The sequence below is a fragment of the Eschrichtius robustus genome, chromosome 2, assembly GCF_028021215.1.
Source record: "Eschrichtius robustus isolate mEscRob2 chromosome 2, mEscRob2.pri, whole genome shotgun sequence".
Classification (NCBI taxonomy): Eukaryota; Metazoa; Chordata; class Mammalia; order Artiodactyla; family Eschrichtiidae; genus Eschrichtius; species Eschrichtius robustus.
This window is the reverse complement of record NC_090825.1, coordinates 566,792-636,333: the sequence shown is the minus strand read 5'-3', so window position 1 is coordinate 636,333 and position 69,542 is coordinate 566,792. Positions and strand designations below refer to the sequence as shown.

General features: G+C 52.8%; 2 protein-coding genes across 8 annotated transcripts; one reads left to right on the top strand and one right to left on the bottom strand.

The window, feature by feature from the left end:
• Positions 1-32,351: 32,351 nt before the first annotated feature.
• TRIP13 (thyroid hormone receptor interactor 13) lies at positions 32,352-46,865 on the bottom strand. Its single transcript, XM_068531764.1, has 13 exons — positions 46,636-46,865; positions 45,646-45,811; positions 45,422-45,551; positions 44,661-44,716; positions 43,770-43,860; positions 42,446-42,518; positions 39,737-39,800; positions 38,859-38,945; positions 38,542-38,648; positions 36,713-36,866; positions 34,687-34,799; positions 33,627-33,696; positions 32,352-33,303 (listed from the first exon to the last, which is right to left on the bottom strand). Exons 1-13 carry the CDS (start codon positions 46,725-46,727, stop codon positions 33,208-33,210), a joined length of 1,299 nt encoding a protein of 432 aa, XP_068387865.1. The 5' UTR covers positions 46,728-46,865; the 3' UTR covers positions 32,352-33,207.
• Positions 46,866-46,955: 90 nt separating this feature from the next.
• BRD9 (bromodomain containing 9) lies at positions 46,956-68,722 on the top strand. 7 transcript variants are annotated; one of them, XM_068535108.1, is made up of 16 exons: positions 46,956-47,093; positions 47,741-47,955; positions 48,250-48,382; positions 49,917-49,977; positions 50,414-50,558; positions 52,469-52,579; positions 53,259-53,371; positions 54,573-54,705; positions 56,316-56,391; positions 57,540-57,635; positions 58,070-58,202; positions 59,964-60,075; positions 63,516-63,554; positions 64,639-64,738; positions 66,749-66,916; positions 67,976-68,722. In XM_068535108.1, the coding sequence occupies exons 1-16, from the start codon at positions 47,042-47,044 to the stop codon at positions 68,074-68,076; spliced, it is 1,788 nt and encodes a 595-aa protein (XP_068391209.1). In that variant the 5' UTR covers positions 46,956-47,041; the 3' UTR covers positions 68,077-68,722. The 7 variants fall into 7 exon arrangements, with proteins under 7 accessions (XP_068391209.1, XP_068391208.1, XP_068391204.1 ...); XM_068535107.1 differs by having other exon boundaries at positions 53,256-53,371; XM_068535103.1 differs by having other exon boundaries at positions 53,196-53,371.
• Positions 68,723-69,542: the final 820 nt, after the last annotated feature.

Here is a 69,542-nt window from a genome sequence, read left to right as displayed (position 1 = left end):
GGATTCTGTTAGCTAAGATGTTAAAAAGACTTTTGCAACAATATTCATGATGCAAGATTGGCCTGTTTTATTTTTGATGCATTCCAGACTTTGATGTTATATGCAATTTGTAAAAAGAATCTAGAATTGTCTATTCCTATTCTGTGCTCTGAAACAGCTTAAAGGGCAGGTCTGGTGCTTTTTTCAGAGTAGGTCTTTGACAGATTCCACTATTTTTTTCCATGGAAAGTGGTCTATTTAAAGTTTATATGTCTTCAAGTTCCGTTTGGTAAAGTATATTTTTCTATAAAGTTTTCCATTTGACAGAGGTTTAAATTGATTTTGACAATAATCAATTCTGATTTTTAAAAATTTACTCTCTTTCCATAGCTATTTCCCCTTATTACTTTTTCCAATTAAAAAAAATTTGGGACTTCCCTGGTGGTCCAGTGGTTAAGACTCCGCACTTCCACTGCAGGGGATGTGGGTTCCATCCCTGGTCGGGGAATTAAGATTCTGCATTCCACATGGCGTGGCCAAAAAAATAAAAAATAAATTAAAATTTTAGTAGAATACACATAACATAAAATTTACCACGTTAATGATTTTAAGTGTATGTTCAGTGGTATTAAATATATTCAGAATGTTGTGTAACCATCACCACCGTCCATCTCCATAACTCTTTTCATCTTGCAAAACTGAAACCCTGTACCCATTACACAATAAGCCCCTCCCCCCCCTTGGTTCCTGGCACCCACCACCTACTTTCCATCTCTATGAATTGATGACTCTAGGTACCTCGTATAAGTGGGATCACACAGTATTTGTCTCTTTGTGACTGGCTTATTTCCCTCAGCATAATGTCCTCAAGGTTCATCCATGTTGTAGCATTTCTTGTTTGTTTGATTGCATACTATTTATATTGATTTCTTTTTTAATGTTTTACCATTCTTGCATATTCGGATTATACCTCAATTGGCTATGGTGTATATCTGCATACACAGTTGACTGTGATTTGCTAATTTTAAAGCACATTTGTGTCCATGCTCATGTCAGTGATTGCTGTAATGTTTCTTTCTTGCAATGACCTTGTGGTCAGATATGAATAATGAGGTCATTCTGTTCTCTTAAATCAAGTTGTGAAGTATCACCTCTTTTTTCTCTCTTCCCTAGAAGAGTTTGTGTAAGACTGATGTCATTTCTTCCACAGCATTTGGAAGAATTTACTGGTGAAGCCAACTGGATCTGGAGTTTTTGTGGGAATGTTTTTAGTAGGACTATTTACGGTGTTTTCTTTTTAAATTAATTTATTTATTTTTGGCTGCATTGGGTCTTCGTAGCTGCATGTGAGCTTTCTCTAGTTGTGGCGAGCGGGGGCTACTCTTGGCTGCGGTGCGCAGGCTTCTCATTGTGGTGGCTTCTCTTGTTGTGGAGCACGGGCTCCAGGCATGTGGGCTTCAGTAGTTGTGGTGTGTGGGCTCAGAAGTGTGGCACTCGGGCTCAGTAGTTGTGGCTCTCGGGCTTTAGAGCACAGGCTCAGTAGTTGTGGCTCATGGGCTCTAGAACGCAGGCTCAGTAGTTGTGGCTCATGGGCTTCGCTGCTCCGCGGCACGTGGGATCTGCCCGGACCAGGGCTCGTACCCATGTTGCCTGCATTGGCAGGCGGATTCTTAACCACTGCACCACCAGGGCAGCCCCAGTAGGACTATTTAGACTTAAATTTTTTTCTTGTATTAGTTTCGGCACGTTGCATTTTTCAGAATTTGTTCAATTTATCTACGTCGTCAAGATTATTGGCATAAATTGTTCAGCACATCCGTTCGTGAGTCAGTATCTGTGGGATCCTTAGTGATGTCTCCATTCTCATCTTTGACACTGTTAATTGTGCCTCCCTATCTTCTTCTTGATTAAACTTTCTAGGAGTTTATCATTTTATTTTTATTATTCTATTTCAAGCAAACAATCTTTGGCTATTGATTTTTTTCTCCTGTATGATTTATATTTCATTAATTACTGATTTTATCATTGCTGTATTCTTCTAATTAATTGAGTGTAATTGTTTAATTTTCTGTTCTTTTTGTTGCAATGTAAATAGAAGTGAGAGTTTTCTTTCTTCTTCTCCTGACAGCAAAGAAAACAAAGGGAATGGCAAACCGGCTAGAGAAGAAACACAGCCTGGCCTGAAAGAGTTAATCACTCCTTGTTTAACTGTCACTGATTTGTAGTAACTAGACTTATACTTTACAAAGCTAACCTCACTCCCTGACACTATGTAATTTACATTCGGCACCTATCACCCCTAACTCTGTATGAGTTACATCCTGTGCCTCTCACTCCCTAACGTTATTATGTCCCGGCGCTTACATTCTATATGTCCCTCGTAACAAATCACCCCTGTAGTTTTTGCATTTCAGAAACAAGGTCACCGGCTGATAAACCAGAGGCAAACGGACGCAATTACCAGACTGCTTGACCCCAATTACCGGGCAGCCTGATGCCAACTATGACTGTTTTGAAATAATGCAAAGAAAAGGAGGAATGCAAGACCTTCACTACTTCGATCCTCATCCTATACCCTAGACTGCGAGAGCCCCACGTATAAAACCTTCCCTGATTCTCAAGGAGGGCGGGCCCAGTTCTTGAAGTGCTGGCCGGCTGTGTCTTCCCTGCTGCCTGGCAGAAGAATAAAGCCATCTCTCTCTTCCTCCAAAATCCCTGTCTCCATATTTCTGTTCAGCATTGGTGCACAGGGAAGCCGAGATTTTGGCAATATTTTCTCAAATTCTTGAGTAAAGTACTTATTTCTTTGATATTCAGCATTTTGCCTAATATATGCAATTGAAAGTTATACATTTTCTTTTTCTTTTTTTTTGGCTGCAGCTTGTGGGATCTTAGTTCCCAGACTAGGGATCGAACCTGGGACCACGGCAATGAAAGCACTGAGTCCTAACCACTGGACTGCCAGGAAATTCCCCAAAGTTGTACATTTTCCTTTCAGTATAGCTTTAACTATGCCACACAAGTTTTTTATACTTCATATTTTTATCATCATCCAATTCAAAATATTTCCTAATTTCCATTGGGTCTTCTCTTTGACTAATGGATCATTTAGAACTTTATCATGTTATTTTCAAACATTTGGGATTTCCCCGCTTTGTATCTTTTGGTTACTGATTTCTAGGTTAATTTCAATGTGGTCATAGAGTATTGTATGTTTTCAACACTTCAAAATTTGTTGAGGGATGCAAAACGTCATCAGTTTTGGTAAATGTTCCTTGTGCACTTGGAAAAAAAGTGTATACTGCAGTCATCGATTAGATGCAGGGTTCTGTGCATGTCAACCAGGTCAGATTTGTTTATCATGATTTTCAAATCTTCAATATTTCTACTGATTTTTGTCTGTTTGCATGGTGTACCTTTCCCCATCCTTTCATGCTGATGTACTCACATTTACATGTGTCACTTGGAGGAACAATTGTTTGTTTTGTTTTTTGTAATCCAGCCTGACAATCTTTGTCTTCAGTTAGAGGATTAATGTATTTTAATGATTTAAGAAAATAATTATTTTTGGTGTAATTAATGGTACATTTGTGTCAAATTTACCATATTAACAGTTTGCTTTGTAGTGGTCTCCTCTGTCCCTTCTAAATCTTTCTCTGACAGATTTTGACTAATATCTAAATATCTCTTATTATTTCCCCTAAATATGATTTCTATTTTTCTTTTAGTGATTTCCCCCATGCATCCTTGATATATTAGAGTTAGTACTCAGCCTCCTGGACAAAGCAACCACACTTCAACTCTTGAATCCCATTTACCTATCTCAGCTTTTTTTTTTCTTTCTGTATCCTAATTTTACATTTATTTAAATTCGAGATATTGTATTGCTGCAGTCAGTCAGCAGTCATCTGGGTTTCCCCGCATATGTACCCTTTCTATTGTTTTCCACAATTTTCTCTTTTATCTTTCTTTAAAAAAACAAGATTTCCCTTCTGCCTGAAAATTTTCCTTTAACATTTATTTTAGTGAAAATTTCTATTGGCAAATTCAATTTTTGTTCATTTTAATATATCTTAACTTCATATTTATTCTCAAAAAGCATTTAAACTGGATAGAGAATTCTAGGTGAGCTGTTATTTCCCCAGGATTTTAAATATACCCTTCAATTGTCTCCCAAGTTCCATCATTTTGTGAAGAAGTCAGCTGTCTGTAACCCTGTTTACAATTTTCCCTTTATTTACATTTCTGACAGTTGGACTATGATGTGCCCAGGTGTGGTTTCCTTGTGTCCATTTTGCTTCATGTTTGTAGATTTTCACAAATATGCAGTTTGATGTCTTCCATTTTTTTGGGAATTTCTTGACCAGCGTTTCTTCAAATATTTCCTGCCCCTCGTTCTCTCTCTTCTCCTTCTGGGATTCCCATCCATGCACGTTATAGCTTTTCACTAAATCTCAGGTGGTTTTATGCTCTTTTTGATATTTTCTGCCGACCTCTCTGCCAGTTCACTGACCTCTACTCTGTGCTCTAACCCATCACTAAATCCACCTTTCAAGTACTTAATTTCAATTAATGTAAATTTAGCTCTAGTATTTCCATTGATTAAAAAAATGATTTCAGTTCTCCTGTGAAATTGGGCATCCTGTCATATTTCTGTTTATACATTAGTAGTTAATTTAATTGTTAAAAACTGGCAGGGAAGGGCTAAAAACAGTTAATTTAAAATCCATATCTGGCAAGTCCAGCATCTGTTCACATTTGATACTGTTTACATTGTCTTTTTGTCCCAGGGTTTTTGGCCACTTGGTCCTTGGTATGGTTGGAAAGTTTGAGTGTGTTTTGGATGCCATGCATGGAAATAGAGGTCTTGGATGATGTATTTTCCTCCAAAGATCACTTAATTCACTTCTAGGGGGAAGTGAGCTCCGAGTCAAGAAATCTAAACACCCAAGAAGTTTTAAAATCACAAAGAGCGAGCCACAAACCAGGGAGCTTATAACATCTGAAGCAGAAGTGTTAGGACAAATTATCTGAAATAAATATGACAAATATCCTTGAAATATAAAGGAAGACATTAGCAATAGGAAAAAGAAAAAAATACCCTGAAAAAAGAAGAAAGTAGAAATAGTAGGTACACAATAGTTGAAAGAACAAACTATTTTGAGGGCATAATAAAGCTGTTCTTACAAGGTCTCAAAAGATTTGCCAACAAAACCCACAATGAAAACATTTTTGGAGGAAACCTCAAAATATAAAGAAACAAACCCAGAAAAGCTGCAAGAGATGTGAGAAGAAGAAAAAAATATTAAAACTATAACTTTATAAAGTTTGTTGTTGTCTTAAGAAAAAACTAAGACCAAAGAAAAGAAACATGGACACACGTATGTACGAACCCAGAACAAGAACTCCCAGTAGTTTCAAGAGATGAGGGACCAGGACGTGGAGACCAGGGGCTCTGAGAGCCACTAAACCCTCCTCCGGTCGAGTGAGCGTTTGCTATCCATCTGAATAAAGGCAAAAACAAGAAAGATGAATGAGAAAACGTAGAGCAAATAGAAATTTAAGAGGTGATAGGAAACATCCAAATACATCAATAATCTCTGAAAACCTGGGTGGGCTGACAGGGGTGTGCCAGGCCTCCTGGGTTTGCGGGACACCTCTTCTCAGTTCCCTTCACCTCACTGACTGTTCCTCCTGGTCCCCAACCTCAGAGTTCAAGCGCCTAGGTCTCTGTACTGGGATGCAGGGGTGTGTCCTTCTGCCTCATGGTCACGTGATGCCCTTGGCTCCTCCCCCTGGGGCCCCAGATGTGCATTTCCACGACATCCACTCTGGATGCCCCTCCAGCACGTTCATTACGTGTTCCCCCATATCTCCCCTGCTCTCAGGAACCGGCAGCCCCTCCTCTAGGGGCTCCAGATGAAACCCCAGGATTCTCCTGGCAGCCCCCTCACACTCCACCCAGCCATGAGCAGATGCTCTCAGCTCTCCTGCCAACCCACCCAGGACCCAGGCACTCGCACCCCTGTCCCCATCCAGCCGTCCTGGGCACTGGCCACAGCCTCCTGGCCGGTCTTGCTCTTATGCCCCCCATAGTGTATCCTCCATGGGGAGCCAAAGGATCCCTAGAACTGAGAGCCAGGCCCAGCCATCCCCTAAGAAGCCCCCCGTGCCCACCCTCCTCCCTCCCGGTAGGAGCTAGAGTCCCCAAAACGCCTGCAGCCCCAGGTCGTTGCCCGCCCTCCCCAGCCTCCTCCAGCCCAACCCACTTGTTCTGCCCCCAGGATAGGGGTTCTCTGGGCCGGGTCCCACAGGCCTTCGGTTTCTGCTCAGAGGCTGCACCATGGATGCACCCCATCCCCTGGGCCCCTGCTTTCACGGTCGCTGCGTGGACATGGCACACACACAGGTTCATGGCTTCCCAGCCTCACCAGGTGGTTGCACCCCGGGCCCAGGGCAGGGAAGCCCCCAGTGCAGGGGCACTAGTCAGGGGTCCAGCTCTGTCCTTCCGTCCAGCCCCCTCATATGGAAGTAATACTGGGCCTCATACAAGATCCTGGTTCTTGTTTCAAATTATGAAACAAACATTCTCCCCGGATAATACCACGTCAGGCCACGAGTGAGGCTTTGAATTCCAGCTTCAAGGGGAAGTTAAATTAGTTCTCAACCATAGCATGTAGGTTTGTAGTAAGTTGGATGCCGTCCTCTGCTACCAATTAAAAGTAACTATTAGACAGGTCCCTTTGAATTATTTGAATCTACACACGTTACGCTCTTCACAGAGACTTCGTGAACAAAAGTATAAACTTCAAAAATAATTAATGCAATTTAAGGACAAAAAAATAAACTTCAAAGCCCCACAAAACAGCAGAACTTCATCAAAGCAGAGAAAACAAATCTGTTTCCAGTTTGGATTTGAAACCTGACCAGCGGCCCAGGGTCTAATCTTGAGGGGAGGCTTGCGAAACACTTTGGAAGGAGGCCGCCATGCCCTCCCCGCCTCTGCAGTCATGACACAGCTTCGTGCCCAGAAGGACAGAAGGACGTCTGTCCTCACTGTTCTAAGGAGAGAAGTTCCCTTTGCTCAGAGAAGAGTGTGCCCAACGCCCAGCGAGATGCTGTCTAAAGGTCTGCTCTCGGCTACGCTACTTCCTAGAACAAGCCCTTCTCCCCGTCGGGCCTTCTCTAGAAACTTCAGCTCAGGGCCTCCCATGCGTGAGTATTCGCTAAAAGTTAGTCTGTTAAAAAGACGAGCTACGTGTTAAAATGCATAAAAGGTTAGTTGTAAGTGTTCATCACACCGACCTCGTTGAGAATCAGTCGTTGGTCCCGGACGAGACCCCTGTCACTCCGGAAAGCACACAAGATCCTTTAAAATGTACCTGTCGGTGTTGCATCTCATCTCGTGACTCTGGTGGTCCAGGAGGGCAGAAACCAACCGCGTTAAGGGCCCTCAGCCTCCCTTCCTGTTTTCCTCCGTCCAGAGTCCCCGGAGGGGAGAAGAACCCAGGCCTCCTTGGAAATCTGCTCTTAAGTTTAAGCTCTGGCCAGGAACTCACTCTTTGTCACATCTCATGACACCAACACGTTAAGTCAATTAAGGCAAAAATCGAGTCACTGGCCCACGTGGGCTGAACAGTGGACGGAGCTGACAGGCTGTTGGATGCGGCCGCGGCCGGACCGTCTGTCTCAACCTTGATCTCCTTTGGGCCCGTTTCTCTCCCGGTTCATCAGAGCTCAGGAGGTGAACAGTTTGCTGCAAGAGTTTCCTCAGCCACCCAGCGTCCCAGGGTGGCGTCCCTGTGCCTCCGAGGAGACGGGCGCACTCCTCCCTCACCTGGCCCGGCGGCGGGCGACGTCACCTGCCCAGGTGAGGCAGGCCAGCCCTCCCCGGCTCCGGCTCCTGCAGAAAGGCCGGCAGACCCGCGAGCCTGCTCCCCCAAGCCTGCAGTGCCCGCAGAGTCTGTACGAGGCTGGAGCTCCTGCGTCCCCTGCCCTGACGGCCCACCGCTCACCCCGCCGGCGTGCATCGCTCCTTAGTGTGTGTAGGGCGCTCGGTGGGCGCAGGGACGTCGGGGAGACAGTTCCTGCTGTGAGAGCCCTGGAAGCCGAGAGGGAGGGAAGTAAAGCACCAAAGAGAAGAGAGAGGAGGGCGGGTCCCTCTGCTGGGGGCGGCCCCTCGGGAGGAAGGGGACACACGCCCATCGCCCCCGGCCCCTGCTGAGCCCTGGGCACCCCGGGCCTCTCCCACGCGTCCCCGCTGGGTGTGGTGCGGGGTCAGGGTTCCCGTCCTCCCCAGGTCCTCCCTCCGCTCCGGGGGCCTCTCCGGGTGCTCTGGGGCGGAGGGGCTGCGGCCCGGCTCTCGGCCCTCTGGGCAGGACCGACACTCCAAGTCGTGAAAACAGGATTCGATGCAGATTTAGCACATGCCACCCCTCCCCAGGCGAGCACTCAGAGCGCAGCAGAGGGAACGCCAGGGGCCTGCGGGGACGTCCTGTCCCCCAGCTGGGCTCCCGTGGAGAAGAGGGGGCACAACATGCCACACCCAGAGACCCCCCTCCGTGGGCTGTTCGTGGTCCATCTGGTTCCCTTTGTACAAACTGGAGGGTGAGGTGTGAGTTCCGTGACACGCGTGAGACTCCGGTCCTGTCCTGTGTGCCAAGCGTCCGGCACCTTTACCACCGACGCGCCAGCGAAGGAGGACCCGCGCGGCGCCGGCCTGCAGGACGACGACAGCTGCGCGGAAGGCGGCAGGCGGAAGTTCCCCTGGGGGGAGGGGTGCGCATGCGCAGGCCCGGCGCGGCCGTGCGGCCCACGTGACCCCCTGATGGCCGCGGGGCGGGGGCTGTTCTCACGGAGAAGCAGGCCCTCGGGCGGAGGGAGGGGCCGCTCGGGGCAGGGCTGGCCCGGGCGCTTTCTCAGCGGGGACACCCTCAGGGCTGGGTTCGCAGAGGGTTGGGCCCCAGGCCTGGGGTCACTCGGCGCACAGAGACGGCGGCACCGCGGGTACGCTCGGTTCTCGGACAGCCCTGGCCCGGGGCTGCGGGGAGGTGGCGGCGCCACCCACGTGGCCTGGCTGTGCCCTCCGGGCGCCTGAGACCCGGGCCCTGAGCGCCTGGAGGGGGAGGGAAGGCAGCGCTTCCGGCGCCCGGGTTCGCCCAAAAATTCACGAGAAAAGCGGGTGAGGCGTAGCGTGTTCTCCGTGGGAGAGGTTTGATTACACATTCATTTCGCTAAGGGATTCAGTTTCTCCTTTTTCCCTTGTGTCAGTTTTGGAAAATTGTGTTTATTGAGGATCTCATCCATTTCCTTTGTATTTTCAAATATAACAGCTTAAAGTGTTTCAGAGCGCTCTCTTACAATCTTTAACTGTCCACAGAACACACAGTAACATCACTTTTTATTTTCGATGTTAGTAATTTAGGCCTTTTCCCCTTTTCGTTCACTTTTGTCAGGGTTTTATCAGTGTTTTTGATCTTTTCAAAGAGTCATCTTTTTAAAAACAATGCTTTACCCTGTGGTTTTTATTTTATTAGCTTCTGTCCTTATCCTTATTATTTCCTTCCTGCCACTTTCACTGGCTTTAATTTCTGAAGATGGAAATTAGGTCATTGTTTTTAAATTCTTTTTTTCCCTAAATATTCATTTAAGGCTATAAAACCACTGCATCCCCCAAGTTTAAATTTGTCATATGTTTATCGCTCAGTCCAAATGCGTTCTAATTTCCATGGTGATTTATTTTTGACCCATGGGTTATCCAAAAGGTTATTGCTTAATTTCCAAACATTAGAGGATTTCTTAAATCGCGTTTATGCTGTCCCGCTGCAGTTAGAGAAAACACGCTCAAGCGATCCAGTCCTTCAGGTCTGCGGAGTCTTGCCTCGTGACCCACTTGTTGTCAGTTCAGTTAAATGTCCTGCGTGCCCTTGAAAGGCTTGTGTTCTATGAACTGAACGCGCTGGTCTCCATTTGTCAATTATGTAAATGTGTTTTACAAACCTATGTCTTTAGGCAGTTTGTTCCCAGTTGCTAAGCTTCGTGTGCTAAAATCTCCCGCGATGACTGTGGACTCGCCCACTTTATCCTTTGGTTCTGTGGACCTGACATCCGTCACCACTTAGGCTGTGTCTCGTGCACAGATCAGAATCACCGCACCGCCCGCTGGATGGCCTTTTCACCCCCGTGAACACTTCGGCCCCACGGTCTGCCCCGACCTTGACCTTAGGGTGCAGCCGGTGTTGGCAGTGCCGGCCAGGTGCCCCCACCCCGCCCCGCCCCTCCCACGTGAGGCACCCCGTGAGCCCGCAGCACCCCGGGTCCCACACGACACCCTGGCTGTCGGATGTGGTGGCAGGCGGCCCTTCCGTGGCCTCCACTCCGCCTGCATTCTCATGCCTCCACCTGGGATGCGCTTCCTCCAGCTGAGTAGCTCACCTGGCGTTTCCTTTGGTGCCGGCCCCTAAAAATGTCTTATCTCTGGTGTTCAGCCTGGAATGTCTGTTCCGTCTTCGTGTTGAAGGCTACTCACATGGGTACAGGAGTCTGGATGTACTCACTTTCTCTTAGCACCACAAAGATGCCAGTCTGTTCTGTTCTGGGTTGCATCACTTTATTGCCCCTTATGAAGTGATATTTGTGCTTTTCCTCTGGCTTTTAAAATATGTCCCTTAATTGGGAGATTGGGATTGACATATATACCTTAATATGTATAAAATAGATAACTAATAAAAAGCAAAATAAAATATGTCCCTTGGCCCTTGGTTTTCAGCAGTTCTCCTGTGATTTGTCGACGCATCAGTACATGGTTTTCTTAGCACTGATCTTGGCGTTGGAATTGGTCTTGTTTCCCGACTCTCTCTCTAGGGCTCCAAATACGTACATGGGGTTAGGTGTTTTCATCACATCTTCACCTTTTAAACTACGTTTATTTTCTATTTTAATTCTTTCGTCTTTCTTCTTCAGCCCAGGTACTTCCTACATCTTACAGTCCAGCTTTCCACTCCCCTCTTCTCCTGTGTCTAATCTGCTTTTAAACCTGCCTATGAAGAGTTGTCTTAAACTTTCTTTTTATAACTTAATGGAGAAGTAATTGATATACAAAAATACAAAAAGTGATTGTATTTAGAGTGTGCAATTTGGTGAGTTTCATCACATAGATACACACCTGTGAACCCATCACCACTCTCAAGGCTGAGCACTTCTCAGCACTATGACTCACGTGGACCTCAGGCTGACGTCCTCCTTCACGGCTGGGTGTTACTGTCCTGTCTTCTGGCCACTGCTGCTGGTCTTCAGAAGCCTGCATCCGTCTAAATGCTCCTTGGCAGGCAAATTGCCTTTTTTCAACATGCTTTCAAGCTGTTTTTATTGTTCGTATCTTGCAATCTCACTACAATACAATGGATCTAGGTTGGGTTTATTCTATTTCTTTTGCTATTTACTGCCAGCCATTAAGGTTTTCCTTTTCTGTTCTTCTGTGACTCCCATGAAAACGAGCTGAACATTTTCATTCTCTCTTCCGTGTATGTTAATTCCTCTTTCATGTTTTTCCATCTCTTTTTCTCTATGAATGAACATTGTGGGTTATTTCTTCAAAGCATAACTTCCAGTGATGTTTCATCTGTTGCTTATCCCATTCTTTGTATTTTTAATTTCAATGAACAATATACTTCATTCTTAGGAGTTTATTATGAACTGAATATTTGTGTCCCCCCAAATTAATGTGCTGAAACCCTCACCCCTGATGGGATGGTGTTAGGAGGTGGGAGCTTCGGGAGCTGATGAGGTCATGAGGGTGCAGCCCCCATGATGGGATCAGTGCCCTGAAGACAGAGACCCTACAGAGCTCCCTCACACTTCCTGCCTTTTGGGCACACAGTGAGAAAATGGCAGTGTATGAACCAGGAAGAGTCCTCACCAGAACCCGATCCTGCTGACCCCAGACCTGCAGCCTCCAGAACCGTGAGGAATACACATCGTCATTTAAGCCTCTGGTCTGTGGTAATTTGTCATAGCAGCTGAACTGATAAGACAAAGTTTTATTTTGTCCTTTTAAAAATTATTCCTGTTTATTTTTCACGTTTCATGTTTGTTCTTCATTTTTATATTTTATTTTGGCTTCAAGTCCCTCCTTTATAATTAATGACTTTAAACATAGTGACTTGGGGCAGATTCCAAGGTTTGAACCCTTTGCTTTGTGGCCTCTGCCCACTCTCTGTAGTGCTACCCTGTCTCCTGGCGTGTTTGTCCTTAGGATTACGGGCTGCTGTTCGGGGGATCCGAGCAGGCTGGCTGGGGTGCCCCTTGAGCACATTCTGGCCTTTACTTTCGGCAGGAATCTTGGCTTATCACCAGCTTGGAAACATGTTTGTTTGTCGTTTTACGTTGGTGGTTCCTGGATCACAGAAGTACTGTAAATGTGGGCTGAATTATGTTAATTAATCCATCTAGTTTTATCAGGAGGCAGGTATTTTTCTGAATGTGTTGTTTCTTTCTCGTAAGCTCAGCTACTCCTCTACAATCCTTATTTTGCTTTTGCTGTGTTTTCTTCAGCATTTCCGTCTGCACGCAGTGGGGTGTCTCTTGCTTTTTGATGTGTCTCAGCAGCTTGCACACAGGAAGATGCCAAGGCCCTCGCTCGGCTGGACCCCTAGGACTCGGACCCTGCCCTCACCACAGTCTGATGGAGGAAGCAGATGTGAAAACGTAAAATCAGGCTGTCTTGCGGTGTGACAAGAGTTCTCACCCGGAGTCAAGTCTGGGTGCAGTGGGGGGCAGGGGAGCAGTGCCTGCCACAGACAACCCATGTCTCAAGGAGGGACAGAAGCTCCTCCTAAAAGTTTTGTATCATTGCTACTAATGCAATTAAAATGTTACTAAAATAATTTAATTACCAAAGAAAAGTAAAATCAGTATAAGTGCAGGTCAAGGAGCAGGCCATTGCCTTCTTAACATCCCAGGCTAAGAAGCCAATGTGTGTGCAGAGCACCCAGTGCCTCTGGAACAGTTCCTGCTCCAGAGATCCCTGTGGGGCTATGCCCCTGCCTTCTGAATACACTGCTGCCTGCACTTCTCTTACTTATGTGGCATCATGCAAGCATTTACTTTCAGGTGAAAAAGCCCAATCTGGATCACTCTGTTTCAGCTGAGAAGTTCATTTACATTATTAAGACCCCCAGGAATTCCTTTTGACAGTGAGAGGTGCTGTTTCAGAGTTGGAAAGGAGCTGAGAGGGAACTACAGAATTATTTAGTCAAAATATTTTCAGCAATTTTCTTTCTGTAAATGCAAGGAGGAGAGAAATGAGAAGGAAAGACAATGCAAGTAAAATATGTTTACTTACTTTTAAATTATTTCTTATAAAGAAGAACTGAGTCAGTCAAAATCTATCTTTTGACTATTTTGAAGGATCGGTTCCTTCATTCACTCTTTCATTTATTTATCTGATACATATTTATTTTAATACTAATTACAGGCTAATTTTCTGCTTAAATTTCTCTTTGCTCAATGACACCCCAATAGCAGAGAGCACACCTAATACCCAGATACTGGTTCCTAATACCATTTCCCAGTAAAAGGCACCAGGGCTCCTTGGAGAAGTGATTGATTCCAGGGCTGGGCAAAAATATGAGATGAGCCCAGAGTATCTCATTGTGCCAGGAAGCAAGGAAGCGCTCAAAAGAGGATGGTGGGGAGGGAGGTGTGTGTCAAAGGGCACAGGAGACAACCTGGGAGAGCCCCGTGGCCAGAAATGGAACCATCTGAGCAGTCAAACAAGTAACAGCAGTACAGGGGTATCACCTCAGTGTAAGGCGAGTATCCACTATCCATACTGACGTAAATAAATAATGGAATAAGCAAAACATGAGGGAAAGGGAGACAGTTCTTCCTTACGCAGAAATTCCAGTTCTTAAATGTAGAAGGAATGAGGTAAACACACAGTCACCATTAGAACACCACGGGGGTAATTGTCGCAGCAAAATCCACCAATGCATGCTAAAGTTAGTGGGTGAAAGTTTGAGGAGAAATAGGATATTTGCATAGTTTTAAGAATCTCTCCAAGATGTTTATTACTTACAGAGGAAATAGTAACTTTTCAGTGGGGGAACCTGGCAGACACCACCTTTCCCAGGGGAATCAAGTCAAAACACTCTGGCTTCCTGCACCCCACAAGACACACCAGAAAACGCACAGCACTTCTGCAGTTTTCTTGCCAAAGATACGTAACCTCAACCGAGTCGTGATAAAATAACAGACACCCAAATTGAGAGACATTCGACAAACCCCTGACCTTCAGAAGTGTGACGGTCACGAGGAGACAAAGTGCAGTGGGGTCCTTTGTAGGACCTGGAACAGGGGTTGGACTTGTGAGGAAACTGGTGAAATCTGACCCAAGCCTGCAGTGTAGCTGGCCGTATTCTACCCGTGTTAATCCCTGCTCTGGAGCACTGCGTGTGCCTGCGCAGGACGCCGGCACGGGGAGCTGGGCACAAGTTACACCGGAACTCTTTCTCAACTTTTCTCTGAGTCTAAAATTATCTCAGAATAAAAAGGACAAAAGAATAGTGTCCATGGGTTTAAAAATGTACACAAAAGCTGAAAAGTAACAGTCCTCAGCATCACTCTGAGCCCCGAGGAAACTGCTGTTGATAGTTTCTGAATTTTGGTGCTCCTGGAAGGAAGAAGTCCCGAGGACACCCTTGTCCTCCAGGCCTAGATCTGCACCAGTAGATGTGGCATCAGCTCCCTGACGCCTGGGGGGATTTCTCCTCCCCGTCTGCTCCCCAAGTTAGGAGTCCCAAACACAGGGAGCCGCTTCTCAGAGATGCGGCTGCCTGGATGTGCCCTTCCAGCTGGCGCCCTCGAGGGTGCTGCTTCTCTTCTGGAGCCTCTGTTTCCACATCTGTAAAATGGGGTGGAAGGCGCCTCCCTCACAGTGTTGAGGAGAGAACTGGGTGTATTGACCTACGTGAACTGATTGGAAGATGGTTTGTACATAGAAAGCTCTCAGAGACTGTTGGTTACTAAAAATACATTCCCTGTGTTAATCTGTGGTTCTTGTTTGTGAAGAGAGAACCCTGAATGTGAACATGGAGTTGAGAAATGGCTCTGCTGTGACATCCACAAATAAAATGATATCACTGCAAATTAACTCCCCCTCCCTGTGACATTTCTACTTCCCGTTATCATAGACCCAGGTTGACTTTTGGGTCAGCCCCTTAGAAAAGGAATTGAAGAGAGTCTATAGATGTTCTGCAACCTCATGCTGAGACCAAGCGGGACCCTGCCATGTCCTCCTCCTGCCTCTTGTCTGTAGAAAAGCTTTAGCCTCCTAGGACTTCCCTGAGTTCCAAAGAGAAAATTTAATCAGAGAAGTAAGAAAATGTGAAACAAAGGAAAACCGTCAAACAAGACAAAGTAGTAATAGTTTAGCCATTAAACAAAATTAATGACCTTTAGTTCCTCCTCAAGGGCTATAGTTACTATTCTGAGCCGTGTCTTTGAGCTGCTTTGCAGATACTGAAACCCCACCAGGAGGAAGAAGTTAACTGTCTGCTGCCCACAAGCACGTAGACCCCAGACCAGCTGAAACCAGAGGTTGATGATGCTGACTCCTGATGACCTCACCACCAGCCAATCAGAAGAAAGCCCGCGAGCCGATCAGGCACCCTACGATCCTCACCCCTGATGTTGCCCTTGAACCACCCCCACCCAGAAGCCTTTGGGGAGTTCCAGCCCTTTGAGAACTAGCTGTCCAGACTCCTTGCCTGGCACCTGCAATAAACGCTCCCCTTTCCTTCACCACAACCCGGGGTCAGTAGACTGGCTTTACTGCACGCGGGCGAGGGGACCCAAGTTTGGTTCAGTCACAATGTTTCTGTGTCCCTTAAACTCCTGTTGTATCCTCGCTCCTGGAGACATGAAAGCCCCCTTCTCTCCTTGTTTGGAACCAGCCTGTGCCTGTAACTGTGAACTGACACATTTTCGATGATCTGCCGGCTGGTGGTGATCACACAGAACCACGAGGCGCTGGCGTTTGTGATGTGACGTACTTTCCCAAGCCGTGTCCGCGTTTTGTTTGGTTTTCGTCCTCGCCTGGACCTAACGTGCTTTCCTCAGAGGAAATGATGGAGGTAGGAATCTGCCGGGAGTGGCTTCCGATCCTGGCCACCTTGCAGGTGCTGATGGCTGGCTGTCCCAGCCAGGGTCCCCGGCACACGGCGTTGCTGGGCCTCATCCCCGTGTGTCACCAGGCTTGCGCCCTTGGCCACTGGGGGCTGGCTGAGAGTCCTGGTCAGGTTTTGTCGACTCTGTCACGCATTTTCTCCTCCTCAGTTTCAGCATAGAATTTGTAAATCATCAACAGGGAGGGACCAGTGAAAGGGAGAGAGGAAGGAAGGGAAACGCCCTCATAAAGGCCCTTCTCAGAGCAGCAGCAATAACATTTTAACATAAAGCTGGCGGAGAACACGTCGCTCAGTTTTGAGATGAGACCGTAGGCACACAGCCCCCTTTTCGTGCTCAGGGGCGACTTGGAGGAGAACGTGGGCTTTGGGGAGGAGAGGGGTGCGGGGTCCTGGGAAGCAAAGGCAGAGGCAGGCCCCTCCTGGGGCACCGGTTCTGCCCTGAGAGGTGGGCAGTTGCATATTTTACAAACCCTGAAATTCCAGCGTGGGAAGACCCGTCCCCCTCACAAAGCCCCCAGCACGGCTCCCCACCCTCCCGCCCAGGTCACCCACCTCCCCTTCTTGGCCCAGTGGGGAGGGACCGTAGGAGGGGCCGGGAGTCTCCGAACAGCAGGAAACGGTCCCTCAAGTGCGAAGGAATCAGAAACATCTGTGCCGCTTTTCTTTTCCCCTCTGTGAAGCATGTTTACAGTTCTGGGAAATGGACTTGGCCAAAACCACACGGGATTTCATCAAATGACCGTTTAAAATACTTGGCAAGTCCACAGAGCAGCTTGAGTCTGTCCATCTCTCCCGAACGCTGGCTCTCGCAGGAGGTGGGTAGTGGACCCAGCTGACCACGTGGTTTCTCAGGGTGGGATCGCCGTGCTCCTCCCGACACCCCCCTTTGAGGCAGGACCCACACAGGTGTTTCTGGTCCTGAAACGTGAAGAGGCTCCGTCCCTGCAGCGTGGCCGCCGCAGATTAAGGTCAAGAACAGGAAGCACTGCGGCAGGGGCAGGGGGCCGCCCAGGAGCCGGAGCAGCCCGGCTGGGTGTCCGGGGAGAGAGCTGGCGTCCCCCGAGCCAGAGCCGTGGGGCCGGCAGCTCCCCACTCTCTGGTCATCAAGGGCCTTTCATTTTCTTTCCAGTAGTTTGATGGAATGCCACAAACGAGGGTTTCTGGAGGAGCCCCGAGGCCGGCCTCCCCCTGGAGCCCCACAGTCTGGGGTCTCAGCTCGGCCCAAACAACCGGAAAACGTTCCAGGAACCGGAACATCGGCACCTCGCTTGCTCTCGGCTTCTCGGGGGCTGAAGGAACGTGCAGTCACCCTGGAGACGCGCGCTGGCTGCCGGCCTGTGCTGGCGGGGGAGGCCGACGGGAGCCGCCCACCGGTGGAGGCTGTGAGCCCGGGGTGGGGGGCAGGGCCTGCAGGGCGCCCAGGGGATGGAGGGGTGAACTCGGGCTGCGTGTGCTCTTCACACCCGGACCCAGCCTACAGAGCCCTTCCTGGAGCGCCCGGCGCCCCGCGGCCTCTCCTCCACGTCCAGCTGCCCTGGGATGGGCGCTGGAGTTGCCCCCAGGGGTCGGGGGCTTCACGGGCGAGTCCGAAGACCCCGTGGATCCCTCGTGCCGGAGCAGCCCTCTGAAGGCCACCTCTCGGGTTCGAGACCCCAGAGGAGCGGAAACAACGGGCCCCCACTTTCTGGGACGTCTCCTGAGCCGGGAGAGCAGGCAGAGATGGAAGACTGTCCCTCCTGGTGGCCGAACGGCTCACGCTGACCACTGGCCCAAGCCCTGGGCCCAGCCGGTGCCACCCTGACCTGGCCACAGACAGCTCCCAGGAGCCAGACTTCCAGGCCCGGGTCACCGAGATGGACCCATTTTCCAGATGGGGGAGTCAAGATGCTTTGTCCCGGCAGGCCTTCTAAGCAGTGGGCGTCCAGCAGCGAACAGACAGACAAAATTCCAATTCAGTCATGTGATCAGCTTATAGAAAAACATCTGAGAACACTCACAGTCATCCACGAAAAACTTTTTATCAGACTTAGAAAGGCATTTCCTTAACTGGATGAAGGGTCTCTTCAGAAAACCTTCAGCAAATATAACACTAAAGGGTGAAACAGAAAGTATTGCCCTTAAGAACAGGATTGGTAAGTATGCCTCCAACTGCACTTCTTGCTACATTCAGAGAGAGGTAGGCGGTCATATCATCTGCGGGAGAGAGAGACACACACACAGGGAGAGACAGAGACAGAGACAAAGAGAGACAGAGGAAGATGGAGAGAGAGACAATGGCTAAGGATTGGAAAGGAAAGAAGAAAAACTAGATTATTCACAAATGGTATTATTATATTATAGAAATTAGGAAAAATGAACAAAATGAAAAAGAATAATAAAGATAAGAAATAAAAGAGAATAAAGATAGAAAATCCAAAAGAATTTGCACATACTTTAGACGTAACAAGATGTAGCAAGTGTGTCGGATGTGAACCTAACACACGAAATCACCTGCATTTCTATATCCCAGATAAAACATTCTAAAAATGTAAAAATCTAACAAAAGATGAACAGGGCAATTGAGGAGAAAATCATACACTTTACTGAGACATTAATAAAGACCTAAATCCAGGAGAGGTTGCCACGCAGACAGAGGGCAGGACTCGTGCTGTGAGGAAGCCGGGGCCTCCCAATGGGTCTGTGAGCCCAGCGCAATTCCAGTCAGCCTCCGGCGGGTTTGCTGTGGACCCTGGTGAGATGATTTTAAAATTCACGTGGATGGGCAGAGGAGTACGAGCTGCAGAGATGAACCAGAAGCAGAAGACCACGGCGGGGACCTTCCCCACTGATACTGAGAGCTTACACCCTCCAGATGGTGGTTATTTTTGAGGAAGAGAGAGGCGTTGATCAGGGCGAGCAAGGCATGTCGTTCCCGTGGGGTCTGGCCTGAGGCTCTTTGGTCACCGTGTCCCTTAAGCTGTGCACACGCGCTTTTGTACGCTGTCCTGTCACCTCTCTTTATCTCATAATTCTAAAACCAAACCAGAACAGAACAGACCACGAGCATGTGGGCCAGGGCCGCTTACACGGCTCATTGGGCCCTTCAGTCAGCCTTCATTTGCCCCCGCCCGGCTGGTTTATCCCCACAGCTCTGAAAACTCACCTCGTGGCCGCAGAAAAGACAATTTCTCTTCCTTTTTCAGTGAAGGCTCTTCTAGGGGCTGAGTGTCTATGGTCCCACCACCGACGTCCAAGTCCACAGTACGTGACTCCTGCCACCCTGCCCTTCCGCTGCAAGCTCACGAGTCTGTCACTGCCCCTCTGGAAACCCTGAGGCCGGGCTGGACGCCCTGCAGGACCCCTGAGAGGCACCCGAGGGCGGAGCTTCGCCTCCCACTACCCGGGCCCACCTCCTGTTCCCTTCAGTGGAAAGACCCACTGCACGATGTGAGGGTCACACCCTTATTAACCCGTGAAATGTCCACACAGGGCCACAGAACTGCCCCATCAGCGTGGGCTGCTGTTACCCTGGGTCTGACTGGTGGGCACTGACCAGTGGAGACCATGGCAAGGCGGGGGTTATTTCCTTTGTTGGCCCGAGGGTCCTCTTCTCTCCGGGCTGCTCAAGGCTACACCAGGGCTTTTAAGCAGCCGAGTCACACAGCTGTCTCTTGATGAGCTTGTGGTCCACTGACACTCTCGGATCTTCTTCACAAACTGTCAGGCTGGGTCTTCCTGCTCCTCTTGTGAACCGAGTGGGCCCGAGAGCATGGCTGTGGACTTCTCCCACTATCTTCCATCTTGTTAACTTGGGCCCTTTCTCCAGGGTGGTGAAGTCGTCTTGGATCTTGACTTCATCCTTCAGTACATTAGCTCTCCCTCCCAGCTTCCTGTCATTTGCACGTTTGATCAGCATGCAGTGCTTCCCTCCAGGGAACCAGAATGCAGGAGGGCTGATAGTGGAGTCCTGGGGGGGCGACCCAAGTGAGGACCAGGCTCACGTCCACCAGGTGGAGCAGGGGGGATGCAGAGACCAGGCCGGGGATGGGGGGGGAGTGGGATTGGACAGAACCAGAGCATCAGAGAAGTGGGCGAGAGGGGAGAGGAAGACCCTTCCCCCCGAGTATGCGGGGTTGAGGTGCTCTCTGGGCCTCAATCACTAACGCAACTGTCAGGTGGACACGGAGGGTGGTCCTGGGATGGTGGACAGAGCAGAGGGCGGGGCATCCTGGAGCCCCTCCCACCACGGAATTGGTCAGCCTCTGTCGCGAGAGGCCGGACAACCCAGAGGCCTGGACAAGAGGTGTTGTTTCTTTTTTTTTTTTCTTTTTTTCACACACACACACTGTATTTTATTTTTACAAGAGATAAATAGACTGACACCAAGCATTGTACATGGATGACCACAACAAAAGCAACAATGATTGCAATTACCAAACATGAAACACACTCATACTATGTCATAATATTGACATTCAGTCCAGTAATCCTCTACTGTAACAGCTCCTTTACTTTGCAGTGAAAATTGATTTGTATATTCTTTGCCTCTGAGTCCTTGTGGGATTTTTTTTTTTTTTTAAATTCAGACAGAAAGTCACAAAAATTATACTCATCCTCATCAGTTCACTCAGTCCCATGTAATTAATTTTTTTTTTTCATCTTGATCTTTTGTTAGCACTTTTATGAGTTCATCAGTTTTTCATTAGAGTTCTGAAAATGCTTATTCATTCAGTTCAGCAGTACAGTCAGTTACCAGAAACCTGTACTTGTCAGAGTCTTTTCCATGAATTTCTTGAAGATGAAACCCTTTTATAGGAACATATTTGCAAAATCATCAGAGTACACCCAGAACTGTCTGTAAATGACAAAAGACTTAAAAATGACCACGGTTAAAGATTTGATGAAAGTTCATAATAATGCAGTTGACAAGAAAATTAGTTATTTCTGAGATATACATTTTAAAGTAACAACTAGGATTATTACATATAACATTATACCAGAACATATAAGATTTTTAGAAATTTCATGTAATGTCTGAAACATTTATATTAACATATTTCCATACATATTTCCATACAAATACAAATATAAGATTTTTAGAAATTTCATGTAATGCCTGAAACATTTATATTAACATATTTCCATACAAATAACCCAATAAAATTTTAGTATTAGTTGTTTTGTTTGTTTTTTTATACTGCAGGTTCTTATTAGGCATCAATTTTATACACATCAGTGTATACATGTCAATCCGAATCACCCAATTCAGCACACCACCATCCCCACCTCACCGCAGTTTTCCCCCCTTGGTGTCCATATGTCCATTCTCTACATCTGTGTCTCAACTTCTGCCCTGCAAACTGGCTCATCTGTACCATTTTTCTAGGTTCCACATACATGCATTAATATACGATATTTGTTTTTCTCTTTCTGACTTACTTCACTCTGTATGACTGTCTCTAGATCCATCCACGTCTCAACAAATGACTCAGTTTCGTTCCTTTTTATGGCTGAGTAATATTCCATTGTATATATGTACCACATCTTCTTTATCCATTCGTCTGCTGATGGGCATTTAGGTTGCTTCCATGACCTGGCTATTGTAAATAGTGCTGCAATGAACATTCGGGTGCATGTGTCTTTTTGAATTACGGTTTTCTCTGGGTATATGCCCAGTAGTGGGATTGCTGGGTCATATGGTAATTCTATTTTTAGTTTTTTAAGGAACCTCCATATTGTTCTCCATAGTGGCTGTATCAATTTACATTCCCACCAACAGTGCAAGAGGGTTCCCTTTTCTCCACACCCTCTCCAGCATTTGTTGTTTGTAGATTTTCTGATGATGCCCATTCTAACAGGAGTGAGGTGATACCTCATTGTAGTTTTGATTTGCATTTCTCTAATAATTAGTGATGTTGAGCATCTTTTCATGTGCTTCGTGGCCGTCTGTATGTCTTCTTTGGAGAAATGTCTATTTAGGTCTTCTGCCCATTTTTGGATTGGGGTGTTTGTTTCTTTGATATTGAGCTGAATGAGCTGTTTATATATTTTGGAGATTAATCCTTTGTCCGTTGATTCATTTGCAAATATTTTCTCCCATTCTGAGGGTTGTCTTTTCGTCTTGTTTATGGTTTCCTTTTCTGTGCAAAAGCTTTGAAGTTTCATTAGGTCCCACTTGTTTATTTTTGTTTTTATTTCCATTACTCTAGGAGGTGGATCAAAAAAGATCTTGCTGTGATTTATGTCAAAGAGTGTTCTTCCTATGTTTTCCTCTAAGAGTTTTATAGTGTCCAGTCTTATATTTAGGTCTCTAATCCATTTTGAGTTTATTTTTGTGTATGGTGTTAGGGAGTATTCTAATTTCATTCTTTTACATGTAGCTGTCCAGGTGTGGCACTCCGACCTGTCGCCTGCAGGGACCAGAAGTGGCAAAGGGTCTCGGGGCCACAGGAGAGGGGGTGAGGAGGCACCCCACACCCCACGAGTTCCTTGGGACACCAGCACATCCTTGGTCCAGAGGTGTGACGGGGGCACCCACAGGCCGGGAGGCCACGGGTGAGCCCTGCTGATGCCCACGAGGGCAGGGGTGGCCTTGTGCGGGGACCCCCTATCCGTGTGCAGGGCCTGGGGTTTCCTCTCTTGCTGCTCTAGTTCTGGAACAAATTCTGAAGGACCTCTGGGACACAGCCAAACTCTGGAAGTAACGCTGCGTCTGGAAGGCTGGCCGGCCCGGAGGGAAGTTGCCCAGGACAGATGTGCTGCTTTCAGGAGGGGAGAGTGGAAGGCCTGCAGGCTGATCCCAGAGCCCCGTGTGGGCTGAGGGTGGCCCTCAAAAGATGTCCACCGCCTCACCCCAGAATCCATGAACTTATTGGCTTATTAGGGAACGATTCTTTCAAATGTGATTGTGTTGAGTGTCGTAGGATGAGAGAACGCTAGCTTATCCACTGAGCTGTAACCCCAAAGACAGGGTCCTTACAAGGGACGGGGAAGAGAGACACAGCCACAGAGGAGACCCACGTGATGACACGGCCACAAGCCCGGGGACACCTGGAGCCCCGGGAGCCGGAAGAGGTGGCAAGGACCCTCTCTGGGGCCTCGGGAGGGAGCGCGGCCCTAGGGCACCTGGATCTCAGACGTCTGGCCCCGGAGCTGGGAGAGAGTGAATCCGCTATTTAGGCCCCAGTTCCCGTGTTTTGTTACAGCAGGAAGGGAAGCTGGCACCAGGCGTGAAGGAGAGCGTCCCAGCTAGAGTTCAAACCCTCCCACAAGGGACCACAGCCCGCCCCCGCCGTGGGCTCAGGCCCGAGCTGGGCTGGTGGATCTCAGCAGGGCCAGACCTGCGATCCCTGGGGCCACATGCCCTCTGCTGGGTGGGTGGGGGGCTCCCGTGAGGCCCTCAGAGGACACGGGGGTCACCGAGCACGTGCTGCTTCACAGACACAGCGGGAGACTCTCGGCCTCCGACATCCATCAGTGTCTATCAGGTGTTTGATATCAGCTTGTTCTTTGTCCAGAGCTGGGCGGCACTTGTTCTTAGTCACCACCGCCCAGCTGCTGGGCTCCCGAAACTCGCGCCGTGGGGTCTGCACCATGGGGACCCCAGCCCCGCCAGGGGAGCCCTCCGCCCGTGGGGATCCCGCGCCCTCGCAGCAATGAAGCAGCCCTGGGGCAGCACCAGCCCCGTTTACGGGGAAACGTTCGGCCAGTCGGCAGTGTCTCTGTGGTTAAGTCTTCCCACTGGCATTTCCTGTTTTTATTTTATTTTCTTAAATTCATTAAAAAAAATTTTAAAAATAAATTCTAAGGTAATTTAATTATGAAGTGGTTTAAATCCTCATTTCACTTTTTTTTATTTGAATATAGTTGACTTACAATATTATATTAGTTTCAGCTGTACAACATAGTAATTCAGTACTTTTATAGATTATACTCCAAAGTTATGATAAAACATTGGCTATATTCCCTGTGCTGTACATTATATCCCTGTAACTTTATTATTTTATTCCTAGTGGTTTGTACCTCTAAATCCCCTTCACCTACCTTGCCCCTCCCCTACTCCTCTTGCCACTGGTCACCACTAGTTTGTTCTCTGTGTCTGTGAGTCTATTTCCACTTTGTTATATTTGTTTGCTTTAATTTTTAGAGTCCACATATAAGTGATAACATACAGTATTTGTCTTTCTCTGTCTGACTTATTTCACTCAGCATAATACCCTCCAGGTCCATCCATGTTGCTGCAAATGCCATTATTTCATTCTTTTTTATAGCTGAGTATTATTCCATTGAATATATACATATATACATACACCACATCTTCTTTATCCACTCATCTGTTGATGGACGCTTAGGTTGTTTCCACATCCTGGCTACTGTGAATAGTGCTGCTATGGACATTGGAGGGCATGTATCTTTTCTAATTAGTGTTTCCGTTTCCTTTGGATAAATACCTAGGAGTGGGATTGCTGGATTATATGGTAACTCTATTTTTAGTTTATCAAAGAACCTCCGTACGGTTCTCCATAGTGGCTGCACCAATGTACATTCCCACCAACGGTGCAGGAGCCTTCCCTTTTCTCCACATCCTCTCCAGCATTTATTGTTTATAGACTTTTTGATGATGGCCACTCTGACAGCTGTGAGATGGTATCTCGTAGTTTTGATTTGTGTTTCCCTGATGATTGGCAATGTTGGGCATTTTTCATGTGCCTGTTGACCATCTGTGTGTCTTCTTTGAAAAATGTCTATTCAAATCTTCTGCCCATTTCTTAATCACGTTGTTTATTTTCTTGATTGAGTTGTGTTACTTCTTTATATTCCCCGTTTTTAATATTGTTATAGGCGTGCACGTGCCCAAGACCCGAAGGCCCATCCCAGAGGCTGGGCTGCCCTGGGGTCTGTGCAGAGCTCTGGCCGGGTCCGGCCCGTGCAGGCTGTTCCACGCTGCATCTCGGGCTGGCTGGACTTCAGGAGGAAGTGTGGTGCCTTCTGGGCAGCCGGGTCCAGCAGGGACATGAGCCCTGATGGGGTGCAGCGCCCGAGGCCACGGTCCATGCTGACCGTCACAGGTCCCGGCCAGGGCTGACGGAGGGCAGGGCTGGACAGAGCTGCTTCTGGATTGGCACGTGGTCCCAGTGTGCCACACTGGGACAGCGCTGGGGCCAAACGCTGACCCCTAGGGCCCTCAGGCCAGACGCTCATCCTTCAGAGTGCTTGGTGTCATGTGCTGGCTGCGTTCAGGGGAAAACTGAGCTGCCTGACTCGGCTAGAGGTGGGCCTGCTATGGAACAAGTGAGCCAGGACCTGAGGTGTTCAGGACACGTTCCTGACACACGGAGGACCCCAGGGTCTTTCCATCCCCACGACTGGATTCCCAGTGACCCCTCAGGAAGAATTCCACTGCCACAATTATTACAAACCTCAGGTCACTTCAGAGTGTGCTAGGTCGACGGGGGGCTGGACCGACTGCCCTGCAGACCTCAGGCTCCGGCCGGGCCCCATCCAGGGCCTTTCTCCTGGCTGGAGACCAAGAGAGAAGAAAATGAGGCCACTGGCGACACCACACGTGTGACCAGTGGGACGCCGGCCAGTTCTCAGCCCCTTCAACAGAGAGGCAGGCAGAGGGAAGCGTGTCCAATAACCCGCAGGAAAGGCCAGCTCCACACAGCTGGCCCGTCCGGCTCCCACGCTCACCAAGCCGCCTCTGGACGAGCATTTCTCCTCCTCTGCCCCACCCTCCTTTGCGGTGGGCAAAGCTGCCCAGCCCTCCTGCACCCCGGCAGGAAGCGGGTCCCTGTGAGCCTCTAACCTGGGCGGGCTGGCTGGTCCCACCCCTTGGGCCTAGCGCGGCCATGGGACATGACCCCTGCCCCGGGGCAGGTCACTGTCACTCCGGGTCCTTGTGGGCCCACATGGCGGCTGTCCCTGGCACAGAGGTTTCTCGTTCCTGTGGCATAGCCATCCTCTGACCTCGCCCCCTTTCAGAGGGTTCCCGCCTGGCTGAGTCGGTGGCCCCTGGGACCCCCCAGTTCAGCAGCCTGAACTCCCTGTGAAGCTCAGGTACTTCTCTGCAGCTCTCCAGGAGAGCCTCTGCCAGTGGATCCTGGGGCCTGGGGTCTCAGTGGCTGAGCCTTAGCAACTCTCCCGCCTGCCCGGGGGAACCAGGGCACGGGGCCGAGGACCCAGCAATCCCAGACCGCCTCTGTTTTCCCCTCGACGTGATGCAAGAATTGCAAAGCTCCCGAGAGCTCAGATGCCGGCCTCTCCAGGAAGCCGACCACTGAATGGTTTTCCTGGAACCAGTTCCCCTCCCAGCCCTGCCTTCTTATCGCCCACCCAGAGCCAGAGAGGGAATTCGTCCTTCCAGGGGAGCGGTTTGCAGGGGGGCCGGGCCACAGACGCAGTGCAGAGGGGCCACCCCGGGAAGGCCCGCAGTGGGGGCACAGCGCCCGTGCAGGGCCCAGCTCCCCCTGCTCCGCCAGCCAGGGAAGCTTTGCTTCATTTCATGCACAGATGGGGCTTCCAGGTATGACTTCTCTTGAAGAAGTTTCGTGGATTTTTTTTTTGGCCGCGTTGGGTCTTTGTTGCTGCGCGCGGGCTTTCTCTAGTTGCGGCGAGCAGGGGCTACTCTTCATTGCCGTGTGCAGGCTTCTCATTGCGGTGGCTTCTCTTGTTGCGGAGCATGGGCTCTAGGTGCACGGGCTTCAGTAGCTGTGGCGTGTGGGCTCAGTAGTTGTGGCTCGCAGGCTCAGTAGTTGTGACGCACAGGCTCAGCTGCTCCGTGGCATGTGGGATCTTCCCGGACCAGGGCTCGAACCTGTGTCGCCTGCACTGGCAGGTGGATTCTTAACCACTGCGCCAGCAGGGAATCCTCGTGGATTTTTTAAAGTCTGAAAAGCACTGGATAGAGATGAGGTGCTGAGGTCTCTGCCCAGAGAGAATCTGGTTCCCACTCCGGACCTTCCGCCATGAGAGGCCCATGCGGAGCCGCTGGTGCGCCCTCCCCCCCCACCAGGCTGTTGGAGGAGCTGAGATGCCTTTGGAGCTGTTGTGAGCTTAAGGGGGGTGGCGACGAGTCACCCTGGCCGCGGCGCCCGCCCCAGAGTCTGTGTGCACAGTGGGGCCTGCAGTGAGCATGGCCGCCTCACAGGGCCTGGACGGGAGGCGAGAGGCAGAGGTGCCTGAGAAGCAGCCTCGGTCTCCGCCACACTACCAACCCCGGGACACACGCAACCCCAGGACTCGGACTCAGGGGGTCAAAAATGACAAAAGGGAGGAAGAAAGCTTCTCTCTCAGAGATGAACCCAGGGAGGGGTCCGGGGGGGCTGATTGTCCTCCACTCTCCCCAAGGGGCAGCTCCCCAGGATCCAAGCCCAGCTCCGGCTCTTTCTGGCCGGCAGCCTCAGACGGGTTATTTCAGCTCAAAAGCCACATATTCCTCCGCTAGATACGTTTAATATGTTATCCAGGCTTCCCCCTGCCAGCTCCATCACGCCCACTGCACTAGGTTTGCCAGGAGTGGGGGACGGGAGGGAGACACAGGGGCCACCCTGGGCCGGGGCTTCCGAGGGTCCTGCCCTCGCCTCCCCGTGGGGCCTGGGGGCCAGCACGACGCCAGACCTCCCCCCCCGCACTTTGTCCCCACGTCCGACATGACCCCTCTGAGCAGCCGGCAGTGGGCACCAGGAGCCGAGCCTGCAGGGGATGTCGGCCCATCCCTGCCAGCCCCATGTGGACAGCTGGGGGCACAGCCAAGGAGGGCGGCCCTGATAAAGCAAAGGACATGCCACGTGGCCCACAGAGGCAGATGAGGTGGGACAGCTGGATGGTGAACTTAAAAAGCACATAATAAGCGTCCTCAGAGAAATCGGAGCAGGATGGTGGCAGGCCTGGCACCTACCCGAACAGCAAAAGTGCTGGTGATGTGAAGAGAGCCTTTGGGGTTCAGGTCACACGACGAGGGCAGAGGGGATGCTCAGAGCCCATGCAGAGCAGCACAGCCCGGAGCCAGGGACACCTGCCCAACTGCATCCCAGCACCAGCCTCGCAGCCTCATGGAGAAACGTGGTGGGACCGGACAAACAGGGGAACATAGTTCGGGGGACCACAGTCCCAGGGGAACATAATCACAGGGGGACATAGCTACAGGGGAACTAAATCACAGGGGGACACAGTTACGGGGGAACATAATCACAGGGGGACATAGTTACAGGGGAACGTAGTGCAGGGGAACTAAATCACAGGGGAACGTAGTGCAGGGGAACGTGATCCCAGGGGAACATGTTTTCGGTCAGAACTGATAAGGCAGGTGTAGAGAAAGAAGGTTTCCAGTCATAAATGATAACTCAGGTGTTAGAGAATGAAAGCGTCCAGTCAAAAATAAGTACTCGGTAGATAGGGAAGTAAGGTTTGAAGTCATAAATTATACCCAAGGTGACAGAGAAAGAAAATATTACTTCAGAAATGATCATTCAGATGTTTGAGGGAAAAGTTGCAGTCATAAATTGTAACTAAAGAGATGCTTACAACTAAGGAGTATCTAGTCATAAATAACAACCATGGTCACAGAAAAAAAAAATGTTTCCATCGTAAATGATAATCAAGAGATTGAAAAAGAATTCCACTCATAAATGAAAACTAAGGTCAAAAAGAAAGAAGTTTTCCAGTCTTACATGGTAACTCAGGAGACAGGGGAGGAGGTTTCGTGTCGTAAACAATAAGTGAAGTGACAGAGAAGGGAAAACTCCAGTCATGAAGGAGAAAACACACGACAGAGAAAGATGATGATACCAGGTGATATGGGGAGGGTTCCTACCCATAAAGGATAAATCTGATGATGGAAAGGAAGGTTTTCCAGCCATAAGTGATAACTTGGGCGAAGGAGAAAAAATTTGTCATAAATGATAATTCAGGAAGTGGAGAAAGGAGATTTCCAGTCATAAATGGTAACTAGTATGAGACAGACAAAGGTTTCCATTATAATTTACTACTCAGGCGATATAGAGAAAGAATGATTCAAGTCATAAAAGATAAATCATATGATAGAGAAAGAGTGTTTCCAGTTGTAAATAATAAGTCAGGTGATAGAGAAACTCAGGTGAGAGAAAATGAAATGTTTTCAGTCAAAAATTGTAACTCAGGTGATAGGGAAAGAACACTTCCAGTTATAGTAATAATTCATAAGCTAGAGAAGAAGGTTTTGAGTCACAAATGAAGACTTTTATAGAGAAAGAAAGGTTTCCAGTCATAAATAATCATTCAGGTGATACAGCAAGAAGGTTCCTAGTCAAAATAGAGAACTAAGGCGATAGAGAAAAGGTTTCTAGTCATAAATAAGACAGAAAAAGAAAGGTTTCCAATAATTAGTGATAGTTCAGGTGACAGAGAAAAAAGGTTTCACTCATAAATGATAACTCAGGTGAGAGACAAGGAAGGTTTCCAGGCCTGAATGATGTCAGGTGATAAAGAGACAAGATACCAGTCATAAATTATGGAGAAAGAAGATTTTTCAGTCATAAATGATCAATCAGGGGAGAAAAATCTTCAGTCATGAATGATAACCAGGCAATAGAGAAAGACGGTTTCCAGTCGTAAATGGTAACCAACAGCATAAAAAAAAAGAGGTTTCCATCACAAACGATAACTCAGATCACAGAAAAAGAAGACTGTCCGTCACGAAGGTAACAGGGTCACAGAGAAGGAAATGTTCCAGCCTTATGTGATGACTCAGGTGACAGGACAGAAGACGTCCTGTCGTAAATGAGGGTTCGGGGGCCAGAGGAAGAAGGATAACAGTCACGAATGACAACTCAGGGGGCAAAACTGAAGGTTGCTGCTCAAAACTAGTAAAAAAGAAAAGTTTCCAGTCAGGAATGATAGCTCAGGTGATGGTGAAAGACTGTTTCCAGTCATAAGTGACAACACCGGGGGTAGAAAGAGATGACCTCCAGTCACAAATGCTAAATCAGGAGACAGATAAATACGGTCTCCAGCCCTAAGTGGTAACTACCGTGACACAGGGCGAAGTTTCTAGTCATAAATGGTCACTCAGGCGACAAAAACCTTTCCAGTCATAAAACCCAAGTCAGGTGACGCAGAAAGAAGTTTCCTGATCATAAATCGTAACTCAGGTGGTCCAGACAGGAGACCGCTTGTCACAGAGGCACATCGAGCGACTGAGAAGGCAGCCACAGACAGCCTAGGTGATACAGAAAGAAAGGATTCCCCTGAGAAGTGATGATTCTCTGAAAGAGAAAAGAGCCTTCGCGTTGTGAACGACGTCGGGGGACAGAGGAAGAAGGTTTGCAGTCACAGATGACGTCGCAAGTGATAATGAAGAAGGTTCCCAGTCAGTAATAATGACTCGGGTGGCAGGGGAAGAAACTGTCTTGTCGTAAATTCTAACTGAGGTGATTGATAGAGGAGGAAGGTTTCCAATAACAAATGCGAACCCAGATTATAAACAAAGAAGCTTTCAGGAACAAAGGCTAACTCATGTTAGAGAAAGAGAAGGTTTCCGGTCAGAATAGATAAATCTGGAGATGATAGAGAATAAAGGTTTCCATCCGTAAGTGACAGCTCAGGTGAGAGAGAAAGAAGGTTCCAGTTCTGAATGATATAAGGTGACTGAGAACAAAATATTTCCTGTCCTGAACAGTAAGCAGATGGTCGAGGGAGGAAGTAGAGTCGGAAATCAGAACTCAGGGAATGGAAACCCACCTCCCCATCACAAAGGACACTTCAGCCGCGGAGAGAGGCTGCCACCGCATTGCCATGGTGACAGGAGCCGCCGCCCTGGGGCACCGCTTCGCTGGAGTCACGGGCCCTCGGGCTGGAACCACGGCCTCCACAGAAGGGCCTCCAGGCTCGGGAGGGGCAGGTCAGCTTGCTCCTGGGGCCTTTCTGCCGGGTGCCACCTCCAAGCCGGGTGGAGGGGCTGCGGCCCCGGCGCCCTCGGCTCAGCGCCTGGCTCCTCGGTGGTGTGACCGTGAGAATCGCCCTCGCCATCCCCGTCGCCTCGTGCTCCAGGTCATCCTGCCCGGGAAGTTCTGCTCCGTCCGGCCCCGTGTCCGCGTCCTCTCCCGCAGGGCGCCCCTCCGGCTGAGGGGTCGGGCCGGGGGCTCAGGAGAGGCCTGGCCAGCGGGCGCCGTGTCCAGCGGGCCTCCCGGGGCCAGCGCTCTGCAGCCTCACCGGCGCCGCACAGGAACCTGTCCCCACGGGGTGGGCCGCGCGGACCCACCCTGGCCCCAGGGCCCGGCCACTCGCGTCTCGGGCTTTTGGCCGCGGCCCAGAACGTGCCCACGACAGCCTGTGCCCGGTGAGGCGCCCGGGGTCTGCGTCCTCTGCCTGGGGAGCCCGGCCCGCCCCCCCGCCCCCCCCGAGTGAGCTGGGGCCTGAGGAGGCAGGACGGGCGCGGAGCATCCGTGTTCCCGCCCCCACCTGGCTGGCACGCAGGTGCCGATGTCCCGTGGGCACGGGCACACATGGCGGCGGGGGGGGAGGCCAGAGCGCCTGAACAGGAGCGCGGGGCAAGGCTGGCCGTCTCTGCTGACCACTCTCGCCCCGCCCCGGGGCCCTGGCTGAACCCGGAGCCCCTGCTGTCCGTCCCGCGGAGCAGCGCTGCCCCCTGGTGCCCAGAGGCGGCGGCGTCAGACGTACCCACGTCCTGGGAAACGGCCCGGCGGAGCCCACTCAGACCCGTGTCACAGGCCCCGCCGCCCCTCTCGGGGCTTCCCTCCCCCGCTGCCCCCGCGCTCATCTGTCTATGCCTCTGCACCGGCCCGGCCCCGGGCTCCCCTCTCCTCCCACCTGGACACCTGGACACCTGGACGCTGGGCACTTCAGTAGCAACCCTGGAGCGTGGAGCACCCCTCCCGTCTTCTGACCCCAGGGCCCACAGACGCCACTTTCACCCTATTTCAGGGTCTTGAGGAGACCACAGAGCCAGGCCCGGCCCCAGGGCCGCAGTCACTCTGGTCCTGGATCTGACCGGAGCCAAGCACGGCCGACGGCCCAGGGGCGGAAACTCGGGTCCTCCCACTCCCAGCCCAGCCCTGACCCCAGGCCTCCCTGGGCTGCACAGCCACCTGCAGACGATACACCTTCACCTCAAGGCGTAAAACAGGCTAAAAGTCAAGTGATCGTGTGAGTAATTTTAAAATAAAACTCAAAGCATTTGAGAGTGATAAGAGAATCAAAATGAGAAAATTTTGGAAAAACAATTTTAATACTTAAGAAGTTCTGTGACAAAAGGTAACGTGTTCTTTTAAAAATGTATACGAAACACTAACATGAAATTTATTTTAGTATGAGATGAAAGCAACAAACACGATATTCTGTGGAATACATCCATTATTGGCCAATGTATTTTACACCTGTTAACATCAATCTGCATTTGAGCCGTGACTGACCATGAAACGTCCCCGAAACGCCGGCCTGCGCTGGACACCAGGGAGGCTCGCCCCGCGTCAGCTGCTCCTCCCCCGCAAGTGCAGCCTGTCTGCTTACTGAGAAGAGCACCTGCCCTAGAATTTTCTTCTCGATTTCTGTTAACATAGGAACAGGTTTTTCCTAGTCATCAGTCTCCGAAATGTCTACACTAAACCAAACAAGCTCACAGCAGGAAGCAAATGCTGCCTTGCCTTGAGTGATGTGTACTTCTCTTTTAATGCTATGATTACATTCTTATTTAAGGCAATGTAGTTTCTGCTTCGCTTCTATAAAACTTACATTAGTCATCTTTTTTAAACAAAACTTGTCAGCATTTTGGGCCCAATCAACCGGAGCCAGGCTAGAATAAGGACATCTAGACGGTTCTTTACAAAGAGACACAAAGCTCAGATGATCGCCTTTTAAAACAGAGAAAACGACAGGCTGTTTGTCTTCTAACACGCGTTTAAAAGTACGTAAATATAACACGCTTCTTGAACACCACCGGTCTGTGGGTTTCTGGCCGGCAAGGCTCAGCCACGGGCTCGGAGATTGCCGGGGCGGGCGCTGCTGTGAGAGAAGCCTGTCGCCTCCCTGCTGTGCGCTCACCGAGAACGCAGACGGGGGCGCCAGGTCACACGCACGACGAGAGCTTCTTCCTGTCCTCAAACTGCTTGTCCACGGCCAGAGACAGGGCCTGGAGGAAGCCCTCGATGGTGATGCTGGGGGCCTGGAAAGACAGACGGCATCGTGCGGGTTCTCGTCCTCGGAGGGGCCACCCGGCAGCGCCCGACCCCCCCCCCCCCCCCAGGGCACAAGCACCTCCGAGGAGGCAGGGAGGGCCTGCACGTGAGTGCTCGACGTGCCAGCGAGGGGTGAGCAGACACACGGCCACCTCCTCCCACTGCCCCAGGAGCCCGTCGCTTTAGAAACGTGAAATGAGGCAGAGACCCCAATGGTGGCAAGTGGGACTCTCAGCGAGTCCGCACCCTGCTGGACAGAGTGGGCGGCGGCGGAACAGGGCCCGGAGGCGGAGCTCGGCCGGGGACTCACCTGGATGTACAGAGCGTGAGCCAGAAAAGGGAGTTTTCTCAGGACACGGCCGCTGAGGCCCTCACTCTTCCTGTGAACGTAACCACACTCAGGGCGTCAACTCCACACGGACCGCTGCATGTTTCCGGACTAGACCCTGCACGTCCCTCCCCCAGAGCCCCTCGAGGGGGGCCAGGACAGGGTCCTGACGCCACCCACAGCCTCGCAAGGAGCACAGTGAGGTGGGCACATGGCTGGCAGCAAGGGCTCCCCCGGGAACCGGGCTGGTTCACGTCTTGGTGAATTTTTGCCCAAGTCTCTGAACTGCTCTCCTCTGTCCCACCTCAGCCACTTTAACTAAATCTCTCCAACCGGTAGTGACTCCACCCCCCAGGCCCCGCCAGCCACCAGCTAGTGTCTGCAGCGCAGCCCACCTAAGGGCGCCCGCAGCCTTCCTGATTTCTCTCCAGTTTATGCAAATTCTAACGGTCCTTCGGGGCTCTGCTCCATTTCCCAGCTTCCCTTGATCACCAAGGCCATCTGAGAACTTGAAAGCGCTACCAGCCTGGGCCTTGAGCAGGCGTGCCCACGATTCTCGATGCTCACGTGTTACGTGTCCCTCGGTGCCCAGGCAGCTGGACCGCTTTCCTTTATTTCCCAAAGCACCAAGCCTAGCGCCGTAATTGTTTAATTGTTTAACTGTTTGCTTATCAAAGCAAAAGCCTCCATTTTATTTTCTTGCCAATTTGTAAAAGTTTAACAGATACTGCTTAAGGAATCAGTAATGCGTCAAAGAGAGCCTTAATCTGAACGTCTTTCCAGATACAAGGGCAGCACTTTGTTCACGGTCCACTGTCACGTCTAGGAGGCAGGAGGGCAGCTGCCCTCCACCCTCCTGCCCAGGAGCCCAGGGTCGGGGAGGCTGGGGGGCTTCTGGCGCGTGTGCGATGCCTCGGGATCAAGCCCCTGCCGTCTGACCCCAAACTACCACCCCGGCTGCCGCAGGCAGTTACGACGCCCTCCCCGCCAATCCCAAAGCAAACGGGCTTCTCTTAGTTACAAAAGTGAGGTCAGTGCTCACCTTGAAATTTCACTCAGAAGGAGGCTCAACTTGGACACATTGTTTTCAATGAAGCCTATCATCTCCAGCTCGCGGAGGGTCAGCAGCTGCTGGCGAGGGTATATGATCTGACACTGCGGGGACAGAGGGAGGGTCAGCAACGGGGACAGCACTTAGACGGCAGACACACTCCACGTCACATCTCAGAAATCCAAGTAGGGCCGTTGGACCTGCACGGGCCCCAGGAAGCAGCTCTCTCACACAGCCCCGCTGCTTCTAACAAAGGCAAGAATACAGACAGCAAAACATGTCTCAGAAGCCACAGCGGCTCAGCCCCTTCTGCTCCTGTGGGCAAAGCATGTCCTCGGCACGTGTCAGGTGGGGAGGAACTCAGAGGTGTTGCGTCCAGCCCGGTATTCAGTTTCGACCATGCGTCACACCCCACAACGGACAGAGTTGGGCCCTGGAGCCGGACTTGGCCAGCCTTTCAAGGAGGGTCTCTGTTCACTGCTTTAAAATCAAGACTCTCATTTGGTGGAATGACAGACAGACTCTAACTGACCATGGACCCGGGTCCTAGAGTTCACCGCCCAGACCACGTGTCTGCACGTGGGACGCTCCTTCCCAAGCACCCGCGCTAAACTGTCAGGCTGCCACGCTGACGCTGCCACACCGTCCGATTCAGGAGCCACGAGAGGAGAAAGGAGAGGTCTGGCTGCACATTTGGGAGGGCTGGTGGGGGTCGTAGGTAAAACTAAGCAACAGGGTCTGTGCTGGGTGTGTTCTGACCTTCCCACCTGACTGCGTGACACTCCCTCAGGCTCCCTGCGGCCTCCGCGGACCCCCCAGGGACCTGAGCCGTCCAGCGGGCTCCTGACAGCGCGGGGCCACAGTCCCTCGTCGACAGCCTTCAGGGCCGGCCAAACCTCCGCCACATCGGAATGTCTTCATTTCCCATAAACCGTCTAAGAAACGACACCTGCTCCAGGCACTCGGCTCCCAGAAAACGTCCGAACGCCTGGCGAAACCTCAGGGCAGCCCCCGGACTCGCAGCACAGCACGACGCGGCACCCTGGGAAGGCACCCGGGGGCCTCCAGCAGGATCCCCACCACGCAGGCTCCTAAACGGTGGCACCACGTCAAAGCCCCACGCCCCACCCCGCCCCCCAAGGCGCGGGAAAGCAGGAGGGCCCGCGCGCCGGGACAGCGCACCCGGGGCGGAGACCAGCTCCCGTCCCCGCCAGAGGCCGGGTCACCCTTGTGAGGACGCTGGGGCCCCCACTCCGTGGCGCAGGCAGCGGTCCCATCCCCCAGCCGGTTACAAGGATGTCAGCCTGGCGATCGCTGTATACATCCCCATTTGCTGGCTGGCTCGGTTACCGCCCACGGGCACACGCAGGCCCTGAGACCGACTCGCGAGAGGCAGACTGTGAACATGAATGCGCTCGCTGCCGCTGTGCTCGCGCTGACGGTAGAACCTGGGGCCTCCAACACTGCAGCCGACGACCTCCCTGTGAACTACGACCTCCAGTCTGGTGACCTCCCTGTGAACCAGGACCACGACGGTTCTTCCTCTCTCAGGGGAGGAAATCGAGGCCCAGAGAGCAGGTCACTTGCAAAGGCCATGAGGTCCGGGACAAGCCCACACCCCTACTCACTCGGCACCTTGCTGATCAGCAGATCAAACCACCATGATGATCAGCAAAATACTGGACCAGTGGCTGTGATTTCGACTATTCGCTCAACCTGCAGATACAACAACTGTAGCTTTTTTTTTTTTTTTTTTTGGCCTCACCACGTGGCCCGTGGGATTTTAGCTCCCTGACCAGGGATCGAACCCTCACCCCATGCAGTGGAAACACGGAGCCTTAACCACTGGACCACCAGGGAAGTCCCCAACAATTGTAACTTTCAATCTCAGGAGATGATTGATGTCAGGTTGAGAGACCTCATTCTACATTGGAACCAGATGTATTAGGCTACGTCAGCGAGTTAAGAAAACATAAGAAATCTACTGATTAGGAGAGAGAGAAAAAAACCAAGGTACCCTCATCAGTTCTTCCAGGCAGGAGAGGTAGATTCTGAAAATGGCTGCTGCGGAGGGCGGCCCAATGTACTGCCTGATGTCAGCTCTGTCCACGAAGGCCACGTCGATCCTCTCCGTGATGTTGGAAGTGGTCAGGATCACCACGTTGGAGTGCCTGCGGACAGAGAGGTGAGGACCGGTCACCCCATGCCGTAGGGACTCGACCACACCTGACCCGACACGAGGAGCGTCAGGACAGACGGCCACCAAGGTCCCGGGCATTCAGCCAGCGCCCTTCAGCCGGCTACACTCCCCCTCCGCACACCTGCCCGCGAGGCCTTCCGAAGCCCTGCGCCTTGAGCTCCTGCCTGACCCCCAACTCCTGCCAGGTTCTCCTGGCTGCAACACAGCAGACCCTCCCCGGGCCGTGCCCTGGTCGCTCCCCTGCCTCCCGGAAAGCTCTCCCGGGCCCCTGCTTGACATCCCCCTGCCTTCCACCCACGGCGAACCCCTCACCTCTGCGTGTGCCCCCGAGCCCCACAGCACCTACACTCCCGCCTGCCTGGGCACGGCCATGCACAGGTACACAGCCCTCTGAAGGGTGAGCAGGGTGAGCCCGGGGCGGGGCGGGCACACGGGCCAGGAGGCTGGTGAGCCCAGGCTGCGCAGAGGGTGCACACACGCCGCTGGGACCCCCTCGTCCGGGGCTCGGGCTTTTCACAAACGGTCAGACCCGCACAGAGGCAGCGTGAGGTGAGCGGGGTGAGAGACAAACCAGAGCCCCAGTCTCCACTCCTCCCGGAGTGACGGGGGTGGTCCGGGGGCCCCATCTTCTGCCTTGAGCAGTGGGTGCGCAGCAAGGCCATCAGTGCAATGGGAACCGCAGGGAGTTGGGGTTTCTGGGCCGAACGAGGGCCAGGGACTGTGTGGACGTACAGGTCTTCGATGGAGGCTCGCCCACCAGAACCGTGAGCAGGGCGGGAGTGCAGGCCCCTCCTCCCACCCAGAGATGCCGGGGCGACGCTGGCAGCAGAAACTGAGCGGTCAGGAGAGCGGAGAGAGGGAGGGGCCCCCGGGGGCCGAATGCCACGGACGGTTCCGCACGAAGCGCTGGGGTGGACGAGGGGGCAGTGGCAGGGGGAGAAACCAGACCGAAGAGCGGGGGTGTGGGGTGAGGAGGCAGAGACAAGAGGGTCTACACCTCACACAAAGTTCGCTTGCAGAAGAAGCAAGGGACGCCTGCAGCTGACCCCAACAGACAATGCAGATGTTCTCCGCTGTGAAGAATACCGTGACGGCCAGGGTCAAGTCTGACACAGCACAGCGTAGCTCACGGCGCTCCACTCAGCAGACCCACTTCTGAGCGCGGCACGTGGAGGGCAACGGGAGAACCACCGCACAGAGCAGACGGGGCTTCTCGTGCATCAGGAGTCGCCCCCTAGAGCTGGATCGGCTTTGGGCACACTGGCCGCAGGCCTGGAGCACGAGGCTGGACCGCGGACATGCGAAACCCGGCCCCGTGAAGGGCGAGCAGCTGGCGCCCCACCCGCCCGGTGCCGGCCCTTCAACGACCGCCACCGCCAGGTCCTGCTGGCACTAACTCAGACACTACGTTTTGCTTCTCTGCAGGGCACACATCCTCCCCACACCCAAGGTTTGTTTTGCATTTTTAATACTTTAATAAAGAAAAAATACTTAATTTCTAAAACATGCATTTAGTACAAGCTGCCTCAAATGTGGAGAAGACAGAGCCCACGCTCAGTGCCAGATGCGTTCTTAGCTAGAAAAGCTGGGAGTAAGGCTGGGCGGTGTCCGTGCTTCTCACGCAAGCCCGCTGTGCATAGCGTTACCTTTTGATCTGATCGATTTGGGTCAACACGGCGTTGACTACGCGGATGGCATCCGAAGGCTCGGCACCCGCCCTGCAGGCATTGCGGGCGGCTGTTAGGCTCTCCACCTGTAGGGACGGAGCAACGGGGCGCTGTCAGCTGGGCAGACGCAGGTGTGGGCACGCGCACCTGCACCGTGAGCCTGATGAGAGGGGTGCCCGTGGGGCAAGGACTGCAGGGCACGGAGCCTGCGGGGGCTGGACCCGCCCCAGCGATTTACGAGGCCCCTCAGCCTCGAGCCTCCTCCAGTCACAGGTTTAAAGTCTGAACACACGTACCTCATCAATCAGCACAAACACCAGAGCATCTTTGTCATCAATTAAGTCCTGAATCTTCTGGAACATCCTAGTTACCAGCTTGCCACTCTGGAAGCAAAACACTCTTTATTACCCACTTGCACTCATCAAGCTGCCTGGTGCACACGTGCCCACTGTCCCCACCTGGCTTTGCTCTGACCCCAGGTGGCCGCACAAGCCCACCGTCTCCTGACAGCCCCTCGGAAAACTCCCTGAACCAGAGAAGCCAGGTCTGCAGAGAACCCAGATGTCCTCCCTCCTGGCTTCGTGGGCCAGGGATGCATGCACGGCTCAGGTGACTCGCACCTTGGCCCCCCCTGTCTTCCCTCCTTTCCCTTCCCAGTTGTCCTCACGACCAGGACAGCCTGGGTCTCGCGTGCAAACCGGCCCGGTGCACCCCTTATGGGCACTCCCTGTCCCCACTCACCACCCACCAGGGGGACCTCCTGACACAGGTGCCCGCGGCAGAGCCTTTCAGAGGTGAGGGGCACCTGTGACATCACCTGGCTGGAGTCCCTCAGGTCACAGACGGTGAACGAGGCTCAAGCCCCAAGCGCATGCTCCGCTGAGGGGTGCCGCCCCGTTAGAAGGCAGACCCCTCCCTCCTAAGGTTACACTGAACTTCCTGTCCCACCCAGTCAGAGGTCTGGATGTGACGGGCAGAGGCCTCAGACTATTTCCAAGTTACCGCTGAGCTCTGGAAGTTTTCTCTGACCGCAAAGTCAGCCCCTTGTTCACTTTCCCATTTCACCTCTTTCTCTCCTAAAGCTTTTGGAGGAGAAAGTTTGCCTAATCTACCGGACAACTTTTCAACTGCATGGCTGACAATCGAGAGAACTGGAATTCGTACTAACACTTACTTCTGAAAACCACTTAGAGAACAGGCTGTGGCTGTTTATTTCGATTAACTGGCCATACCGGTACCTAAGACGGGAAAAAAGAGTCACAGCAATTGTTACAAATCGGTCCGCAGCCTCCGCAGCGGCAGCCGCCTCCACCTCATTAATGCAACATCTCTCAAATGCCCAGCAGGTTGAGAATGGCTACTTTGTTAAATCATTACAGCCACTGACACACGACTGAGCGACCTCGCAAGCTATATACTAAAAATTACGAAAAATCTAACAAGATGCATCACCGTCAATAGTTCTAGATGGAGCAAATTAAGTTTCTCGAACTGAACAGTATCTTCATTTGAATTAAAGCAAGAATAAAATCCCTCTCATTTTAAATCTGCTTATAATTTACACTTCCATATTGAAAAAGCATTACCTGCACTAACACAGCAAACAAATCAAAACACAAGCATGAAAAATTTTTTGGCCAGAGTGGAACATTTTTTCCTCCTTCCACAAAACCGTAAAGAATGTGACAATTTGTTTTCTGGCACAAAATCACTTCCTGCAAACCTAGAGCCCTGGAAAGCTCAAAAGGGAACCTGAACACATACCGACTGAAGTCCAGCACTAACACTCCATCCACCAAGGAGGTGGTAAGAGATCTGGATGCACTCAGTTCTGACTAAAATCGAACAGGAAACAGGCCCGAGAAAAGCTAACTCCCCGGTCCTCCTCACAGTTTCTTTCATGTCGAAAGTCCACAGAAAAAAAGAATTACTTGTAAAAAGTATCATTAATTTTCCAGTTGAAAAAGACCACTTACTAATTCTGTTTAACAAAACAGGAGAAGGGGGAGACAGACAACCTAATGAATACAGATCGGGTTGACTATTAAACAAAATTAATCATAAAGCATTTTGAATATTAAGTGAAGTGGGCGAAAAAGACTTGCTAAGGCTTCTTTTTGCCACAAAATAAGTACAGGTTTCCAGATCTTTGTACTGGAAAAGTTACATTTCTTGTAATAACACCTCCCCCTCTGGTGGCTTAGGAAACTGCCCTTAAGAGGTCTTCAAAACACAGATGCATTTCACTATGTAAAGACCAAGGCCAAATTACTAAACATAAAAAAAAGGGTTGAAATAAAGCAATTTCCCTACTTATAAGACATTTTTGAAAACAAAATAGATTTAAAAGTAAATCTCACAGGATTTCCTCTTCTGGTCATACTGGATCAACAGGGATCATATTTACCTTCTGCCTTAACCAACTAGAAAACCAGTCAGAACAGACGAAACAACGTCTGTGACAGGCACTGGACGACAGCTCTGGAGGACGGTGACCCGAGAGGAGGGCAATGGGGCGAGTGCGACCACCCTGACTTCCTGCCTGAAGCACCTTCCAACAGCGACCGTGGGGGGGACCCAAGAAGAGTGGCCATCAGGCGAGTCGAGGAGACAGAGGCCAGAGTTCAAGGAGCCTGAGGTGTCTGGAGGCTACAGAGCAGGGTTCCAGAGAGGAGGGGGATACACAGGAATAAAGCTCCAGAAACCATCACGGGGCCCTGGAGTCTTTCCTGGATATGTGGTGTGTGTGAGTAGGGAAACCCTGGCGCTCACAGGCCGGGAGTGTTCAAGGCCCCCACAGCCAAGGTGCAGAGTACTCGCTGCTCATCCAGGGGCTCAACTGAGACCCGAGAAGGGCCCCACCTGAGCGTTAAGCCTAGACCACATCAAGACCCCTCTCGAACAAAGCTTAAAAAGAGACCTCAAAAAGGATCACACCAAAGACAAGTACACAAACGCCTGCCAGAACAAAACCCAGCAATCATTAAAGACAGACCACAGAATCCAGATGCTTGAAATCATAACGTCCACATTCAATCAAAAATTACCTGACACGCCAAGAAGCAGAAACATGTGTCCCGTAACCAGACCCAGATGATAATGACAATGGACTTGGTAGACAGAGCATAAGACAGCTATCATACACTTACTCCAGGATTTACCAAGAGCACAATGGGACAAGAAATGCAAGTATAAAAGGAACCAAACAGAATCTCCAAAGAAAAATACACTATCAGAAACGAAAATTTCACTGAACAGAATTAAAAACAGATCGTCTACTGCAGAAAACTATCCCAAATGAAACACAGACAGAAAATTTTAAAAACCTGAAAACACCAGAAGAGCACATCAGCGGCCTGTGGGACATCAGGCAGTCTAACATGTAAACAAACGCCGAGTGCAGGGGAACTAGTGGAAAAGGTAACAGCCAAATATTCCCTAAGTGTGATAAAACCATAAACCCCAAAACTGCCAAAACTCAAGGAGGAACAGACAAACCCAGCGCTAGGCTTGGATAGTCCTCCCAGGAAGCGACAGAACAGCAGACAGATGATCAGCCAGCATGGACATCAAGCGTCCTGAGCTAACACACATGGAACCGTCGACCCAACGAGAGCAGAAACACGTCCTAAGTGCACGTGGGGCGACAGTCACCAGGAGAGACCACGTGCTGGTCATAAAGCAAGTCTCAACACGTTTAAAAAGACTGGAATCATAACTCAAGACAACGCTGAGTACAGAGGAATTCGTTAATTTACACTGAAAGACAGAGACCTACTATTCATGTAAAATGATTTAAAAATAAAAACAGTTTCCGTTGTTATAATTGAAAACCCAGCAAACCCACTTCTGTGGCTCTCCTCTCTCAAATTACCGAAGTTACCTGCTTGAGAGTCTGATGGTCAATTTCTGGGCTAAAGCTTTACACAGGGATGTTTTTCCAGTTCCTGGAGGACCTGTAACAAAATGCAAGCAAATTATGTTTTTAAGTCAGTGCTATAACAAATTTGTTAAACAACAGTAGTTGCATTATCCACAGGATATAAGATAACAAACAGACTTCAGTGCTACGAACGTTATTACCACAAGTACCGCTTATGAACTTACAAAGAAATCTGCTAGCGGTGTAAATGCTAGAAAACGTCACCAAGTATGCCTCCTGGCCCACAATCCGCTCCACGTTTGTCCACATCTACACTGACATCCTCCTCGTCCCCACACGTCCTCTATGAAATCCACTGATTATGAAAATCCACCTTTCGAAGGTCAAACACACCTTTCCTGGTAACCATCAGGACCCTGAAGGCACTGACGTTTGCTCTTTCTGAAGCCCACGGAACCACCATCTTTCACTCGTTACCTGGACGTGGGCCCGAACGCCACACTACACAGGGAGAGCGGTAAGGCGAGGGCTTGTGTCCTGAGTGTGTATCACTTAGCACACTGTTTTGCAGGAACTCTGAGGTAACTGATGTGGAAGCATGAACCCATCCAAGAGAAAATGCTGACACATTCAACTCTGATTTTCTGCATTTTCCATAGTTCAAGAGTAAATATACAACCAATTCTAAATGGAAGTAATGTACTGCACTAATTAAAACACCTCTCGATTGCCTAGTCTGACCCTGGTATTAAGACAATCTGCCAGAATATATGCTATTTAAAAGACATTGATTTCTTAAAGTTGTATACAAGCCTACAATCTTTATTGCATAAAGAGGCTAATTACCCTTTTAATTATAGTTCCTACTTCACTGTAATTGGGGTTTTCTCTCGATTCTTTTCTCTCCAGGGACATTAAGAAAGAAAACCCAGCATTCCCCTCCAAGAACTAGCCAGAGTCCTGTAAAGTGTGGCGTTTGCAGTTCATTACCCATCAAGGGAAGCTCTAAGGATACTATGAAGAAACACAAGGCAACTGCTATCCTGAGGAGTCCATAACCGATCGGAAAATGAGGCAGGTATTTGAAAAGTTTAATAATAGTATAAAAAGTCACAAGGCATAACCAGGTGGCTGCCAAACAAAGGGTCAAGTAACCAAAGCCCCGCGAGCGTGAGCCCGACTGGCTTCACAGAGGAGGACGCTCTAGGACAACTCCGGCCCCAGCAGAAGAAAGCAGCTGCAACTCCTCGCAGGAGGACAAAGGCACGAGCAGAAGCCTGGTTTCACGCAGTTTATTTTGTCAAACAAAGCTGTAATGCTTTACCGTGAAGCAGCACCACCCGGTTCCAGGTGATGAGATTGCTGTCGACCTTCTTGTCTGAAAACAGTAAAGTTGTCATCACATAGTCAAGGAGCTGAGCGGAGAAAGGAAAAATACAGATAAAGTCCCCGGCAAGGCGAAGGTTCTGCTGAACGTGCCCTAAATGAGCAGAGTGACGGGAGTCTTCAGAGACTGCCATGGCCAGACGCTTGCCAGACACCTACAGGCTTCCAACTCAGACGGTAACTTGAGCTATAAGAGGACAAGCGCTGGCTGTTACTGTTTTAAGGATAAAAGGTGAACACGAAGATCACTTTTATTTAAAATGCCAACGACACACAAAACAACTGAGGGACACGCCAAGTAAGAGTGAGCTCCTTCCTCTGGGACACAGCAGTGGACCGGCACACGGCCCATTCACTGAAAGAACAACAGCCGGGGCTCTGCGGTCCACTGTGGCTGCCTAGAGGAGCCTGGGGTGATGAGGGGTGGTGGGGACAGACCCCTAGTGTCCCCCCAGCGTGCAGAAGGACTCTTCCCCTTGAAGGGGGTTCAGACACGTTGGAACTTGCTCAGACCTGCCCACCTGCTCAGTCTGCCCCTCGGCACTGCCTCCTCAGCCCACGGAGTGACCCTGTGCACGTGCTTGGTCACACCAAGCATGAGACCCAGTGCAAGTGGTCTTCACCCTCCCAACACTCCCCCTTCTCCCAAGGGGAACTCCCCGGAGGGCAGCTCCACTCAGGAGCAATCCCACAGGACAGAAATCCAGGACATGGGCTGCTGGTAAGCAGTGTTCACAAAAGCCCATCTGAGTTAAGGAGTGCTAGAGAGTGACACAATAATGATTCTACTTCAAATAATGGGGTCTTTTGGGAAAAATGCACAACTCACGTGAGATTTGACTTCCACATCATACACCAGGCTGTCCCAAAGCCCATGGAATTCAGCTGAGAGAATAAAACAAAAACCTAATTTTAGGAAAGGAAGCCTTGCACCTACTGGTTTAGTCTGCCCTGAGCCGCTGATGCCCTCCACTGCTCCACACGCGGTAAGCTAAAATTCTGGTTACCGGGAAGCCAGACTTTTAAAATTGTTCTTAAAATTAAAGATGTTGAATAAATGGCAGTCGCACATTCAAATGGCTTTGAATAGGTAATTAACCTCTTTGTCATATTATTCTGTACACCTGTCTTTGTGGACCTGCGCTCAGACACAACACAGACCCTGAACCCACCACTCTCCCCACGAGCCGACATTCCGGCAGGGCTGAGCGGCAGGTCTATTCGTTAGGACATCAAGCCTAACCCGGATTAGAAGCAGGATTCTGCCTGCTAGACCCCATTGGCAAAGTTCACAGAGGAGCATCGAGAAGGCAGGAGAAAGGAGTGGTCCAGCAAGACTGACCAATTGGGCAGGAGAGAAGAGCACCAGTGTAATTCTCAATTAGCACTGTCTTTGAGGGATCCATCCAAATAGGTTCAAACTGGAAATTTCTACCTTTCTCTGTCGTGATATACTTTCTATTTCATAACAGGTAAAACATTCTAAAATTCTACACAGCGGACAAAATCTCCTTGACAAGCCCAAGGCGCGTGCCATCCTCCGACCTCCCATTCTCGGCATGCTCTGCCTACTGTTACTGTCACAGGTACCTGCAGGCAGCACCCAATGGTTTGCTGCAATTATATTTTCTGTCTCTTCCTCCAGATTTTCACTGCTGGGGCCATCTTCATTCAGCTGGAAGATGTGAAGTGCAATGGTGCACGTGCTCAAATCAATGGGCTGCGATGAGAAGGAAACATCAAATAAATCTACACAACACCCTCTCAAAACAGCAAGTGCACGTTCACGGGGCCACTGAGAATTAGTAAGTTACCTGTGGATCTTTAGCCTTTAATTCCGTGTCAACAATGGACACAGACTGCACATTTCTGGTCAGAAAAGGCTCATCAAACTCAGTCCACGCGTAATCGCCAAACACGATATTATGCCTGTTGAGGAGCTTTCTAACACTCAGCTTTAGATCTTCTTTTTTTGCAGTGCTAGGAAAGCAAACAAAACGTGTAAATCAGGTCTGAGTTAAAAACCAACATTTTAACAGTGATTTAAAAAAAAAACAACAACAGGCGGAACAGGGAAAAGGGCAGCAGTTAAGAGGGCAGGCAGGAGGGCCTGCCTGGGGAGCAGACCTGCGCGGACTCCTCGTGACCTGGGGAAGCCGCCCAAGGGCTCTGTGCCCCAGGTCCCCAACCGGAGAAGGGGCGACGGCAAGAGTCGGTGCCACCCTGGGCTCCTGGAGGTCAGTCACTACGCTGGAGCTGTGCTGGACAACGCGAGGCCCACCGCGAAGCCCGCAAAGCGCAGCCGCAGTGACAGGGCTGTGATTAGCGGAGACTGGAAGCCCCAAGCTGCGGCGGCGGGCAACGAGGCCGTGAGCTGCGGTCCCCCTTCAGCCCCCTGCCCGCTGCTTCCCAGACCTCGCAGGCCCTTCGGCTGCCCCTAGAGAACCACCCCCCCCCCCCCGCCGCCCGCAGGCGCCCCTCGCCCGCCACCGGCACCCCCGGCGCCCCGGCCCCTCCCCGCCCACCGAGGCCAGACAGGGTTCGCCGGGGGTCGGGACTGCGGGCGAGGGTGCGGGGTCAGGGCCGTTTCCCCAGACTCGGAACTCCTGCGACCGGCCGTCCCAGAGCCCGGCGTTCCCGGGCTCGGCTGGGGCCGGGGCCGGGGCCGGGCCGGAGTCCGCCTCGGGATCGGAGTCGGCTCCTGTCAGGGCAGGATCTGGTCGGGGTCAGGCTCGGGGGAGCGGGTCGAGGTCGGGTGTTGTCAGGTCGGGGTTGCGCCGCGGTCGGCTCGGGGCCCGGCTCACCTGCCGCTCCGCTGGTGGACCTCCACATGGACGGTCGGCGCCTCGGCCACGCAGGGCAGCGCCTGCTTCAGGTCGCCCACGGCCTCGTCCATGGCGCCGCCGCCGGAAGCCGAGAGGACCGGGCCGGACCGCGGCCGCCGCCGCCTCTCGCCCCACGCCGCCGCCACCGCCGCCGCCACCGCAGCAGCCTCAGCCCTCCGGCCGCGCCCGCGCTTCGAACCTGCCGCGCTCAGCGTCCCGTCCCCTGACCCGGAAGCGCCGGCGCCGGCGGGCGGGTCACTTCCGGCCGCGGCGCCCGCTTCCGGCGCGATCCTACAAGCTCCGCGGCGAAGCGGGCGGAGATCCGGGGCTGAGGGGCGGCGGCCACGGTCCGGCAGGGCTCGCTGCTGCCCTCGGCGCCGTCGCCATGGGCAAGAAGCACAAGAAGCATAAGGCCGAGTGGCGCTCGTCGTACGAGGGTGAGGCGGCAGACGCGCTTTGTGACGCCGGGAGGGCGGGCGGGCGGGCGGGCGTTCGAGGCGGCGGGGATCCCGGGGACGAGAGCGGGGGTCCGGGGCGCGCCGGCGGGGGTCTCGGGGCCGCGCCTCTCACGCGTCCGTCTAGCTCTGGCCGCATCCTGGAGAGAAGCGCTGAGCATCTCTGTGGTTCTTCGTCCGTGTTTCCCGAGGTCTTCTCGCGCCTTTCCCGCCTGTGCCCTGGTCCGGCAGCCCTGGTCCCGGTGTCAGGGACGCCGCACGGGGGCTGCTTCAGGACAGGAAGGGGGTGACCACGGGCCAGGACCTGGGGGTAGGGGATTGGGCGCCTGGGCCCCAGGCGTGGTCTGGCTCCTCCTCCCTGACAGTGACCCAGAGATCTCCCTGCAGCCCCCCTGAGAGTGACTGTGGGCGGGGCGGAAGGAGCACCCCACCTGTCTTTGCACCCAGCAGCATCTTTCGCTGATGGTTTTGGCATTCCCCTGCTGTCCCCCTGAGCTCAGCTGATCCCCCCACCTTCCTGGGCCTCTGTGTCCTCCCCGTGACACCCCACCCTGGGCCCGCCCTGCTGCCCACAGGGCAGCAGTGAGCGCCCTGAGCACACACGGTGAAGGCCGCCTGCGTGTCCACAGACTATGCAGACAAGCCTTTGGAGAAGCCCTTGAAGCTGGTGCTCAAGGTTGGAGGAAGTGAAGTGACAGAGCTCTCGGGGTCCGGCCACGACTCCAGTTACTACGATGACAGGTCAGACCACGAGCGAGAGAGACACAAGGAGAAGAAGAAGAAGAAAAAGAAAAAGTCGGAGAAGGAGAAGCACCTTGACGATGAAGAAAGGAGGAAGCGAAAGGTGAGCGAGGGCGGCCGAAACCCCTGGGGGGCAGGTGGAGTAAGGGCTTCCTGGCCTCAGGAAGGGGGTGTTCTGTTTCTAGTAGGGTGCACCCTGCAGAGGTCAGTTGCTTCGGTTTTGGCTCTTTGTGCATCGTTTCTTGCCTGGCCCCTGGGGGGCGGGTCTTTGAAGGGTGGTGGTCTGGAGTAAGAAGAGGCTCTGGAAGAGGGCTTTTCTCTCGTAGCTTTCCCTTAGAAACACGAGATCTGTTAACAGCTGCTCCGTTGCTCTCGCTGCCTTGACCCTGCCTCACAGGAAGAGAAGAAGCGGAAACGGGAAAAGGAACACTGTGACACAGAGGGAGAGGCGGACGACTTTGATCCCGGGAAGAAGGTGGAGGTGGAGCCGCCCCCCGACCGGCCTGTCCGAGCGTGCCGGACACAGCCAGGCAAGTGGCGGCGTTTTCACAGACGTCCTGGAGCTTTGGAGCTTGTCGCTGGGAACTAGTGCTTGGCATCCGCCCTTCAACTCTTGGGAGAAGCATAGGAAGGAAGGAACAGCATTTTCTCTTCCAGGGCCTCACACAGAGTAGCTGGAGGGACCTGAGGTTCTTGCCGTCCTCTTTGAACTTGTAGAGCAGGGCTTGGCCCACCGCTGCTCCTGGCCTTTTTTTTTTTAAAGCCCATGAGCTAATGAGAAGCTCATCGTAGACGGGAGGAGGCTAGTGCTGGCATCAGTTATGCAGGACATCAGCTCCCTTGGGAGCTCTGCTGGCTCCAGCAGAGGAAGGCTTCTGGAGTGCTCGGGACCCTCTGATTTGTGTGTGGTCACTTCCCTCAGAGGCTGTCAGGTTGTCGGGAGGTACTGAATGGGAGGCAGGTTTGTCCTGCAGGTGTTTCTTTCTTGGCTTGGGGTCTGACCACCTTTGATTTGCCGGGGTGGCGGGGGGGAGGTACTGTATTGCAGTCGTGGGGTTGCTGTTTCCTGGCAACACCCTCTCCTGCGGGAGTCATTGCTGTAGGGAACAGGTAGGACTCAGGGCCCTTGGGCCTGTTGTGGAGCAGAGAAGGTCAGGCACAGAGCATCAGTTCCTCAGATGAACGCGCCTGAAGTTACTACAGTTACTAGTAATTGCTAGCTTAATCTGCGTAACAAGCTGTCTGAGGGCATACGTTTAGCACCTGCCCCGGCAGACCTGAAAAGCTCTTGATCATACGATGCTCTCTTGGACCTGTCCTGATCACTCTCGAGAGCGTCACTCTTGGGACCCCCTGGTCTGCACTCGTGTTGCCCTTCAGCCCGGGAGTGAGCCATTTCCCCAAGGAGCCCTGGTTGCTTGGTGGAGAACAGCATTCAAAATGCCAGATCTGGGCGCTGGGTGTGGGCCTTGGGGGACAAAGCTAGGGAGGACCACTTAATACGTACTCTTGTGGAAGGAAGCCTGTACCGACATCCGCGTTCACATTCCCTGAAAACCGTGTTTTTCACACCATGGGCCCAGAGACGTAGTTAACAATTGGAGTCCTCACAGGAACCCTCATTTTTATTCCCATTTTACAGATAAACAGAGGCGTGCCCAGAAGTTTAGGCTTGTAAACGATACCAAGTACAACGATATCGGTGCCTCCAGGGTCAGCTTCTATGTCCAGAGCCTTCTGCTGCTTCATACCTTGTGTGGAATGTCCCAGGCCCAGGAGTGATGGGGGCTGGAGACAGGGTGATGAGTGATGGCTCCACATCACTGTTTTAGAGGGGTGTTGGCAGTCTGAGGGGTTTAGGGGACCAATGCTGAGGGTGCCCTTTTTCACCCTGCTGAGCTTTGCGGGGTCTGCTTATCTTTATATCCAGTTCTCATTTGAACCCAAAACATTGTAGAACAAGAAATAGATAAATAAGTACTACGAAATTGGAGTTTTCTTTCTGGTGAAGTGATACCAAAATCCTTTTGTTCAATTTTATTTTTTTACTGTTTAAATCGTCAGCTGAAAATGAGAGCACGCCTATTCAGCAACTACTAGAGCATTTCCTCCGCCAGCTCCAGAGGTAAAGAGCTTTTCTAAAGAGCTTGTGCTAGGGGACATCCGAGGTGCCTTCTCTCTCTGGCGTTCTTGCCTCACCCCGTCCCCTGTGAAGCAGGCACTTCACCTTCACTGGGTAACGCTCGGTCGGGGCGGTGGGGCGCTGCCATGTGGGCGCGGAGCTGGGAGGGCTCCAGAACACTTCCTTCACCTCCTCTGAGTCTGCACCGGTTGTCAGACGCCCTGACGTAGAGTCATGGCAGGAGCCGGGACGGTAGTTTTGGAATTTTCAGTGTATCTAAAATACCACAATTTTAAAGAGCATAAATTTTATTTGTTATTTTTAAGAAACAATCTTAAAATTTGGTTAATTGTATCAAATTTTTTACTGTGAGGGGTTTTGTTCAGAAATTTAGATTTTAGGGTTTTTCCAGTTTAAATAAAGATGTTTGTGTTTTCAGAAAAGATCCTCACGGATTTTTTGCTTTTCCTGTCACCGATGCAATTGCTCCTGGATACTCAATGATAATAAAACACCCGATGGATTTTGGCACAATGAAAGACAAAATTGTAGCTAATGAATACAAGTCAGTCACGGAATTTAAGGTAAATTCATTTCAGCTCCTGAAGTCATTGTTAGGAGGCTCCATGTGTCTTCACGTCCAGTGGACACTTCGTACATCTTAGGTTGTTTCCAGTTCCAAGTTTTCGTGGGTGTTTCTGTGTGGGGTTGACGTTTCGCCAACATAGGGGTTGGTTGTACTTTTCTCAGTATTTTGGTCTAGGAGCTGGCCTGTATGTTGCTTGTAGTAGACGTGTTTCTTTTTTAAGTTACTGTTTTGGCATAAACGGACATGTTGGGTCAAGCGAGGATGTGTTCCTTTTGGCCTGGCTCCAGAGTGGGTATTTTTAGAAACATAATTTTCCTTATCTTAATAACGGGGAGTTTAAATTTTTTAGGATAATAAATCTTTATGTATTCTGAGTGCTCTGTCCCTAACTCCCTGTTTCTCAGCACTGGCTGTGAAAGGGAAAAATGGCTTATTGGCTTTCAGATTCGGGGGAAGATCAAAACGAATGCCTGACAACATTGACAATACTGTCACTTAGAAAAAGGCATTAGGTTTCTTTCCTAGGTTCTGTTAACTTTGGAAAAGCTTGGCTTTTCTGTTTTTATTTACTGGAGACCTTACTGAAAGGGTTTGCTGACCTGCAGAAACAGCACAATAGACTAAAGGGAGGGTGGGAGAAAAGGAAAGTTTTCATAGGAAGGTCAGGCACTACTCCTGTGGGCAGGTGGTTAACAATAATCCATGTCCTAGAGTCGACCTGTCTACCTGCAGGCCCCTAATTTGGTCACTCACCCAGTGACAAAGCCAAGACGTGTCCTCCAGAGAGTGTTCTGAACCTGTCACAGTTGGGATCTGTGACAGAGGGACTTTACGGCCTCAGTCCCAGCCCTGGGGACACTGGCACGTGACTTGGTAAGGACTCCGGGTGGCACACGCTACGTTAGCAGTTGTCCATCCTGAGGTCTGACTCACCTGTGACAGGTGTACCCTAAGGAATTTGGCTAGATGGTAAAATGCTGATATTTCAAAGCATTTACTTTTATTGTAAGTTTTTCACTAAGGCTCTTCTTTATTTTAGGGGAAAGTGGTTTTCTAACGGTACTAGAGTAACTGTCTGTAGACAGAATTTTAAATCCTTTGGAAAAATCCCAGAGATAGAGGACATGCCCACCTCTCAGTTCATCCCTCTGCTTTTGCTTGAAAGAACCAGTTGTTGGGTTTTTTTCCTATTAATGTCTGAGTTCCTTCCAAAGAGAGGGAATAGGGTGGGTCAGGAAGGAAGCAGAGGGAACCAGCATTTTACTCCTGTGAAATGTGTGTATTACGTTCAGAAAGCAGTTACACACTTTGGCAAGCTTCTCACCGGAATATTTTTCATACAAGTAAAGACCAATGAACAATTATGAAAATCTCTCAGAGTTTTTAAAAAGTATCCTCAGCCATAAAAAAGAATGAAATATTACCATTTGCAGCAACATGGATAAACCTAGAGATGATCATACTAAATGAAGTATTGTCAGACAAAGACAAATGTTATACGACATCACTTGTGGAATGTAAAAAATGTAACTGAATCTATATACAAGACAGAAACAGACTCATAGGCATGGAAAACAAACTTACAGTTACCAAAGGGGAAAGGCATGGGGGGAGCATAAATTAGGACTTTGGGACTAACAGTTACAGACTATTATATATAAAACAGATAGGCAACAAGGACTTACTATATAGAGCAGGGAACTATATACTCAATATCTTATAGTAATCCGTAGTGGAAAATAACCTGTCAAAGTTCATATAAATTCACAACGATTACTCTTTGAATTAAAGAGCCAAATTGTCTTCCACTCTGTTTCAGCCACTTCTGGCCTCTTTTGATAGAAATCTCAACTCTTTGTTGTTATCTGTGGTGTTTCAAACTTGATGAATTCATTTTCTTTTCAGGCAGATTTCAAACTGATGTGTGATAATGCAATGACATACAACAGACCAGACACCGTGTACTACAAGTTAGCTAAGAAGATCCTCCACGCGGGCTTTAAGATGATGAGCAAAGTAAGGGACCCTCTAACAGCGAGCGCGGAGCCACGGCTGTGAGCGTCCTCCTCCTCCACGGTCCTCGTGCCTAAACGGCAGCTCACAGTGACTGACACGCTTCCATCCATCCGCCCCTGGCCACGGCGTGGGCCCTCTGCTCTAGGGTAGCCCCCCAGCCAGCCGCCCTCCCCACGCCCCTCTCCTGCAGGCGCTCTCTTCTCTCTGCTCCTGCCCCAGCTGCAGGGTCTCGCGTAGGTTTGGTGCAGAGTTCCGGATCTCTTGGTCTCACTGGGTTGCAGCCTGCGTTGCGGGCTTGTTTTACGTGGTTGCCTCTCTGAAGCCAGACAGCCATCCCGGCCGTCCCAGGTGGCTTCCCCGACCTCTCCCGTGAGCCAGGCTGCATGCGTCACGCATCTAGGACCAGTGCCTTGGGCCTGACCAGCCCATAGGTGAGGTGCATCCCCGCCGGCTCTGACCACTCCCGGCCAGTTGGCACGCCCTTTGGTGCCGCACCCCGTGGCAGGTTAGCTGTTAGGCCAGGTGAGGCTGTGGCCACCCATCCCATCCCATCGTCATGGTGCCTTGGCCGGAGGGAGAGGTAAAGTCCCTGCTGCTCTGTCCTTTCTGATTCTAGGAGCGGCTGTTAGCTTTGAAGCGCAGCATGTCGTTTATGCAGGACATGGATTTTTCTCAGCAGGCAGCTCTTTTGGGCAACGAAGATACAGCCGTCGAGGAGCCTGTCCCTGAGGTTGTGCCCGTACAAGTAGAAACTGCCAAGAAATCCAAAAGGCCGAGTAGAGAAGTCATCAGGTAAAGGACCGCCCGCCTTGGGGGCCATGGCTCTGTGGAGAGCGGGGGACAAGCTGGGCCTCGCGGGTCTGCGCAGCTGCTGTGGACAGGCTGCCTGCGTTGCTGGCCGGAGAGTTTGCTCTTTGGAAGCCGAGGGCCATGTTGTAGCCCCCGGGCTTTCAAGGCAGCTGGGACAGCCCTGGACCCTGTGTTCAGAGGGAGGCGACCCTTCTTACCTTCCCACCTTGGGAATGAGGTGGCCCCGGTGGATGCTGGGAGTGTCAGAAGACCCTGAGCCCCGGGGTCAGTTGTGAGGGGCGCAGCTCTCTGCTCTGTGACCCACACACTCCGCGTGCCAGTGCACAGTGGCTTGTCCTGGCAAAGAGTTGCTGTCGCCCTGATGGACCCCCGCCGGCCGGCCGGCCACACGCACGCTCTGTCCCAGGCGTGGCTCGCCAGGGCCAGCTGTTTGGCTCTGCAGTGTCCACTGCTGACCAGTCACTGCTATTCCCACACCCGTGCTCTGTGTGAATATTTGTTGACCCTTCACTCCCAAAGACATGCCCTCCTGCGTAGGACGCGCATTGGCGACCTGGGCTTGCCCGTAGCAGGCTCGGCGCGGGTGTGCTGCTTTGGGCAGACGGCTGCGTGAGGGCGGGCTCCCCGCGCCGGTAGCTGTGAGCCTGGGCCTGAGCGAGGGCCTTCCGTAGGCTCAAGAGCCCCAGGAGGGCTCACCCCATCCCCACAGTTCCTTGCAGGGGCCCGGCGCCTCTGCTTCTAGAGCCTTCCGCTGGGAGGGGGCGGGGGGCGTCTCCCTCGGGCGCTGGCAGTCCACTCTCCCTCCGCCTCTGCGGTCTTAGGCGCCCCGGGTCCTGGGGGGCCGCCCTCCAGCCCAGGCTTACTGCCAGCGCCCCAGCCCCGCGTGGGATTGTCATTTTTTCTACTGACGCCTTGAGTGGCACTAACCCGTGAGGCTTCTGTCGCTCTTCAAGTGACCAAAACGTGCAGCCGAGATGCAGGAAACGCGGAGCGTCTGCTTGGCTGGTACCTTCGCGTCTTAGCGGAAGCGTCGCAAGTAGAGGCAGGGAGTTGCAGCGCGCTCTGCGCCGCCCCGCCAGCCAGCCCTGTGCTGCGCCCGGCGTGGCGTGAGGGACGGACCGTGGGGATGAGGGTGAGCGTGCCACGTGCGGCCCGTTGACTCCTGCCTGTTCCTGCCTCGTAGCTGCATGTTCGAGCCGGAAGGCAACGCCTGCAGCCTGACCGACAGCACCGCGGAGGAGCACGTCCTGGCCTTGGTGGAGCACGCGGCCGACGAGGCCCGGGACAGGATCAGCCGGCTGCTGCCCGGTGGCAAGGTAGCTCCCCCGACGGGCTGGCTGTGTCTCTGCCGGGACAGCGGCACGGCCGTCACGGGCGAGAGGTCAGCCGGGCATTACGAGCGTGCGGCGCTGCTGTCATCGGAGGGGTCGGCTCCTCCTCCCCACTGGCCGGGGTAGCCTGCTGGCGGGTCTCCCGGAGGGCGGGGAGGGACTCCAAGGGCACCTCAAGGACAGGACGGGTGTGGTTGTGTGCGGGCCGCCCGCCAGCAGGGGCGCTACCCTCTGTCCCGGACCGAGGCCGAGCCGGCCGGGACTCTCCGCTGTAGGTGAATCCTTTCCCCCGTGTGCTCACGTGTCTGTGTGCCCCTGCAGTCCCTCGTGGGTGTGACCCAGGTGTGAGCCTGTGCAGAGGGCTGCTGGTCCTCACGAGGGGGCCCTGCGCTCCTCTGAGCACCTTCCAACACACAAGGCGTCCTACATCCGTGCATCCGATAGAAACAGGGTGAGTCACACATGTGTGCAGCTTTAAACTTCCTAGTAGTCATGTTAGCAAGGACACAGGTGAAATTAACCCTAGTGTTTAGTTTGACCTGATAATGTCTAAAATTTTATTTCAACGTGCAGTCTGTGTAAAGACTTATTACAGTTTTACTTTTTTTTTTTGTACTAAGTCTGTGAAACATGCGTTGGAATTTACATTTTACATAAAGAAGTTTGAAGTGGTAACGATTTGGATGTGTCGGGTTATATGAAATACGTTACATTTTACGTCACCTGTTTCTTTTTATTTCCAATGTGCCTTCTAGAAAGTTTGAAGTTGCCCGTGTGGCTCACGTGATAGTTCTTTCTGTTGAGCTCGCTTGTCTGCACTCCTGTGGCCTTTCAGCCCTGGAGTCAGCATTTCTCCAAGGAGCCCTGGTTCCCTAGCGGAGAGCGGCATCCCAGACCTAGACCTGGGCCCTGGTGGACAAAGCTAGGAAGGCCCCGTCCGTCCGTACAGCCTGTACTGACGGCTGTGTTTACGTTCACTGAACACCGTGTTTTCACACTGAGACCTTCAATTCCGTCCAACATCCGTGGGTCTGCTTTGCTTTTCCCCCTTAGTAAGTTTCATAGTTCCACAGTGAGAAACCCGACTTACATCCCCTCTCCATCCCCCTCTACCCGTGCCCTACTCACCCTGCTCGGACGCTGGGCCCCTCGCACACACCGACCCACATGGCAGCCTCCCCTTCCTGGGCCCTCCCGACAGCCTGTGCAGGGGGGCTGCTCTTAGGTGCAGGCTGGTTTTCAAACGGAGATGAGTTCCCACGGGCGTCAGAGGTGGATCTCTGGTCTCCTTGACCAGGTCCCGCTCCAGCTCGCTTTGCTCGGGCCTCTGACTGCTGGAAAAGGCTGTTTCTAGGTTTCATTCTCTGTCTTCAAAGCTCCTGTTTGGAAGGGGTCCCGAGGAGCCCGTCCCAGAAGTTCCTCGATCGCACACGTGTGCACGTGGCCATTTGTTCACAGGGAAATGAGTAACTTCGTGGCCTTTTAGGATTCAGGCCATCCTCGGAGGCCTTGGTTCTGTTGGTGCCTCGGTGGAGCCCTGGGCCAGGGAGCCGGGGCCATGCGGAGAGTGGGCCCTCAGGCGTGCTTCCTTGCAGATGGGCTACCTGAAGAAGAACGGGGACGGGAGCCTGCTGTACAGCGTGGTCAACACGGCCGAGCCGGACGCAGACGGTGGGTGGCTCACACGCGCTCTCCTCACCTCTGTCCCGTCCAGTGACCTTGCACCTCACAGCCTGCCAGACATGCCCCTTTTCCCTGGTCACGACGCTGTGGGGAAGTGTAGATAAAGGCGTGTCCGGTTTTCCACGCAGCGGGATGCAAATGTGGTCTGTGGACCGCGGGCGGCCGTCCAGCGAGGACGGAGATGCTGGTCAGACCTTTCGGACCAAGGGCCCCCAAGCCCCAAGCGCTTTGGTCGCGCTCCCCAAGGCTGCAGCAAAGCCCTGGGAGCTGGGTTTGCCTCGCAGCCCAGCTGAGGCTCCTTTGTTGGAACTGGGGCACTGGGCTCTGCCCGCCCTCGAAGCTAGAACGAGGCAGGCGTCTGCCCCACACGGCCTGTTCGTCAGTTACATCAGGGAAGGTTTCGAAGGAGGCATGAGCTTCCTTGAAAGGAGGGTCCATCCAACCTGTATGGTCACGGCTGTGGTCTTTAAAGTACTTTTACATTTTTCCATCTTCTGGAAAAGTATTTCAAAGGCTTGTCACACACACACACAGCAGGTGAAACACTCCCCTTGTTCTCACCTGCGTGGATGTGGGACGGCTCTCACGGCCCAGCATGCCCCTCGGTGCTTCCCCGCCACTGCCAAGATGAGCAGGGTCACTCAGTGTCCTCTGATGTTTGAGGAGGACAAGCGTTGACCACTGCCTTTGACCTTCAGTTGGAGTGAATCATATGTTCTCGTTAGAAGAGAACAGGCGAGCTGGTCAACACTTAGAGAACATGAGATTAAGGTTCAGATTGGGGATTTGAAGGTCCTGCTCAGGTCACGTGAGCAACTTGAAGGGCGAATTCAGTGTAGGAATTGCCCTCAGGCTGCTCTGTTGCTCTTGGGGCACGTGGCCCGAGGTCTCTCGGTAGCGTGGGTTTGGGAAGGTTATGTTGCCCTGTGGTGGGCAGACAGCTGGCCTGTCGTTGTGAGAGCTGCGGGGGCGCTAAGGTGAGATCACGGTGTAGCTGAGATGAAAGGCAGCCGGCTGGGTAGATGGGCTGTAGATGGGCACAGGGAGCCCCCGGGCCCGCCCTCCTGCGTGCGCCCATCACTGCCTGGGGCTGGGGGCTCCGGGGTCAGCTGCTCACGGCCCTGGTCCCCTTGCAGAGGAGGAGACCCACCCGGTGGACCTGAGCGCGCTGTCCAGCAAGCTGCTGCCCGGCTTCACCGCGCTGGGCTTCAGGGAGGAGAGACGGAGCAGAGGTGAGTGCCCCCGCGGCCCCGGCTCACCGTGTGGGCGCCGCATCCGGCCCTGGTTCTGACTCTAATCTCCCAAGTCGGGTCGCGTGAAGCGGCCGGAATCGGGAGCCCACCGGGCGGGAGGGGGGGCGGCGCAGGTGCCGCCTCTGCCGCTGGGGGGGCGGGGCCTGCACTTGGCGGCCGCCCTGCGGGTGCGGTGTACGTTTCCTCCAACAAGCCGTCACGCTTCATCCGTTGGAGGGGTCGCGAGACTGCCTGCAGCGGGGGCCCTGCGCGAAGGGCGGGAGGACGCGTGGGGCTCACGCTGGGCGCTCCGGTTTGCGCGGCTCCGCCGGGACCTCCCCTTCCCCGGAGGGCGCGGCGTGGGCGGGGCGCGGCGGCTGCGCGGGGCGTGGCCCGCGTGAGCCCGCAGCCCTGACGCCGCCCCGCCCCCCCAGTGACCTTCCTGTCCGGCGCCAGCACCGCGCTGTCCACGCACAACAACTCAGTGTTCGGCGACTTGAAGTGCGACGAGGTGGAGCTGCTGTACTCGGCCTACGGAGACGAGACGGGGGTGCAGTGCGCGCTGAGGTGGGCGGCGGCGCGGCCCGCTTGCGGGCAGGGCTGGGGTGGGGGCCGAGCGCCGTCCCCGGCAGCGGGGCCGGGTTGCTTCCAGGAAACCTCCGCGGCCACCGCAGGCGGCCCTCAAGCTCGGGTCACTCGGTCGGTCGGGGTTTGGGGGTGATGACGGTCCAGGCCGGAGCCACGGGAGCCCGTGTGTGGGGCGGCCGTGCGCCGTCAGGGAGAGCCGGGGTCACGGCTGTCCTGAAGAGGGTCTCGTGGCTGCGTGAGGGCTCCAGCCGCCAAACAAAGCGGCTCGCGCCACACGCGCTCAGGGCCTCCAGTCCTGGAGGCGGGAATCCGAGGTGCAGGTGCGGGCAGGGCTCGCCTCCCGAGGCCTCGCTCACCGGCGTGCAGACCGCCTTCCCCCGCACCCTCGCCCGGCTTCGCTCTGCGCGTCTGTGTCCGGAGCTCCCTTCCTCTGGGGACACCAAGGTTAGGCCCCCCAAAGACCTGGTTTTAACTTCATCACCTTTAAAGGCCCCGTCTCAGAGTACAGTCACGCTCTGAGGCATGGGGGCTCAGGGCCTCAACGCGAGAGTTTTGGGAACGCGGTTCAGCCCCAGCTGCGATTAAAATGTGATGTTAAAATTAGTGATAGAGCACTGCATTTTTATGGGGCTGTTTTCGTATTTTTTGTTTTCTGAGATGAAGTAGAAGTGGATCATTCTTTTAGAATTTTAGTGACTTTTCTATGGGGACAGTAACGACTTTGCTAGTCTCTGAGAAATAGAGTCTTCCCATGCTAGATCTTTGTTTTATTCCAAAGAGAATATGGAATATCTTTGAAGAGCACACAACAAGAAATCAGTTAGCCCCTAATACAGTAAATGAATACCTCACCCTGATTTTTGTGCGAAAAAAGAAGTGAAGGTAAAGAAGCGAGGAGGAAGCTGCAGGTGGGAGGCTCGTGTCCCGAGTGGTGGCCCGCTCCTCGGCTCGCAGCTCTGGGGGCGCCGCTCCCCTTGGTTCAGGCAGCAAGTGCGGCCAGCACGAGCTCGCCCCCGGCGCCTGCTCCTGGAAGGCCTGCGGATCCCGGGCCTCCTGAACAGCCCAGGGCGCAGGCCGCGCCCTTCGAGGTGCCAGCGCCCCTTCCCCTGGGCACTCCCAGGCCCCCGGGAGAGCTGCTGCTCGGCCCTGCTCCCCACCCCAAGGCTCCTGGTGGAGACCCTCCAGGCCCGCAGCCCTCCCCGCCCCACGTGAGGGCCTTTGCAGTCCGGGGCCCCTTCTGGGACTTGGCCTGGCTCTGCTGCTTGGGCTCTGGGTTCCGTTCCCGGGCTCCTTTCCAAATTTGCTATTTAGTCTTATTTTGGACTTTCAAGCATTCACATGGTCAGGAAATCAAAATGACACTCAAGGTGCACGTGGGGAGTCTTTCTCCCGTACCTGCGCCCCCCGCCCCCCAGTGTGGAGCCCTCCGCTGCACATTCTCCTCGATCTCCCTGTGCTTCTAAATCCAAAACAAGCAGATAGGAGCGTGCTTCTTGTATGAAAGTTAGCGTGAGGTATGTCGGTATGCGGATACGTGTTCTTCACTTTGCTCTTTAACTTTTCTGGGTCATGGGCCACTCTGATGAAGACTGTTGTCCACTCCCCAAGCCGCCCCACCTGGAGGGCTGTAGCACTCAGGGAGAGCCTGTCCTGTGGGGGGATGTCTGAGGGGCATGCAGCCAGGATGGGGAGTGGGCACGGAGGGTGGGTTCCAGCCTGTTCTCTCGCGGCCCCTCCCAGCCTGCAGGAGTTCGTGAAGGATGCCGGGAGCTACAGCAAGAAGCTGGTGGATGACCTCCTGGACCAGATCACGGGCGGGGACCACTCGCGGCTGCTCTTCCAGCTGAGGCAGGTGGGCGCGCTGGGCCACTCCTGTGCCCGCCGGACCGGGCGCTAGGGGATGTGCTGTCTTTAAGTGGTCGGTGGCTATTCCTCCCTCTCTGGTTATTATTTATTCTTTGTTTTTACTTTAGCCAGTTGTCTTTCAGAGAAACTTCTAAAGATCCTCTCTGTCTAGCACGTATTCTCCATTGCTCTCTAGATCTACATTTCTTTCATCTGCTGTCACTTTTCTTCGTCCTGAAAACTTTCCTTTGAAGTTTCTTAAAGGACAGATTTGCTGGCTGCGAATTTACTCAGCTTTTTCTTTATCTGAAAAGTGTCTTCGTTTTCTTTCATTTTTGAAAGTTATGTTCCCGGTGTGGAATTATAGGGTGACGTTTTAGCCTCTACTTAAAACAATGTCTTACTCGCTTTGTTTCTGAGGAAGTGTCTGCAGTCATTTTTATCTTTGTTTTCCATTTGTAATGTGTCTTTTTTGGTCAAGATCAAGGATTGGCAAATTTTGGCCCATAAGCTAATAGTGTTTTTTACAGTTTTTGAAGGTTTAAAGAAAAAAAAAACGTGCTACAGACCGTGCGTGACTGCAAAGCCCCAGATATTTGCTCTCCAGCCATTTGGAGAAAAAGTGCTGCCTGCTCCTCTAGATACTTTAAAATTTTGGTCTTTATAACTGACTTTCATCCGTTTACTTTTGTTGTTTCTTCGTGTGCTTTTCCTTGTATTTATTCTGCTTAACATTTGTTGAGCTTCTTGGGCTTACCGGTTTATAGTTTTCATCAAATTTGGAATATTTTCAGCCTTTATTTCTTCAGATATCTTTTTTTCTTTTTTGTGTGTGAAGTCTAGATTGTGCTTTTCTTTATCATTTTTTTATTGAAGTATAGTTGATGTGCAATGTTATGTAAGTTTTAGGTATACAATATAGTGATTCACAATTTTTAAAGTTTAAATTCCATTTCTAGTTATTACAAAATATTGGCTCTATTCCCCGTGTTGCACAATACATCCTTGTAGCTTATTTGTGCAGAGTAGTTTGTGCCTCTTACTCCCCTGTCTTGCCCCTCCCCCCTTCCCTCTCCCCACTGGTTACCACTAGTTTGTTCTCTGTATCTGTGAGTCTGCTTCTTTTTTGTTGTATTCACTGGTTTGTTGTGTGTTTTAGATCACAAATATAAGTGATAACACACAGTGTTTGTATTTCTTTGAGTTATTTCACGTAGCATAAAACACTCCAAGTTCATCCATGTTATTGCCAATTGCAAAATTTCATTCTTTTTTATGGCTAAATAGTATTTCATTGTATGTATATGTGTGTGTGGGTGTGTGAGTGTGTGTGTGGGTGTGTGTGTGTATATATATATATACACACACACACACGCACGCACCTATAAACACCACATCTTTTTTATCCATTCATCTGTTGATGGACACTTAGGTTGCTTCCATGTCTTGGCAAACGTAAATAATCTTCTATGAACATTGGAGTGCATGTATCTTTTCGAATTAGTATATATTTTGGATATATACCCAGAAGTGGAATTGCTGGATCACATGGTAGTTCTGTTTTTAGTTTTTTGAAGAAATCTCCGTACTGTTTTTCCATAGTGGCTGCACCAATGTACATTCCCACCAACAGTGTAGGAGGGTTCCCTTTTCTCCACGCCCTCTCCAGCATTTGTTATTTGATGACAGCCACTCTGACAGGTGTGAGGTTATAACTCATTTTGGTTTTGATTTGCATTTCCCTGATGATTAGCAATGTTGAGCATCTTTTCATGTGCCTGTTGGCCATCTGTATGTCTTCTTTGCAGAAATGTCTGTTTAGTTCTTCTGTCCATTTTTTAATTGGGTGGGTTGTTTTTCTGATGTTGAGTTGTATGAGCTGTTTATGTATTTGGGATATTAACCTCTATTAGTCATATTATTTGCAAATATTTTCTCCCATTCAGTAGGTTGTCTTTTTGTTTTGTTTATTGTTTCCTTTCCTGTGCAAAAGCTTTTAAGTTTAATTAGGTCCTGTTTGTTTATTTTTGTTTTTATTTCCTTTGCTTTAGGAGACAGATTCAAAAACAAAAATATTGCTACGATTTATATCAAAATGTTCTGCCTATGTTTTTTTCCTAGGAGTTTTATGGTTTCTGGTCTTACACTTAGGTCTTTAATCCATTTTGAGTTTGTTTTTGTATATGGTGTTAGGTAGTGTTCTAATTTCATTCTTTTACATGTAGCTGTCCAGTTGTCCCAGCACCACTTGTTGAACAGACTGTCTTTTCTTGCGTTGGAAGAAGTAATATTGTTAAAACGGCCATGCTATCCAAGGCAATCCACAGATTCAGTGCAATCCCTATCAAAATACCAGTGGCATTTTTCACAAAACTGGAACAAATAATTTTAAAATTGATATGGAAACACAAATAGCCAAAGCAATCTTGAGACAGAATAGCTGGAGGTATCACACTCCCAGACTTTAGACTGTACTACAAAGCTAGAGTAATCAAAACAGTGTGGTATTGGCACAAAAACAGACACACAGATCAGTGGAACAGAATAGAGAGCCCAGAAATAAACCCATCCACTTATGGCCAATTTATGACAAAGGAGACAAGAACAGTTTGATCACTTTTCTGAATGTGAACTGTGTTCAGAGTGGCATAATTTCAGGTGTGCCACAGCATAAATAGCATCCAATAATGAAATATATATGTTAGCAGAAGTTTATGTGAGGAAATAGACGTTAAAACAATGGCAGTATTTATTTTTCTACTTAAAAGTTGTGGAGCTTTTAACACAAGCGAATCCCAGAAACATCATCTTGAGCCAAAGATCGCAGATGGAGAGCATGCAGGCTGAGTAGCTGTTTCTAGGTTCGTCCACAGAACTAGGGTAGTTTCAGTCAATGCTCCTGCCAGATCACAGGGCACAGCTCAGTGCAGCGTTTGTGCTGTGGTCAGAGTGGTGGTCACAGGGGTGGTCAAGTGTACGCCCTCCCCTGGCGCTGAGCAGGCCAGAGAGAAGGGTGCCTGGCCCGTGGCCCCATCCCTGCAAGGGCGGCGGCACCACAGGCGTCCTGCTCTGTCGGGATCCAGCTGGTCTCTGCATCTCTCTACCTCCTGGGTTAAACCATCTTCTGGGTTAAACCATCGGCTGTTTTTCCAACGTCTGACTTTCCTCTTTGGTTTTCTGCCCCTGGGGATGCAGACGCAGGTTGGGCTGCTCTGCTTGGTGTCCACCTCACCCCAGGGTGGTCTCGTGAGCCGGGCCCCAGGGGGCGAGGGGCGGCCTCGCTCTGGCTGCGACCCGCGGGCCGTGTGAGTCACCGGGCAGCGTGACCCCATGAGGGCCCGCTCGGCGCAGCGGGTGGGCGCGTCCGCCTCACGCGCGGGCGGCTGGGTGAGTGGCCCTGGGTGAGTCTGTTGGGGAGCACTGGCCCTCGTCTCTCCTGCTTTGCAGAGGAGAAGCGTTCCGACGAAGCCCCCGGACGAAGGACAGGTGAGTCTCGTGGACAAGGTAGCGGAAGCCTAATCGTTCGGGTTCCCCTGAGGACAGTTGCGTTTGGCCTTTGAGGTGGGATGGTTGAGGTATTTTACTTAGAAACCGGCTGCGTTGCTGATGGAGGAATCCTAAGCGGTGGCCCCCCAGCCGACTGCGATGACTGGCTGGGGGTGTGGGCGCAGCACGCGCCTCTAAATCGGACAGAGGGATCCACGGGCTGGCGGGGCGGCCCGCAGGGTGAGCAGGGGGCTTCCGGTCCTCCCGGAAGGCGGGCTTGCCGGCGGGCACGTGCTCTCAGCTGGGGCGTCCCGGGGCCTCGCCGGCGCCGGGGCAGGCACTCTCTGAGGAAACGGTCCGCTGCGGTCCGGCCGTGGTTTCCTCATCCTGCCCTGGAGTGACTTGGAGCACTTGTGGCCCCCAGCTTTGCACATGGCCATGTGGGCAGAGGTGCCACTCCTCTGGGCAGGGTGTGGGGGCCTGGACTGCAGGGGTCACCTGGCCTTGGTGACCGGGGGGCCCAGCCAGGGCAGAGCGTCAGGTGCCTGTCAGGTGGGGGCCCTTGGATGGGCAGAATTGGAGAGGGTGCCGAGGGCATCTCCCCCGGGTGCACGGGGCGGCCAGGGTTCTGCTCGGGCCTCTGTCTGGGCTACACAGACACGTGTGGCGTTGGGTGCCAGCCTCGCACAGTCTGCGAGGAGCTGGGATGGGCTGCAGGCCGCCTTGGGCAGGGACCGCCCACTCTGGCCCGCAGCAGGGCCTCCGCGGGTCAGCCCAGAGAAGGAAGGAGAGTGCGCTGCTCTGGAATCTGCCGCGTTATCTGTTAAGTTCCTGGAAGGTAGCCTGGCCCTTCAGGTCTTGGGTCTCTCTCAGGTCCCCTCAGAGCCTGTAGGTCCCCAGAGACCGGCAGCCTTCATTGCTGGTCCAGGTACAGGCATCCACTGGGAGCTCACCCCTGGGCTGCGGCGTGGGCTCCTCGGGGTGGACACGACGCGGCAGGCCTGGCCTCCCCGTGGCTGGCAGGCCGTTAACATCCGTGTCAGCTGCCTCTCCTTTCCTGTCTCACGTCGCTTGTCTCCTGCAGGTGGGGGACCCTCTCGGGGATGGTGGCTCCACCCTGGACTTCATGGCCATGAAGTCCTATTCGGACGTCTCTCTGGACATCTCCGTGCTCGGCTGTCTGGGTAGGTTGTGCCGGGCGCTGTGTGTACCCTGCCCCCCAGGAGGGTGGCTCGGCCCTGCCCATTGGCTGCACGATAAAGACCCCCATCCTCAGGACCCCCCAGGTGACTCCAAATGGGGCTCGCCCGGCTCTCCTGTCTGACCTCAGGCCCCATCCTTGGGAATCGTCCGCTGGGGTCCCGCCCCTGGTTAGTGCAGCGGTGTGCACACCACCATCGTCTACGTGTGCCCGCTGGGCCTGCCCCATCGGGGAAGATGCCTCTGTGCTCCCTTCGGCTCTCGTGTGCTGACGAGGCCCTCCCAGCCCCTCGTGGCCAGTGGTTTTCGTGGAGCGTCTCCTCCCCTCCCCCTTCAGACCTGCTGGATGTACTGTGCGTCCCCTCGGCGGTCTCGCCCAGGGCAGTTCCCCCAGGGGACCTGTGGCAGCCTCTGGAGACCTCTTTGGCCTCACACTTGGGACCTGGTGCTTCTGGCCTCAAGTGGACAGAGGCCGGAGGTGCTGCTTACCGCCCAGAAACCCCAGAAGAGCCCCAGCAAGGATGGCCTGGCCTGCGGTTGGGGGCTGCGTCCGGGCCCCTGCCTGCTGTTGGAAGTGGACCTCATCACCCCGTCGTGAAGGGTGTCAGGCGGGCCTCACTCCGTCACGCAGCCTGGCAGGCCCTGTCTTCTGGTTGGAGCGCTTCAGACCTTTGGTGTTCAACGCAGTTATGGATAGGATTGCGTTCCAGCCTGCCATCTGGCTGTTTTCTGGTTTCCCAGCGGTTCAGGGGTCCCCAGGACCACCCCCAGATGTGGTGATTCCTTAGGACCCCAGGGCTTGGCAGGTGGTGGTCGTACTCACGGCTCATTACAGCGAAAAGACAAAGTCCAGGATCCCCAAAGGGGAGGGGCCCGGGGGGGTGTTGTTGCAGGAGACCCGGCGCCAGCTGCCCACGCCCTCCCCGCGAGCCCCCGGCCGGAGCTGTGACGACCGGCAGCCTCTGCTTGGCCCAGCCCCAGCCCCAGACTCCTAGCAGGAAGGCAGGGGCCCAGGACAAAGCACACCATGGCACAGATGGTCTGGCACATCGACCCCTCGGTCACTCGGCGGGTGGGACCCAGCCAAGGGCCGGTCTGGCCTTCTGACCAACTGTTCTTTTTCCTCTCGCAGAGTCTGAGGTTTTCTCCCTATTACCTGTTTTTGGTAGTTTGGTTACAGCAGCCCTGGTTTGTTCTTCTTTAGGTTTATTCTTCATGGGTTACGTTTCCTCGTTGGGCCTGGGGGTTTGGGGTTCTTATCGAATGTGGGGACTCTGGCTGTAGTTCTTCAACACTCTCCTGGGCCCGATTCTGCCCATTTGCCTTTGGTCTTCTCTCTGCTTGGTTTCGGGCCGTGGCGGACGGAGTCCTGGGGGCACTGGGCGCCCTTTCTGCTGCTGACCTGTCAGTCTCCTGGGCTCGCTGTAGCTGCCGTTCTTTTCACCCCCAGAAGCTCCACCGACTTTTCCTGCGTCGCCCCCTTCTTGCCTCTGGTCGCGTGTCCTTTGCCTCTTTTGCACACGTGGTGCGTGTTCCTAATCGCTGGCCCCGCATCTCATGTGCGACGCTCCCCGCCCCCCGCACCCCGGTGGGGCTGCGTGTCCCTGTTTCTCTGCCTGCCGGGTCGTGGTTGGCCGGATGCGCTGGATTTAGTCCGCGCCTTTGCACGTGCCGGGCGCCGTTCCGATGGTCGTTAGGCAGCTTGGAGCGTCGGGCCCTGTCCAGGTTTTTCTTAGGCCGTCTTAGGGTACAGAGCCAGGTCAGTGCAGGGCGAACGTGGTCCCGCCGTTGGGCCACGCCTTCTGGGGGCTTGGGCTGCAGGTATCCACAGCACGTGTGCGGCTCTTGACCCCCCAAGAGGCCGCCCTCCTACTGGCGCAGGGCAGGCTCGGCCAGGCAGTTGTCGTCCTTGGTGCGCGTGGTGACGAGCGAGCGTGGCTGCGGATGGACGGGCTGGCCAGCCTGGCCCACATCCCATCGTCCCGTGTGTGCAGGGAAAGTGAAGAAGGAGCTGGACCACGACGACGGCCACCTGAGCCTGGATGAGACCACGAAGCTCCTTCAGGACCTGCAGGAGGCGCAGGTAGAGCGCGGGGGCTCGCGGCCGTCCTCCAATCTCAGCTCCCTGTCCAACGCCTCTGACAGGGACCAGCACCACCTGGGTGAGGCCCGCCTCGTGCGGAGTGGCGTGGGTCACGGCTGGGAAGACCCTGGGAGGCCAGGGCACGTGCGGGGTTGGGTCCAGGTCCACGGGGCTCCGTGGGCCCCGCTGCCCCCCCAGGACCCTGCCCCCTGGGATTCCCGGGTCAGGCGGCTGCACTGAGGTGAAGGGTTTGGGTGGGACTCAGTCTAGGGATCTGGGGGCTTGGCCGGAAGGTGCTGCAGGTCCTGTGTCAGGAGGGGCCCCAAGCTGTGGACCTGCCAGCCTTCCAGAATGAGGGATTGGGAACGTTGCTTTCTTTTTGCTGTTCCTACTTCTGGTCCTGAAACAGCGTGTGGACAAGTATGTCCCTGCAGGACCCTCGTGTGGGGAGAGCACGGGACCTCGCTTGGCCTGGGAGTCTCCTGCTGAACCAGTGAGGGCGGGTGGGTGTATGGGGGCCCCACCCGGCCAGGGAGCAGATGGGTGTCTCCTGGCCCCTTGAGTGTGCAGATTAGTCCTCGTGCTGCTGTTTTAGTTCCCAGATACAGATACTGAGTTACTCTTTCAACGTAACAGATCTTGGCATTTGGGGGAGGGGGAGGGGACTGATCGCCTGTAGAGGTTTGGCTAAAACTGTCTTAAGGACCAGCGTTTTGGTCCCGTTAACCTTGTGATAAAGGCACGTGAAGGAGGTTCCAGGTGACCTTGGGGCAGCCCCAGATACGAGGACCCCAAGGTCTTGGTGGACTCAGGGTGACACTGGGGCTCCGGAGGCTGGGGTTGTCTGAGGGCCCCCGGCCGAGGAGCCTTCCTACCTGCAGAAGCAGCAACCCTGCTGCGTGGAGGCTCGGGGCCCCCTTTCTGGGGCCATCGGGTGGCCCGTCCCCGGGAGCCACGGCTCGGGGCTGAGGCCTGGGCTCAGCTGACGGCAGCCACGCGGACGTTCGTGTGCAGCACGTGTGAATTTGTAGCTGTTAAAGTTGTTCCGTGGAGCAGCGACGCCCCTGAAGGAGGGTCCTGAGCTGCGCGCGTGTGGCAGACGCTGGGTTGACACGTGCCTTCTCTCCCGTGATTGCAGGAAGCCCTTCTCGCCTCAGTGCTGGGGAGCAGCCAGAGGGGGCCCACGACCCGTACGAGTTTCTTCAGTCCCCAGAACCTGCAGCCTCCACGAAGAACTAGCCTTGTAGATAGTCTTTGATTGTTTCTATTTTTCAAGTTTTTATTTGCATGTACAGAGTTTTTGTCGTGAGACGAAGACTTTCATTTTGTTCCCCTTGGCATGCGGGAAGCAGCCCCGGGGAGGTGGTGAGCTGTCTGTTGTCATGTTAGCCGCGCTGGGATGCAGCGTTTCTGTGGATAGTCCTGTGCGTCCTGAAGAGCTGGAGGTCATTCATAAAGGGTGTGTGACCAGATTCTGGGAAGCTGGTGTGGTCTGTCTCCGAGCTTCTCGGTGGCGGTGAAGTCCTTCTCTGTGCCTGTGTGGACACACCTGTCTGCCCCGCGTCCTCCGGGAGAAGCCCTTGGGAGGCAGACGTGGGTGCGTCTGTCTCTGTTCCCTGGGGCGTCCTGCACGTTCCCGCCCCGCCCGTGCCCCACGTCACGTCCCCACGTTTCCCGGGCGGGCCGTGGCGGGGGCCGCGCGGGAGCTGGCAGTGAGGGCAGCGCCCCCTGTTCTCCGAGCCTGGTGCTGCGAGCTGGCGTGTCCTGCTGGCACGGCGAAGGGTTAAGTGTCCAAAAGCGCTCTTTGTTCTGGAAGTGTTTACTGGATGCCTGTTTGTGTTTGCAAAATGTAAATACAGATCTTAATAAAAAGATACACAAAGAGTGTCATTACGCGTATTTACAGCACTGCTAGGCGTCCCCTTTTGCGTGACTTAGTAAAAACCCTTGTCATGCGAGCTGGATGGCATTCCTTCTTCCTAGCCCCGTCTCCTGCCGTCTCCTCTGCATCTGGCCCGGTTCTTGGCACCGCAGTGACGTCCAGGGTCACGCCCATCCCCGCACAGTTTCCCGTTCTGTTCCCTCACCGTGAAACGTAAAACCGGAGCCTCCGTTACCTCCCGGGGCAGGGTCAGTCCTGGGAGAGGCGTGTGGCCGAGAGGCCAGGAAGCAGGGCTGGCTGCCTCGCCGTCTGGACAGACGCGGGTCCCTGTGAGCGCTGGGGAAAGGGGAGCACAAGGCATCTCACAGGCGAAGCGTCAGGAGCAGCTGTGGCCGCTGTGAGCAGATGAGCTTATCAGCAGGGCTGGTACGGAGCCGACGCCCGGGAGGGCTGGAGGGCAGCTGTCCTCCCTACCTACGCGGGGCCGCAGCCCGGCCGCAGAGCTGGCCCCAAGCCCTGTGGCTGGCCCTCCGCTGCCCTGCAGGCCCCCCCAGCCCCCACCTCAGCCAGCGCCCCAGCTGTGGGGAGGCCGGGAGGGGCAGGATCTGGATTTCCCCCCTTGGGATGGCGGTGGGCTCTGCCCCCACCAGGGCTCAGGAGGCCGGGACCCCTGCGCATCTCAGGCGGGGTCCCCACGGTGCAGCCCCGCGGGCGTGGCCTCTCCCTGGCCCGCAGCCTGAGTTCTGCAGTAGACGCCAGCGTGACGTGGAGTATAGCACATGAGGGCAAGGCCGCCGAGACAGAATATGAGTCCCTGGAGCAC

Coding starts and splice junctions, on each gene's coding strand:
- TRIP13 (XM_068531764.1), bottom strand. CDS start 46,727: ATGGACGAGGCCGTGGGCGACCTGAAGCAGGCGCTGCCCTGCGTGGCC. Junction 45,812..46,635: donor GTCCACCAGCGGAGCGGCAG/GTGAGCCGGGCC, acceptor TTGCTTTCCTAG/CACTGCAAAAAAAGAAGATC. Junction 45,552..45,645: donor TAAAGGCTAAAGATCCACAG/GTAACTTACTAA, acceptor TTCTCATCGCAG/CCCATTGATTTGAGCACGTG.
- BRD9 (XM_068535101.1), top strand. CDS start 47,042: ATGGGCAAGAAGCACAAGAAGCATAAGGCCGAGTGGCGCTCGTCGTAC. Junction 52,580..53,195: donor GCTTTAAGATGATGAGCAAA/GTAAGGGACCCT, acceptor TTCTGATTCTAG/GAGCGGCTGTTAGCTTTGAA. Junction 66,917..67,975: donor CAGGGACCAGCACCACCTGG/GTGAGGCCCGCC, acceptor CCGTGATTGCAG/GAAGCCCTTCTCGCCTCAGT.